At 39.1% G+C, this 72089-nt stretch overlaps 2 protein-coding genes across 4 annotated transcripts; both read right to left on the reverse strand.

Moving 5' to 3' along the window:
• Window positions 1-2017: 2017 nt before the first annotated feature.
• txlna (taxilin alpha) lies at window positions 2018-14514 on the reverse strand. 2 transcript variants are annotated; one of them, XM_017708663.2, is made up of 11 exons: window positions 14373-14514; window positions 13249-13427; window positions 12485-12745; window positions 10732-10823; window positions 8028-8198; window positions 7588-7782; window positions 6830-6949; window positions 6553-6627; window positions 6302-6394; window positions 5551-5646; window positions 2018-5115 (listed from the first exon to the last, which is right to left on the reverse strand). In XM_017708663.2, exons 2-11 carry the CDS (start codon window positions 13418-13420, stop codon window positions 4786-4788), a joined length of 1605 nt encoding a protein of 534 aa, XP_017564152.1. In that variant the 5' UTR covers window positions 13421-13427; window positions 14373-14514; the 3' UTR covers window positions 2018-4785. The 2 variants fall into 2 exon arrangements, with proteins under 2 accessions (XP_017564152.1, XP_017564153.1); XM_017708664.2 differs by lacking the exon at window positions 14373-14514 and adding an exon at window positions 14177-14339.
• Window positions 14515-23803: 9289 nt separating this feature from the next.
• Window positions 23804-37819, reverse strand: kpna6 (karyopherin alpha 6 (importin alpha 7)). 2 transcript variants are annotated; one of them, XM_037535194.1, is made up of 14 exons: window positions 37714-37819; window positions 33913-34046; window positions 33721-33816; window positions 32719-32818; window positions 32489-32583; window positions 32255-32386; window positions 31268-31356; window positions 31026-31125; window positions 29046-29209; window positions 28810-28888; window positions 27893-28018; window positions 27262-27389; window positions 25833-26011; window positions 23804-25477 (listed from the first exon to the last, which is right to left on the reverse strand). In XM_037535194.1, exons 1-14 carry the CDS (start codon window positions 37715-37717, stop codon window positions 25290-25292), a joined length of 1614 nt encoding a protein of 537 aa, XP_037391091.1. In that variant the 5' UTR covers window positions 37718-37819; the 3' UTR covers window positions 23804-25289. The 2 variants fall into 2 exon arrangements, with proteins under 2 accessions (XP_037391091.1, XP_037391093.1); XM_037535196.1 differs by lacking the exon at window positions 23804-25477 and having other exon boundaries at window positions 25849-26042.
• Window positions 37820-72089: the final 34270 nt, after the last annotated feature.

The following is a 72089-nucleotide window of genomic DNA, read 5'->3' on the forward strand; positions in this document are numbered from 1 at the left end:
CATAAAAATAATAGTAACTTTTACAGGCAGGGAAAGGATTATTAGACTTATTTATAGTCATTCATGTAGGTAGATTTTTTTCTCACAACAGTGCCCCTGCTGGAGAGGAAGGGTTCTACCTTGTTCTGCAGTAAAACGTTGTAAAGCTGGGATAACAGGGACATACTGTAAATACACCGTAAACGATTTAACTTGTTAAACATTTGTTTACATGCTAATAATATTATATTGTACATGCCCTGCGATGGACTGGAGACCTGTCCAGGGTGTATCCTGCCTTCCACTCATTGACTGCTGGGATAGGCTCCAGCTCCCCCTGTGACCAGGATAAGTGGTTTTTGTGTGTGTGTGTGTGTGTGTGTGTGTGTGTGTGTGTGTGTGTGTGTGTGTGTGTGTGTGTGTGTAATATTGTCCATATTATCCTCGATCTGAGATTAGTGTCTGACCACAGAGCTGCTCTGTGCTGGATATTTTTGGTTGGTGGTCCACTCTTAAGTTTAAAAACCTCAGAAACACCACTTTGTCTGATACACTCGTTCCATGATCACACACACACACACACACAACCATGTCAGTATCAGTTCTGTGCTTAGAATGACTCACCACCCAAATAATATCTGGAGAGCAGTAGTTCTGTGGTCAGAAACTGACCAATGATGAATGTGATAGAGTTGGGCTGATAAACAGATTGGCTACAGTCTGTAATTGTACACCTTTAAAGTGATGGTAGATGGACTTCAAAGAGTGGTCCATGTGTCAAAGTACAAGATAGGATGTTCCAATAAAGTGGACAGTGAATGTATACACACTGTACATTCATTTAAACACAGCTGCAATACGATTGGTGTCGAGATGTGTGTTTGATGAAAGTCATATTTGTTCTACTAAAAGACCTTCAGATTCTCACAGGTGCTGTAGGTTAAGTAAACTTTCATTATTTAAACTTTTATTTAGCAATTATTTTTGTTAGCAAATCAGAAGCATGAAACCAATGTGTGTTTACTGGTTTCTGCCCTCCAGACCAGTCATATTAATAGGCCTTTTCTCCACCAGTGTGTACTATTAGTCAGGGCTCCACACTGCAAATGCGAAACCATTCATCCTTTATGATGGTGTGTAAATGCTGCATTAATTAGGGCCTCAACTGGGAACAACAGTACTGCACAAAAGGCTTAGTCCATCTTTCACTTATTTAATTTCCAGTCAAAATGGTCTTTAGGAACAATGTATTAATTTTTCAGGAGATATTTCTGAGGACACTAGAAGTTGCATTAGGAAGGAAGGAAAATCAGTGAAAGAAACAGGAGTTTTCAAAACTGAAGCTCAAAAAATGATTAAAAGACGAAAAAGTGCTCATGGAAGGCCTGGTAGACCACAAAAACTGTCCCCATCAGATAAACAGCACTTAAAGCTTTCATCTTTGCGAGAGATCAACCTGCTTCAGATCTGAAAACATCCACAGGGGTTTCTGTCAATCCTTCCACCGTGAGAAGACAACTCAGCACTATGGGTCTGAAAGGATGTGTAGCTGATAAGAAACCTTTACTGAGAAAATGCAAACAGACAAAGAAGCTGCTGGTGATCTCAGAATATGCACTGACCACCTCGGAGTCCAGACCTCGACGTCACTGAGCGCAACCAATTTCTAAGACAGAACTTTGGAGGTGAGGAAACTGATTTCTTTGAAAAACTGAAAGTGAGTATCCTGAACAGAACTAAAGCTTTAATAAAGTCAAAGTGTGGACACATGAATACTGAAAACGCGGTATTTAGCTGTTGAGGTTTCTGTGTGATCATTCTGTTCAGTATTTTTCTGCTTTTTTCCTGAAGCTGAAAGCTAAATTAACATGTCTTTGATGGCCGTTTTGACTGTAAATGAAATAAATGGCGATGCTAGTTTTGGTGCAGAAATGACTTCGTGCTACAATCCAACTGCTTGATTTCAGCATAACCATTTAGTCTAGAGATACATGGACAAAGCCCTTCATATCAATGAACTCAGACATTCAGAGGCTGATCATTTTTCGTGTGATTTAATTTGCAAATGTTTACAGGGTGTGTGGGGGTACAAGAAAAGAAAATCAAAAACAAAACCAACACAAAGATCTTTGGTACCTCATAACAGTGGATGGGTCCAGCATTACCGAACATTAAATGAGGGAAACCCATGAAAGCTAGCATGCTGTTACTGTGAGAAAAAAAATGGGAGTGTGGCTGAACAACAGCTGTTCTGGATCCATGCTGACATCTGACTAGTAGTCAACATATGGAAGACATCATGTGGATTCAGTGGGGCTGATGTTCAGGTAAATGAAGCCCTAATGTTCATGGTGTCCAAGTATAAAATATAGAAAACGTTGCATTACCTCAAAGTAAAAATGTCCCAGAAACAGAAATAACTTCACATCTGCAGTTGTCATACTCAATGACGTTACTCTGAAGCCATGATGAGATTACAATAAACGTACATTCATGTTCTAACAGGTCAGACCTTTGTTCAAGAGCTAAATAAAGATCGCATGAACGGCACTAGAATTGCATAGAGTTGAACATTTTAGAATCTCTTTATTGAACCTGATCACACACAGAAAACTGGACCTGGGATGCAGTTAAATATTTCTGTAATGTATTTTTTTTAAAGTAGCTTTTAATCTGTATACAATCATGTTAGAGAGACATACTGTGTAGTAGTTACAACATAAGGTATCAAAATAATGGTCCACTATGAGGAAACGCTGCATTAAATGGAAGAAATTCAGTGGTAGTTTATACACTATTCAGCGGCCATAACCTCATTCGAATGCACGCTTCCCTCTTGGTTTCATGGAATGATCTTAATAAGCATCTACAAAACTGGCCAAATTACTTGACGAGTATAAATGGATCCATTTTATCAACTCTGTTTTAAGACTCACAAGTTAGACTGTGCTGTTTAAAATAAGCTATAAAGTCAAATGCATTCTGAAAAAGCTGTGAATATATGAGGTTTGGAATGGGCTACATAAACGTGTACAATAATATTCAAATTTTACCCACTGTATTTATGCGTGGATGGAAAAGTAGGATTATATAATTCAACTCTGCAAACTCTGAGCTCTCGTAGTTCGAGTGACTCAAATCACGCTTCCTTATCTGAATATGGTGAAACTAAATGCTTTGACAATAACGATCTTAAGAATGTGACCATGTAGCAGGGTGATGATAGTGACGGCAACCAATGCACAACTGCAAAGACAGGCAGCAGTAACTTGCATGACTTTGCTACAAATGTCAGAAAACATTAATTGTCGGTTTTCTTCAGTACAGAAGCACAAACCTCCTCAGTGTCCTTCCACATAAAATGTACTGAGCAGCTCTACATCATATCCAACACCAAGTCGCTATGGCACGGCAGAAATCACACTAGTGTACCCACGCCCTTAGACTGTGTGTGGAACTGCATGGAAAAATAAATAAACCAAGAAACAAACAAAACAATGGGAGCACTGGGAGAGACTCTAAGGACAGTCTCTGATGTGAAAAGTCACAGATGTAAGAACACCTGAAATACTAAAGTACTACCTCTTTCAGAGTGCTGCTCAGGTCGTAAGAAGTAAGGCGTCGCTCTTACAGCTTAATTCTACCCATTTTTCTCATTTCAGCATCATTAAATGGTTAACGTAACATCACTGTCGGAACAAAAGCCTCACTTTTGTAATTTTCATAATTGTCAAAGTAAATTTATGTAAACAGATTTTATTCCAAGTCATTTTAGAGCATTTCTATTAGTTCATTAATCATAATATTTTATATTTTTTAATATAAGTAGCAGGAACCAATTTCAAATTGCGTAAAAACAAACAAGATTCAAGGTTTTGTTCCAACAGAGATGATGTGTAAACCACCACTCAGAGCAGTTTGATGTCAATTCTGTTCCTCTGGAGAAACGTGCACTCAGATTTCTTTACAGTGGTGGAGACAGGAGCCAGGCCTCTGAATTATTTATGTGCTACTTCAGAGAATATTACTGCACAAAATGATAATGATTATGTTACTTGATGCCGAGACATCGTTTCACAATAATTGTGCAATAAGATTTTGGCCTAAAACGTATTTTTACAATCCTTTACATTTAGGGTGTTGTAAGGCAAAAAAGAAAAATTTAAGTTTTCACATTTAGCACAATTTTACCAATAACATGAAAAATTAAGAAGACGTGTAGATTCATTGACTGGTCTGGAAAGTAATGACTAGATCTGTGCGACACCTGGTTCCTATCACCACCTCTGTAAAGCAACTCGAGTCAGCAAGTTTCATGTCAAAACACTTTGAATGGCTTTGTTCAGTCACATCAGTAAATGAACTATGCAGAAATGTCAAAAAAGCAGCTGAATTCTCAGCTCATCTGTCCATCCATCTAGATTCTTAAAGGTTTCGTGGACAAAATATAAAGCCCCAAGGCTAACACTAAATGTGAGAAGTGGACTATAGCACTTCAAGTTAAACAGCAGCAACGCACCATGCTCCTTTTAGCGTGTTAGTGAGAGATTTTCACAGATAGGACTTTTGAGTGATGAAACAGAGTAACAAAGAAAGCCAAAAGAAAAATTAAAAAGTAAAAAATGCAGCATAAGAGCCATCTTGAAGGCACAATCTTCCCTGACAGAGTGGAAAGCCCCAAGAGGAGACCAAAAATCAACAACACTGCCACAAAGGCAGAAACAGAGGACCAAGCTTAGAGAGAATTGGTGGGCACTGGCAGAGGTGGGGGAGATCATGAGGAGCATTAAGCCCAGACAGAACACCTCAATCCTGGCCTGAACACACCTCCCTCTGCGCCTCAGCCTCCAGCTCTGGACCGCAGTGACACGCCTGAGCGCAGGTGGTGGGCGCAGTCTCTGGTTCAGGGCTGTTCCGATGGGCAGGGCTTCCTTCTTCTGAGTCTATGGCTGGTTGCTGTGACTCAGCCTCTGTTGCTCCTCCTGAATCCACGCCTTGCCCATCATCCTCTGGTTTACTTAGACCCTGAACTTTCTTACTCAGTTCATTGCGTTCAATCTGCAGAGCGCGACACAACTTCTCCAGCCTCTGCACCTTCACCTGCAAGCTCTCCAGTTCCTTGTCTCGAAGTGTTTTCTGCAGAAGAAAAAAAAAAAACAAAAAAAAACAATGATAGCAGAGCAGCTTCGAACATTCAAACATCCAGAACTCATTAAACGAGCAACAGTGTGAAGTAATGAAGTGGGAGGGAAATGGTACAAAACAAAGCTAGGATAACAAAAAAATAGTTGCACTGAAATGCCCACAGTCACCATGTCATAAAACAAAGCTAAAATAATAACCTTTGCCTCTGTCAAAATACTCTCACAAACCAAACTTTAAAAAATGATGCTATGGTGAAAAAAGCATAGGGTAATAAGAATACGACTGCAAAGCCAATAAATGACATGACTTGTCTTATCTTGATAGTATTAGAAGCATTCTGTAAATACTATACAGGAGTATATAGTATATTTTATATAGTAAGCTAGAAATTCATAAGTTGGTTCAATCATTTAAATAAACACATACCTCCTCAGCCATCTCCAGCAGCGCTTTGTTACTGCTTTCCCAACGTGACCTGTACATCGTCGTCTCCTTCTCCAGCTTCTTTATCTTCTTAGTCATCTACAATACAACACAGAAAGGGTAGGACGCATTATGCATTTTCATTCTACATCAGTAGATACCAGACATAATGAACAAAAAAAACAAAAAAAAAAACTTGTTTCAGAATCCTGGTCCACTTACATAAACCATTCAGCTCAGCACTGTTTTTTTTATGTAGATTTGTTTTTATTTGATGTAATAGGCCTATGCAAATATTACACACATGCGTTTTCTCCCTTTTGCTCTCTGGTATGTGTGTGGTCCATGTCTATACAACATAGTCTAGCTTACAGTCTTGTTAACTGTTCACCTGGACAAAATGAAAAGAAAGCTTGCTAAAGAGGAATGGGAACACCATTATGACCTACTATATCTTTTAATGGGACAACACTATAGAAATGAAACCTTAAAGTAGTCAGTGTGTAGCTTGTATAGCGGTATAGATTTCCTATCCTCTGAAAAGAACTAACTCCAAATACATAAATGCCACAAGCGTATTCATAACTGAGATTAGGGAATTGTTATTACAAATCACTTCGCAGGGGACGCTTCCCTTATCATCAAAATAATTTTTTCACTCCCAATTAATTCAGGTAGAATGAAAATACCTTATCTAAATTAAGCCTTATCATAAACACTTGTGCATGTACCACCACTTGCCATGTCTTATTACCTTCTCCATCTCTTGCTTGAAGGTTGTGAACACCTCATTGCTTTTGGAAAGTGTGTTCTGAAACTCTTCAAACTTCTCTGTGTATAATGACAACTGAAAAGATACAAAGATCATGAACAGTGCAGAACATACATAAACATATAAAACATTCTTGAATATTTTGCAGGAAAAAAGGGCAGAAAATCACTGCTTTATATTAGTAGTCTTCTCACCCATCAAGGCCCATCTGCTGTATGATAACATATGCTCACCTGTTGTTTGAGGTGAACCTCTTGCTGTTTCATAAGTTCATACATCCTCTGCGACTCTGCAGCCTCTTTCAGCAGCTGTGGAACAAGAGAGAATTAAATAAAAAGGGACAGTTAACATGATTTACAAGAGAGTGACATTTCACTCGAGCACAGATTCACATTCCAAATTTGCAAACAAACAGGCTGGTTTATTTGCATGCATATGTTTCTGTGACTGTAAACTGTGTCTGCTCTCTGTAGTGAATATGAATGTGCCAAAGCATATCTGGCAACTCACAAACTCCTTCTCCTTCTGGTGGCGGTCCTCCGAGTCCTTCAGCAGTGCCTGAGCCTGATGGAGCTTAGCATCAACCAGCTGCTGTTGCAGATCTTTGTGCTTAAAGACCTTGTCTATGTGCTGCAGAAGTGAAGGAACATGGCTTAGCATTACACTTAAAAATTGACCATTTGGTACATTAAAGGACAGTCCCAATCCTAAACTGTAATATATTAAGACCATTCAAAACGACCAAAACTACAGAACTGGATTATGGATGATTTAAAATATACTGAACACCACAAAAAATATTTTCTGTAGATTGTAGATTGCTTCTGTAGTCCTTTGGTACTTCAGTGACAGGACATGAATGCAAAACTCCTTGAATGTGAACATTCCCCTAGCGTAATAAATTCATAGACAGAACTGCACACAGCAACAGATAACATGCTTTCCAAAGCACATGCTGTTCAGTGAAGACTGTCGTTTATTATTGTTCCCTATTCGGTAGCTTCTTCCTCTTTTTCTCCCCCCATCAAAGCTTCTACTGCATCTGCTTATGTTCTAATTTCCTTCATGGTCCAATCAGCCTTTGTTTTTGTTCCAAATGAACCCTGCTCTAATCAATCTGGCCACGTCCAGCATACAGCAAATAAGGGGACTCTTTGGACCTAGGCCAAAAAAAAAAGAAAAGAAAAAGCTCCTGTGCCAGCTCTGAGCTTTGCTCCTCTCAGGAAAAAACCCTTCGCTCACTTTTCCTTTCTTTATCAGAAACGCACCTCTTCCCGTAGCTCATACTGCTCAATGAGCTTCTTCAGCTTCTCAGCCAGCTCCATGTTCTCCTGCCGTAAACTGGCATTGCGCTCGTTGTGCTGCTCCATCTGTGCTTGGATGTCATTCAGCGTCACCTGAAAGTGGGAGGTGACCTCCTTTCTCTTTTCCTCTTCCTGACGAGCCCGCTGCACCCCATCTTCCTGTAAGGGATAGACTACTGTTATACAGAATAAATAGCCTTTTAAAGTAGTTAAAACTGCTGTAGTTTCTACTGCAGCTACTACATTCCAAACAACAGTTTTTACTGCTTCAGTACACCTGATTCATGTGGTAGAATCTCTCAAACAGATGAGGTGTTACAGCAGTAGAAAAAAATGTAGCTTACACAGAACAGATCGATCGTGGTTTGATTACAGAGATGTATTTTGCATGCATAAGAATATACCTTCAGGGTGCGGTTGTGTCTCTGCAGCTCACGGCACAGGCTTTCTAGCTTGCTTCGGGCCAGAATGGCCTTGCTGTGCTCATTCCTCAGGTGGTCTTTCTCTTGGATTAGCTGTGTCTGCTTCTTCTGTAGAGCCCGCATCTGCTTCTGAGTGTTGCGGTTCTCTTCAAGCTGAACAACACAACCAGATCATTTTAATACAACAGACAATATGAAACACTCATGACACATGAAAATCATATAGCTGCCATCATTAGGAGCTACTGTTCATTTGACAAATAAAACAGGCTGAACCACAGGGTCTCCAACTCAGGGTCTTCAACTAACTTTGATGTCAGATCATCAACCCGAGATGAACACTGAGAAAAGTGAAATATCACATATATAACAATGCATCCTCCACAATGCAATGATGTTAATGTACACATTAAGGCACTTACCTATACAATGGCAAATTTGACAAAAACGTACTGCAGTGATGCACAAAGATAAAAATTCTAGACCGAAACAAAAATTCAGGAGATACTCGACCAAAAAATTAAAGAGAGGATTCTTTTAGACATAATATGCCTTTTTATTTATGCTTTAAAAGCATTACTTGCCATGTAGAGAAAGATCTTAGAGAACTAGGAGGACTAACTTAATTTTAAACAACTTGCTAAATAATATTAAATGCAATATTAAAAATAATTAAATTTAATAATTTAATTAAAAAATTAAGGCAATATTTCATGTTCTCTCAAAGACATCTCAAGCTGAATTCCCAAGCCCCTCCAGTTAACTACAGTAAACATCTTGTTTGTTTATATATAAAGCACATGAAGATGGTTTTGGAATTTTTGCCTAGCAGTCTCAAGTTTTCCCAGCAGGGGTGCTACTAGCTACATGCTTTGGTGTTAGTCAATAGCCATAAACCTCAGCAGGGATTAACAAATGTGTTTACAAGAACAACTGTCAAAACAGAGATCATTTCCAAAAGATAGAGTTATTTACGTGATTTGCTTTAATGAATATTATTAAAGCAAAGCTAAAGACCACCGAGATACCTGTTGTAGCAGGTTGTGTTTGTTTGTTTGTTTATCTGACAAGTGCAGGCCACTGAAGAGGATAAACAGCATTGTTAATGTCACTAAGTGTTAGATTTTGACACTTCCCTGAAGGCTAATTTAACCATCTGCCCTTCAGAATTCTTCCTCTTAAACCCATTTTTAGCCGAAATTTCAGTGTTTTCTTACAGAATGCAGATTTCAGTATTGGAATATTGACAGACCATTACAGGGAATAACTACTTAAGCCTAGGAATTTCCTTTTACTCATATCTAAAAATCACTATTTTAATTTTTTTATCAATGTTTTCAATTATTAATAATCATGAGGATGTATGACAAAGCAAGGTTGCATGGGGAATTATAGTTGGGTTTCCATTTTAACGTTTTGCAAATGTTACGCGCATTTCTGAAAATACAAAATTATTACAGCACTCAGGTTCACATCTAGCAGCTACTGCAAGACAAAAACAAGCAGACTCCCTACCTCTTTTCATAAACACATGCAGGTAAACAGAGTAAAACATCACATTATTCCTAAACTTCCTTCTTGCACACATGCGAAATTGCTAACTACAGTTTAACGAAACATGGTTCTATATTAAAATATGTGAAATGTAACCATTTGTACAACATCATGAGAAAAAGTTTGTAGAAAAGAATCAGCACTGGGAGTGAGTGTGTGGAGGCATGATGAAACTACAGTGTACTTCCGACTATTGTTCTTCGCATGGCTAAACTGCCTCTGAAGCTCAATATATAAACTCAATCAGCTGAAAACGCAGCACAGGGTCTGCCAAGAATGTGGGCTGTTAGCTGACAGTCTGCCAATGCACTCAACATCACAGCTTACCTGCAGAGACACAGAAAGAAAGCCCAGGTACAGCAACTATCCATAATATGGAGCTCTGTTTTTAACAGCAGAATTACTGGACAGTCACCAGGGTCTTATTCATAAAACGAGTTTAAATTTCATGCTCAGCATTTGCATGCAACTTATTCATAAATAAAAAGCATATGCCTTAATACATGCACGCAACTTTGAAGCGTGACCGAGTCATTTATTTTTATAAACGTTTTCAACTATTACATATTTCAAATGCGCACTGGAAGATCTTTTATCATTACATTAAAAAGGCTTTAAATGTTTCTTTGAAACAAAGTTAATAAACATATCATTTAAAAGACAAACTTCTTGTTTTCCATTATCATCTAACAAAAGAGAGGCTTTGTAAATGGTTATGCAAATACATTTACACACATGACTGCCTACTATATTCACATTTTTCGTATTTATTTTAAAGTTAGTGTTTTCAAAACAAGTAAACACGTATTGCCCAAATAAACAAATATTTAAATATTAATATAATTTTAATTCCTAAATATATGTTATATCCCTAAAACATATTTACTGTACTGTATCTACATTTGCTATGCCTCGAACATCATGGTGTCACTGCCATCTAAATATGTCTGGCACAAAACTTTCAGTATTTAAAGCCATGAATTTGCCTTGGAGACTAGTCCCATTCAAATGTGAAGTGCTTGACTGAGAGAGATCTGAGCTTTATACCAGTTAACACTGAAAGTAACTCCTTTTCTAGATTAAGTACTTTGAAACAAGTATTTTATGATAATCACATGATCTGTTGTCTTACCAGCTCAGCATACTTCTTGCACAGACCAGCAAGTTTTTCTTCTGGGGTGCTCAGTGTGTTCAGAGTCTGCATAAGGAGTGTTATCTCCTTGCCTAAAAGTAGAAATGAAAAGCAAAGTAATGAAAAAACATCAATTTACTTCATAGAACATCCAGAAGCTTAAATAAATCCATCCATCCATCCATTTTCTAAGCCGCTTCTCCGTCAGGGTCGTGGGGGGTGCTTAAATAAATGACATATACAATGGTTAAATTTATCTCTGAATTACCAACAAATATATATATATAACTTCTTCTTTCGGCTGCTCCCTTTAGGGGTCGCCACAGCAGATCATCTGCCTCCATCTTGCCCTATCCACAGCCTCCTCTGCTTTTACACCAACCATCTCCATGTCCACCTTCACTACATCCATAAACCTTCTCTGAGGTCTACCTCTTCTCCTTCTACCCAGCAGCTCCATCTCCAACATTCTTTGCCCAATATCTCCACTATTCCTCCTCAACACATGTCCAAACCATCTCAACCTGGCCTCTCTGGCTTTATCTCCAAACTGCTCCACCTTCACTGTCCCTCTGATCTGCTCATTTCTAATCTTGTCCATCCTGGTCACTCCCAACGAAAATCTCAGCATCTTCATCTCCGCCACCTCCAGCTCAGCCTCCTGTCTTTTAGACAGAGCCACAGTCTCCAAACCAGACATCATAGCAGGACGCACTGCTGTCTTGTAGACCTTCCCTTTCACTCTTGCTGCTATCCTTCTGTCACACATCAGCCCTGACACCCGTCTCCACCCACTCCATCCTGCCTGCACCCTCTTCTTCACCTCTTTTCTACACTGTCCATTGCTCTGGATGGTTGACCCAAGATATTTGAAGTCATCCACCTTTACGACCTCTACTCCTTGCATCTTCACCTTTCCACCTGCCTCCCTCTCATTCACACACATGTATTCCGTCTTGTCTCTACTGACCTTCATTCCTCTCCTCTCCAGTGCAAACCTCCACCTCTCCAGATTCTCTTCCACCTGCTCTCTACTCTCACCACAGATTACAGTGTCATCTGCAAACATCATGGTCCATGGAGCCTCCTGCCTGACCTCATCTGTCAACCTTTCCATCACCATTGCAAACAAGAAGGGGCTCAAAGCTGATCCCTGATGTAGCCCCACCTTCACCTTGAAACCATTTGTCACTCCAACTGCACATCTCACCACCGTCTCACTATCCTCATACATGTCCTGCACCACCCTAACATTCTTTTCAGCTACACCTGACTTCCTCATACAGTACCACAGTTCCTCTCTTGGCACCCTATCATATGCCTTCTCTAGATCCACAAAGACACAATGCAGCTCCTTCTGACCTTCTCTGTACTTCTCTACCAACACTCTCAACGCAAAAATTGTATCTGTGGTTCTCTTTCTGGGCATGAAACCAAACTGCTGCTCACTGATCTGGACCTCTCGCCTTCGCCTTGCTTCAACAACTCTTTCCCATACCTTCATGGTGTGGCTCATCAAATTTATACCTCTGTAGTTACTGCAGCTCTGCACATCACCCTTGTTCTTAAAAATGGGGACCAGTACACTGTTTCTCAAAAAAAAAAAAAAATCATGCAGCACTAAATTCCAAAAATACCGTGACATGTCAGGTATTTTGAAAAATGTCTTCAAATATCAAGGTGTTCTAGTACTGCTGCATCATCCACACTCAACTGCCCGTTTCTACTCTCCCAGAAAGAGCTGGCCACTCACCCAGTCCTTTAACTTTCTTTTTCTCCTGAAGCTTCTTCTGGTCCTTTTCTGCACTGCCGTTGCCATTCAGTTTGGAATCTACTGGCTTCCCATCCTCTCTGTCAGTAAGCCCATTGACTTCTAGACCATCAGGCTGGCCATTAGGCACAGCTGTGTCCTCACCACCATCTTCCTGACAGTATGTGCTGAGGATGTCCTCCAGCTTTCTGCTCAGCTCCTCAGCCACATCACAGGAGGTAGGAATTGCTCCAGCCTCAGCCACTGCAGACAGCACAAGGGTAACTGAAGAGTTAACCCTGTAATACTCTTCTACTGCTTAAAAAAGCTGTGTATGATACCAGACATGTGAGAACAAAAGGACATGAAAAAGAACTACTGAAAGATGCTAAAAATTTGCCTTTTTATGTAGAAAAAAAAAAGAGACACTATGAAGACAACAATACATATTTTCTGTGTTTTTCTAAATAGGATGGAAACAGTGGTTCAACAGGACTTTTGAGCTCAAGATTCAATTTAATTTTTAAGATTTTGTGTGATGTCAATGTCTGGACTCTGTAGCTCTTTAATGGACCAGTTTGGTTCAGAAAACGCTCGTTTTATTTCAAGTTTGTAAAGTAGCATGCCTTTGCGTAAAATAATGAAATGTACAACTGAACTATAAACAACACAACAGAAAGACCCTCAAACTGTCTTTCATTTGAGTGTGGTGCATCTTCAATGTCACAGATCTGGATGACTGTCTTCAGGTTTAGTTTCTCACTTACAGCCTTCATCTGTTCGGGAACTGACAGTTGGGGAGCTGTCTGTCTGCATGTTTGGCTCTTTTGGACTGTCTGTTCCTTCAGGACTAACTGTACTCCCTCCTGTGCCATCAGCACTGGCAGGAGACCCTCCACTGTTGTCCAAAACTTGATCCTCTGTGTCCTGTCTCTTCATTACTGATCTGTGGACAAGAAGCAGAAGTGAACCACATGCTCACTCTCACCTCCACGTTTTATATCACAAAGCCAGTGCACTCTTCAAGGCTCTCAAAGTAAAAAAGGGTCACATTTATAGATAGATAAGGAACCTGACTTCACAGGTGGTCTTTATGTGCTACGTCGTTTCATTAACCACAGCGCTCAACCCAGTGAGCAATATCGTTAGCCAGCCACTGAACTTGCTAACCTAAGTTAGCTATGCTAGTTAGTTAGCGTAGTGCGAGCTTCTTTGAGTCATTTCGAGCTAAAACAACAGCCGAACCTAAACATTTAGCCAAGCTTGTTTATCAAACGTCCGCGACAAACGTGTAACCATCTAATAAAGTTATCTAGCTGGAAAAAGCAGCAGTTGAGGCGGATTTTCCAACCGACACTCAGCTAATGCTAAGTTAGGTTACCTAACAAAGCTGATCGGCTTCTTATTCGGATTTTCCCGTTCCACCTTAAACGGGGCGGCAGTTACATTCGGACTACAGTGAAAATGTGGCTAACTGCACCTTTTAAGGTGGAATGGGGAAATTCGAACAAGAAGCTGGGGAATAGGAAGCCAACTTCAGCCTCGCTTAGCGGGTACTAAGCTAGCCTCGCTAACGTTACTCAACAGATACGTTAAATATGACTGCAGCTTAGCAGGCCAACTGAGATATACAACACAAATGCACATCTGAGATAGTAATTTAATGTTTCCCGAGTAACAAACACATTAACCTACACGGGCAGACCAAAGCGTCTGCCGCCAAGCCAGAACTAACGTTAACTTGTGTGGCTAAAGCTCGTTAGCGCCCCGGATAAAACCCAAAGGAAAACAGCAGACCAGGCGGTCAAATCGCTCAGATTTCACAGTCACATTACTCAACGCCAGGCCTGCAGTCCCACCACAGCAAAGTTACGATGATAAAAAAAGCTACCAGAGCCTCAAACAGGTCCCAGCAAAATCCTTCACTGTTGGTGGAAAAAGAAATTGTTTGCCAACGGACACAGGAAGCGGCAGGAAGGCGTCAAAGCGGATTGGTGCGGAAGAAACGCAGCTTCCGATAGAACAGTCGCAAAAGCCCCTCTAACCCGACACTCAGCCAGGCTGGAGACCACCTCAGTCGACTAACCGCGAGCGTTTTATTATTTATGTTACAATAATGGCTTCATAATGAATGCAGAGTATGAAGGCAGGTTAATGCTGTTCTTGGCCTAATTCCTAAAATAAGTTTATACAATTAAAAAAAATATTCATGTCAATGTTAAAAAAAAAGCCTTTAATTCTATTTTTTGTGGGCTGCACACAAAAACTAACAGCTAAAATACGCCTTAAGACACGTGCTTTGATGGTTCGCCAAGAGTTATTCAGTAAACACACACAAAAAAAAGAACCATTTCGTGCTTAAATGGTTATTTGCATGGTAAAATGGTTATTCAGATTGATGGAGAGTGTTGTATATGGTTCCATATACAGCCTTTTTGAAATTGATCTGCATAGCACCCGAAGAGGTTCTGTTGTTACAGGCTTGACATGACAATAGCAGAACCCTTTTGGTGTCGTGTAGAGCCACACATTGCCCATCAGTCTGAAGATCCGTTTATCCGTTCAAAGAACTATTCAAGCATGAAATGTCTCTCTCATACATACACACACACACACACCTCAAAAAAATAAAGGGAACACTCAAATAACACATCCTAGATCTGAATGAAAAATCTTCTCATTGAATACTTTGTTCTGTACAAAGTTGAATGTGCTGACAAAATCACAAAATCAATGGAAATCAAATTTATTAACAAATGGAGGCACGGATTTGGAGTCACACACCATATTAAAGTGGAAAAACACACTACAGGCTGATCCAACTTTGATGCAATGTCCTTAAAACTGACTAAGTCAAAATGAGGCTCAGTATTGTGATAGTCATGCTGAAGGATGTTGCAGGCAGCAGATCGCTCTCCACGGCGTCTCCAGACTCTGTCACGTCTGTCACATGTGCTCAGTGTGAACCTGCTTTCATCTGTGAAGATCACAGGGCGCCAGTGGCGAATTTGCCAATCCTGGTGTTCTCTGGCAAATGCCAAGCCTCCTGCACGGTGTTGGGCTGTGAGCACAACCCCCATCTGTGGACGTCGGGCCCTCATACCATCCTCATGGAGTCGGTTTCTAACCGTTTGTGCAGACACATGCACATTTGTGGCCTGCTGGAGGTCATTCTGCAGGGCTCTGGCAGCTCCTCCTGTTCCTCCTTGCACAAAGGCGGAGGTAGCAGTCCTGCTGCTGGGTTGTTGCCCTCCTACGGCCTCCTCCACGTCTCCTGGTGTACTGGCCTGTCTCCTGGTAGCGCCTCCAGCCTCTGGACACTACGCTGACAGACACAGCAAACCTTCTTGCCACAGCTCGCATTGATGTGCCATCCTGGATGAGCTGCACTACCTGAGCCACTTGTGTGGGTTGTAGAGTCCGTCTCCAGCTACCACGAGTGTGAAAGACCACCAACATTCAAAAGTGACCAAAACATCAGCCAGAAAGCAGAAAGGTGCTGAGAAGTGGTCTGTGGTCCCACCTGCAGAACCACTGCTTTATTGAGTGTGTCTTGCTAATTGCCAATAATTTCCACCTGTTGTCTGTTCCATTTGCACAACAGCTGTGAAATTGGTGGTCAGTGTTGCTTCCTAAGTGGACAGTTTGATTTCACAGAAGTTTGATTTACTTGGAGTTATACTGTGTTGTTTAAGTGTTCCCTTTATTTTTTTATATATATATAAAACAACTGCCTTTAACTAAAGAACCCTTTAAGAACCATCTTTTTAAGCGTGTAGATACGTCTCTAGAACTGTACTGGACCTTCTGTACTTCTACCAAAAGATATTTTCCCAGTTGGTGTCTTTATGATGGTGAACACTGTTTAACACGTTGGTCCAAAGTCTCCTGTAAGCGCTCAGCTGGGTTAAGGGACATCATATATAATTTCCATCATGTTCATTCTCATCAGTGGCCTCTGGATGGGAACAAGGTCATCCTGAAGGAGACCACCTCCATTAGCACAGAAAAGCTTTTTCATAGGATGAAGGTGTTCAGTCAGAATGGTTTGTTTTGATTTGCGGTGACTTTTTCTTGTAATGGAACCAGCGGATCAAAACCATGCTAGCAAAATGTCCCCCACAGCTCAGCAGAGCTAGGAGATCCCCTTCCTTTGAGGTCAGTCATGACTCATCTGACCGTATCATGTTTCCCACTTCTCTGTAGAACAGAGCTGATGGTTTTTGCACCACTGAACTCTCAAATGTGCGTTTGTCTTTGTAATGAGGGGTTTATTCACTACAACTCCATTATTATATCCCTCTGTGCTTGTGGACGAACTGTTTATGCTGACACTCTGCCCTGTTCTGCACTGACACTCTCAGCCACCCGAGGAACAGCAGCTTTTGTTTTTCTTTACATCACACTAATGCATGCAGATCAGGGTCACTGAATGTGCACAATCAATTGTAATTTTCAGCTGACGTCTTTCTCGTAGATCAAGAGGCAGATGTCACTTTCGTCACAGTTTCCATTAAAACATTTGCCAGTTGAGCAGTCTTAGTGACCGAAGCTCCTGCCACCTGTGCCCCCAACAATGAACCCTCTTTTGAAGTCATTTTACATCTTTTATGGTAATCTTGATCCAAAACTGGGGTAATTTTTCTACATGCCGCAGAGCGTGGTAGGATGTTAACTACTTGATGAAGGCTTATTTATTAAGGTTTTACTTAAATCTAATGCAGTCAGGTAAAAAGGTTTAAACACCCCTTCCCCCCACCACTTAGCCCTCTGTTTTGCGTGTTCACGTCTAGGGGTAGGATGTCCCGATTTTTGTTGAAATAGAGGGGTAGGGTGAAGTGTTAGGGCTATATGGCTCACGCTCCAAACGGAGTGTTATAAGTAAAAAAGAAAAAACCTGCAAGACGGTTGAACAAGCGAACAAAGAAACCCACAATGTAAGTATTTTCTACATTATAAAATTACAACTATCATATTATCTTAGTTTAATGTCGTTTCAATGTATTATGGTTGTTTTTTCATAACAAGCATAAAAAATCGCTAACAGCATGCTAATGTCTCAGTAGCTAACTAGTTAACTTTCCCAGTCCACCTTAAATAGTCCCGCAGTGTTGACACTGGACTATTTAATCTGGACAAGATTTCAACCACTACTCCATTCCAAGGGGTTAGAGTGACACTTGAAGACAAGGGGTAGGGGTAAAAAGAAGAAATGGGATTGGGCGTAAGTGAAAATAAGTTAACACATTCTCTACAAGGAACCAACTTAAGAATGTAAATTTCCTGCAAATCTCTGCACACAAACTATTCAGTTTTAACATATTAAACTTCAGCAGTCATGAGCAGGAGGTTAGGGAACCAGCCTTGTGACCGGAAGGTGGCTGGTTCAATCCCCTGAGCCGTCAGGACATGACTGAGGTGCCCTTGAGCAAGGCACCTAACCCTCACTTGCTTTGGACACTGTGGATAGGGCTGCCCACCGCTCCAGGCAGGTGTGCTCACTGCCCTAGTGTGTGTGTTCACTGGTGTGCATGTAAGTGGGTTTTTCACTGCATGGATGGGTTAAATGGGGAGGTCTACTTCTTCTGTGTGCAAGCACAGTTGGCCAGTGGTTCTGAATTCTATTCTATATTGGAAAAATTAAACATAACTTACACTACATTTGCAAAAGTATTCGCTTGTCTGCCTTCACACGAACATGAACTTGAGTGACATCCCATTCTTAATCCATAGGGTTCAATATGATGTCGGACCACCCTTTGCAGCTATAACAGCTTCAACTCTTCTGGGAAGGCTTTCCACAAGGGTTAGGAGTGTGTTTATGGGAATTTCTGACCGTTCTTCCAGAAGTGCATTTGTGAGGTCAGACACTGATGTTGGACGAGAAGGCCCGACTCACAGTCTCCACTCTAATTCATCCCAAAGGTGTTCTATGGGGTTGAGGTCAGGACTCTGCGCATGCCAGTCGAGGTTCTTTCACACCAAACTCACTCATTCATGTTTTTATGGACCTGCTTTGTGCACTGGTGTGCAGTCGTGTTGGAACAGGAAGGGGCCGTCCTCAGACTGTTCCCACAAAGTTGGGAGCATGAAATTGTCCAAAATCTCTTGATCTGCTGAAGCATTAAGAGTTCCTTTCACTGGGATTAAGGGGCCAAGCCCAACTCCTGAAAAACAACCCCACACCATGATCCCCCCTCCACCAAACTTTACACTCGGCACAATTCAGTCAGACAAGTACCGTCTCCTGGCAACCGCCAAACCCAGAGTCATCAATCAGATTGCCAGACGGAGAAGCGTGATTCTAGTCCAGTGGCGGCGCTTTACACCACTGCATTCGACGCTTTGCATTGCGCTTGGTGACGTAAGGTTTGGATGCAGCTGCTCGGCCATGGAAACCCATTCCATGAAGCTCTCTACGCTGTTCTTGAGCTGATCTGAAGGCCACATGAAGTTTGGAGGTCTGTAGTGATTGACTCTGCTGAAAGTTGGCGACCTCTGCGCACTTTGAGCCTAAGCATCCACTGACCCCGCTCGGTCAATCTATGTGGCCTTCCATTTCGTGACTGAGTTGCTGTCGTTCCCTATCGCTTCCGCTTTGTTATAATACCACTGACAGTGGACTGTGGAATATTTAGTAGTGAGGAAATTTCCCGACTGGACTTGCTGCACAGGTGGCGTCCGATCACGGTACCACGCTGGAATTCACTGAGCTCCTGAGAGCGACCCATTCCTTCACTAATGTCTGTAGAAGCAGTCTGCAGGCCTAGGGGCTCGGCTTTATACACCTGTGGCCACGGAAGTGATTGGAAATTCAATGATTTGGATGGATGAGTGAACACCTTTGGTAGTATAGTGCATGTATACTGCACTTTTTTTCCCCAATGTTAAATTCGGCAACTAAACATTGTGTAATTAAAATGTGCACAAGTCTCCTCTGTAGAGGATGTGTTCATTTATTTTCACTTACAAAATCAACAAAACATGTCATTTGACCAAGGGGTGCCCAAGCTTATGTATATGACTATATAAGGTAATATACAAACACAAACTGCAACAGACATTTTTGTTTATTTTTTTGCATGTTATCTGCATTCTGGTCAAACATTTTAAATCTCTTTAAAACATTTGTTCAATAATGTTAATGTACATGGTTCATGTTTGTGTGACATGTTCAGTTTGCGCATGTTTCTAGTCAATCATTCATACCGTCGGTAAAGTCAAGTCAGTCACAGTATAAGATGGGTAATTGTTGGCAAAAGAAGGAGGAAAAAAAAAATATAAATACATTTAAAAAGAAAGAAATTACAGGACCAGGACACAATATCCACCAGGGCAAGACTAAATGTCTGAAATGAATGTATGAAATGAAACAATTTAATAAACAAACAGCATTGTAAACACAGGTGAGTTAGCTTTCCCCCCCCCTCCCATTTAAATTTTTTTTAATTATTTTTTTTTTAGATTTTTTTAATGACACAGCCAAGTATTTCGCACTGGCTTTAGATTTGGAGGAGACAAAAAGTCTCAAGATATAAACATCTACAAGATCTAGGACGGAAGACCAGAAAAGACTCAAATCCAACTGTACACGTGTGGCCTTTTTGCACTTCTTGGAAGTCATTGTTAATCAGGGACAGTGTCAGAACTATTCCTTCTCTAAATTGTGCCAATAATAAGTTGCCCACACAGGTCTGCTTTAAATGTAATTTACATCGTAGATTATGAAGCCCTGATTTGCTATCAAAAGGATGTCCTTCACTGAGCACAACCTGAACCAAAGTTTTATCCCTGGATATGGCAGATTTGGAGAGGTGCAGATGACTGTAGTTCCTGCCTTTCATCCCTGAAGCTTTACTGATCATTTTTTTTTCTATTTTCAATTTAGAGAAAACAGCTTTAGAGGACCCAGCGTCTCATAGGCTGCTGTAACTGGTTGCGCTGGAAGTAAAGACAGTAGGACGTCAGATTTACAACAGTTGACTGGATCTCTACACTTGGTGAAACTTCAACTGAGATTGTACAAATACAAATAAACATCAAACATGGAAAGTCCTTAAATGAAGGAAACAATACATGTAAAATTTCTCTTACGATAGCTCATTATTATTACTTTTTTTTTTTTGACTCTTCTAGGCCACCATGAAAAAAAGCAAATTTTCAAAAGGGAGAGATACAATCCAAGCAGATCGACATAAAGGGAAAATAAATTTCATTAAAGCTTGAGTTAAAAAAAAAAAAAGAAATAGAAAAAAGAGAAATTAGTCCAGCATAATAAATTAGCTTTACAATTTCTAATTCAACGTACCAATTTGGTGTACGAATAGCAGACCGCCACACGTCTACAGAGACTGTGATAATGTAACCTCTGTGATTATTATAAGATATGAAAATAGAGCAGCAACATTTGCACAAATGCGTGCACATTCAAGTAAATAACCAAAGTCTGGAAAAAAAAGGGAAAAAAAAGAAAGAAAAAGAAAACATTGATATGCATCAACCTCCAGTCTTTGTTTCGTCTAATTGGCACTTTTGTGAAAAGGAGTGCATTTGAATTTTTAATTCTTTCTTTTGATTCGCTTATTATTATCCAACCTCAAGTGTTACAGACCAGCCTATGCTTTTTTTTTTTCCCTTCTATTTTTTCTTTTCGATATGCACAGATAGCCAGGTGTAGACGGGTACAGGGAACTGCAGCATCTCTGACCCATTACTACTCCCTTTGATCGCATCTATAATCTAGTTAGCCACAGTGTTTTTTAAAATTTATAAGTCAAAAATAAACTGCATAATTAAAGTTTATCTGTGCCCTCCAATTTAAGCTGTTCTCAATTCTCTTTATCCAAAAAAAAAAAAAAGATAGTACCCAAGTCAAGGTTTGGAGCAAGCTGAATGGGGTGAGGGCGTAATACACAGCAACAGACCTGACATAGAAGACATTCTACAACAGACACTCCTGGTCAAACGACATGTTTTGTTAATTTTTAAAGTGAAAATAAGTTAAACATCCTCTACAGAGAGCATACATGTACATTTTAATACACAATACAAAACACAGCCTGTGCAAAACATATGGCACATTTTGTATTGTACATTTCTCTCCCAAATAGGTTAAAGTTAGCAAATGACTAGGAATCATGCACTAAATTTTGCGGACGTCGTGTGGAGGATGTGTTTACTTATTTACATTTAGAATATCAATAGAGCATGTGATCTGACCAGAAATGTTCAAACTTTTGTCTATAGCTGTATTTTAATTCTCATATACGTAGTTGATGTAGCCCATCCTTGTATATCTGAAATAACTTTCTAGGAGAATGAAGAAAACAAAATCCTAAAATAGTGGGATTTTACAGCAAGTATTTTTTTGGCTATTTCTATTATATGTCATGTAATTGTCACACATTGTGCAGGGCAGCTGGCGTTTTTAAAACCTGTAACAAAGAAATGGAGCAAAATGGATCAAAATGGATGTTTTGATACAACAGCAACACTATCTTTCTGTCCAAGTGACAAAAAACTGAAACACCAGAAACTCTTAATGAACAGGAAAAAAAAAAAAAAAAAAACGTGATTCAATCTGCACAACTGTTAGTATTATAGTAGTGCATCACTCCAACCGTCACCTCAGTAGCTCCGCTCCCATTAACTCTTTTTAATTGCATCGAGAACAACTATATTGAAAATATGAGCACCCCTGGTCTAAAACGTCTGCATGGGTGTCATAAGGACTCTACAGAAACTTGCAGAGTCTTGACTTAGACTGGGCTGACTGAAGATCAGCTTCTCGTAATCGAACACAAACACTGGTCTGATTTCCTGGACATGGATTAAGCCTGGCTTACTGCAAGTGTAGGTTTAGGCTTAATCTGGGTCTGAGGAACCAGCTCTATGACCTTAATCATAGCGACACTGCAAACCGGTCTCAGTTCAGAGCAACTTTTTGTACAAAGGCAGAGAGAAATCGGTTTGAGGTGATGGCTTCACCCTAAGCTACAGTAAACAGATTACAACAGCAGAGCTAAAAAGAAAAAATTGAGTTTACTGCCAAAGTATCAAATGTAGTGCACTTGCACCAAACTGTAAAAAGTGTTAGTGGGATTTTTACTAAGGATCAAACATTTTTAAAGTGTTTTCTTTAACACACTGTCAAACAATTTGGCAAATCTCAATTTTACATATTACATTATACTATATAATGCTATCATTTACCAGAGAAAACAAACATTGACAAGAAAATGGAAGCAAATCTAGCAAATGTGAAAAATACTAAATCATCGCTGTTGTAAACCTGCTCTGGTCTATGACAGTATTATCTAGATTAGGAAAAAAACTGAGATTCAGTAGCAAATACTACGAGAATTCCTTTCACAAGGCAGCTGAAATACTAATATGATCAGGTCAAATGCTTAAGCTCCAAAATCATACTCTGACCAAATGCTCACTGTTGCTAGTACACTTGGTGTCCATAGTGCTGAGCATGCATTACACCGAAATGCACACAAAAAATACAGACCTCAGATGTTCAGTGACCATACTACAGCGCGCTCTACTGCTAACATTAGAAGCAACACAAGCTACAAAATCATGATATGAACACACAGCTTTAAAGGTTCTTCAGAAGATCTTTCCCTCACTTTCACACATCATCTGTCAGTCAGTGTCCTATTTCTCATCCATAGCTATAGGCCATTCTCTAACCAAACAAAACCCAGCCTTCACTCATTAAAGCACCCAGGAGTCAGTGTGGTGTAGAGGTAGGAGAAAAAAAATGCTTCCATAATAACAAGAAAAATTACATAAAGTTATGTCACAGTTTTATATTTCCTTGATCAAGAGGTAAAGTACTTCCTGTAAAAAGAACAAGGAAATGAACAGAAACTGAACATTTCATATCTTGTCTTTAGAACACAATAGCTGCAAGCCACTCCAGCATAAAGCATCACCACAAATGATGAAGAATTTAGCTGTGGGAAGAAAGACGTTAGCTAAGAGTGGGCTCCTTGCAATAAAGTGCCAATTTTTGGAGGGGAAGGAAAAAAAAATGCATACTGCTTTAGACTGATACTAAAAACAGAAGAGTGGAAAAAAGCCAAGCAGAAATGTTCAGTCAGAAATTATGGAAGCCGTTTTCCCCTGTGTTGCGTGTTCTTATCTGTATGTGATGTGTACATTGCATGCTGTCTGTATGCATGTGTGCAAGAGGTGTTGTGCAACTATATAGCATAATATTATATATATATATATATATATATATATATATATATATATATATATATATATATATATATATATATATATATATAATTTTTCTTTGCCTATACATGTTTGTTAGGTTAGTCATGATTTACAAATGTATCCCTTGCCATACCTTTAAGACCTGCAAATTATTGCTCATGTAAGTAATTGTAAACAAAATGTAAATAAATAATTAAAGGTTACAAGGTACTTTTATAAACTAAATGACAACCAAAGCTGGTGAAGAAATTTTGTGAAAAAGCAAACTATTGCCCTTTTTTCCTATTTATAGGCTATACCTGTGAAGGAAATGTCGATAGCAGCTGATTAATCAACATTACATAATAGCAGTGGGTGGGAGCCCTCTGGATTTGGCAAGGGATACACCAAGACAGTGGATAGAATAATAAAACCATGCAAAAGCCTAACATGCACCAACTGAGGGCTATCCACACACTGATCTTAACACTGTCTGCACCAGCTATTTGCACAGCAATTATTAAATCTATGTCCCAACAAAGAAAGCAAAACTCAAATTTATGAAAGCAGTCCAAACAGGTGTCTGTGCATATCTAAAATACACAAAAATGCAACCCAGGCTAGCTTGCAAAACTTGGGGCTGTAGCCTAGTGAAAACCCCATCCCTCAGCTCTGTGCTAGTCATACATTTCGCAGCAATTAAGTCACAGCGTATTTCAACTATTCATAACACCACAAGCCACAAACAGACATCTAATAATTCTGCCTCTATCACCATTAGCCTGGATATAGTCATCCTATCTCATGTATTTGAACACTTCCTGATGTACTATTTCAGCACAACCATCCAGCTCCTTGAACTTCCAAACCCAAGTGTAATGACAAAGTAAGTTAGTACTAAAAAGAACTAAAGCATGTTCCCTAAAGCCTCTGAAAAGTGCGAAATCTTTCAAAAAGAAACAACCTCCGATATTACAAAACCGTGTCTAAGAAGCACAGCTTATAAAGCAACCAGTATCGTTTTGCTACTAGAATGAGCAATGAAAGAATGCAGGTGTATCTAAATGTCTTCATTATCTGATGAAAGGTGTGCTAATTGACTGCATTGATTGTATTACTATGGTGGTATTACACAAATAGGCAAAGAAAATACATTTACCAAATTTATCAAGGTGTGTTGGGAATGCACGCCCAGTGACTGCTATATTCAGAGAGAAGAAATATGAAGAAGAAAGAGAGAGAAAAAAAAAAAAAAAAAGCATCCTTTCCAAACCAATTTGGCAATGCCATCAATTTTCAGCCAGCGGGGAGGGGGGCAGTTTCAGAGCCACACTATTTAAAGGGCAAATTAAGACAGAATAAAATTAAATAAAACTCCAGTTCCTGAAGTCTTCCATGTGTGACAACAGTGGTAATGTCCTTCTGCAAGAAGCACATTTTTTTCTCAATGTGTCTAAATAAATCTGCATGGGCCACAGTCATGCTTGTCTGGCTGTGCTGTGAGCAGATCTGATACAGCCTGCAGTACAGGTACTGGGACGGGAAAGTTAGGGATGCTCTAAGGGAGACTGAAGAAGTGTTGGAAGGTTGATTAGAGCTGAAAGCCCTCCATGGGGGCCTCCTGCTGAGGAAAAAGGTACTGCTGCTGGTTCTCATCCACCTGTGGCACCAGAGTAGCATCCTCCTCCTCCACACCAAAGTAGTGCTCAATGAGATCAAAGGCTTTCTGGTAGATCTCTTGATTCTCGTGACTCTGGAGAAACTCAATTTTGTCCAAGCCTAATAGGAAAAAGGGATATAATCACATATAACATAGCAATATGTCGCTTAGTATAACTTTGTAGTTAAGAGTTATTATATCTAGTGGTGGAATGTACACTGTATTGCCAAAGGTATGTGGACACCCCTCCTAAATGAACTGCATTCAAGTGCCAAGCCATATCAACTGCTAGAAGGTGTATATTAACCACAAAGCCATGCAACCAGCATAGACGAACACTGGCAGTAGAATGGGACATGAAGAGCTCAGCTACTTTAAATGTGACACTATCATAGGATGATAATAATAACAAGTGATAATAATAATAATAATAATAATAATAATAATAATAATAATAATAATAATAATAACAACCATAGGCCTCCTCTATGAGACTGCAGTAAGGGTTGATGCCGCTTCCGTTCTGTTTGGCCTCCTGCTCTCCAAGTCTCAGAATATTCTCCAGTCCATTCAAAGCTACCTGCACAATTTTGGAGTCCATCACTGTCAACAGGTCACATAGGGGCTTAATGCAGCCCAGATTCACCAGATAACTGCAGACAGAGTAAGAAAGCAAGAGTAAGACTGAGTGAGAAAGAAAATGAAAATGAGAGAACAAGCAAAGGAGTGAAAGTGAAAGAGAGCAGAGAGATGGAATGTAATAGCTGAAACTAAAACAATCATTCTGCTTTCACAATGAACAATCAAATCAAAATCACAATGACTCAATCAAAATGTGCCACAGGCTGTTTCTGAAAGGTACACTCATTCATATTACACATTTGATTACTTCTGCGTAACTACTACATAGTCAGTGTGGACTGTTCCTGCTCACACTAGTCTGAATAGAGTATTATTTTTTTCAGGAACCTAAAGTCTGAAAAACAGAAAGGCAATTGCTGTTAAAGACCAGTGTTGCATTCAGTGATCTTTGTAAATGGCTCCAAAATTCTCTGAGAAGACTGGAGCAATCTGTAATTCAATAATTAGACCCACCCCAAGCAGGGACCAGCATGAATAATATTCATCTTAACTTTAGCATCTACTCTGCCTGGTTGTACCAAACAAAAAAAGTCAAGAAGGCTGGTCATATTTTAGCTTTTTAAGATAAGTGTATGACATATTTAAGATAAGTGTATGACAAACACATGATGAAGTGAAAAATAAATAAACACTGTGGCATTTCAACACCATTTCAAGAATATAATTAAACCTAGATGGCTTGTACCAAGTTCTTCTAAACTCGTCAACACCACCCACTAAAATAAATCAATTTGAAAGGAAGGTATACAAGTCACACATGTGAATAAGCACTTTATCATTTAGCCTCATATTGCAGGCAATATTTCATATAAATTTTCTTTAATATCTATTAAATTAAAGCAAAGTATATATCTAATGTCACTTGCAACAGGGCCTAGTTGACAGATTCTCTGTTCAGTAGAATAGGTGGGATTTTCTGCTGACAATAACCAGAATGGAAGCGATGGAAGCCATTTGAACCAATGAAATACGGCTCTGCTTAACTGCAAAGCTAAAAACTCCTGTCACCTGACACCCTGGCAGGACAAATTTAGTCCTGTGATTTTTTTAAACTCAGTTTTTCATTATCACTTTATTGATTTTCTGTTGACTGATTTTTATTTACCGCTCTTTTTTAAATTTACAAATCTTTTGACTTAAATACTGACTCGTGGTCTTTTCTTTTAAGTTTCTGGAATGCATCACCAGCACAGAAATGATAAATTAGGTGTTTCTACCCAACCACTCAACAGAACAATTTTACTTTAGACTTTGGGCTCACCGGATCTGTTCAGGTGTGCCTCCTGATGTTGCATTAGTAATGGCCCATGCTGCCTCTTTTCTGGTGCGGAACTCTGCTTTCTGGAGGATTTCGATCAGTACAGGGAAGATGTTTGCATCTATTACCGTCTGAGGAGAGAAAAGAAGAAGAAAAAAAACAAAACAAAACATATTTTTCAAAAATTATAGCTCATCACTTCTCCCTGGTCCAAAACAATAACTATATACTTTACAGGACTGTTTTGCATGACTGTATGAGAGTATAGGTGTATTTTTTCACAAAATGCATAGTTCAGTACGATACAGTGACTCGACCTTTTCTATATTGAAAATATTGAACTTCGGAACAGCAAATTCAGCAATTTAGTTGTGCTTTATTATATAACAAATCTCACTCAAATATAGTTTAAAATGAGGAAAAACAGACAAAACTGCTAGAAAGGATGATATCTGTGCAGATGAGTGAACATCACCTGCTCACTCATCTTGCTTATAACTAAATACAGTCAGTACTGTATGAGGAGGAGTCTACTGAAGCCATTGTTTGAGGTCTTCGTCTAAAACATCTTGAACAATCCAATCCAACACCATGTATTGTTACACCCCTGAAGCTGAAGTGTATCGGTGTGTACCTGTATCTGTGCTCGGTTTCCTGCTGTGATGTTGGAGATGGTCCAGCACGCCTCCTTCCTGATGGACTCCTTGGCACTGCTGAGCAGGTGCAGCAGACAGGGGAGAGCAGAACAGTTCAGCACCACCTGCAGTGCACAAAGCAGGGCAGTGAGAGTGAGACAGAGACACCGAGAGAGAGAGACCGAGAGAGAGAGACCGAGAGAGAGAGAGAGAGACAGAGCCCGAGAGAGAGCCCGAGAGAGAGCCCGAGAGAGAGCCCGAGAGAGAGCCCGAGAGAGAGCCCGAGAGAGAGCCCGAGAGAGAGGCCGAGAGAGAGGCCGAGAGAGAGGCCGAGAGAGAGGCCGAGAGAGAGGCCGAGAGAGAGGCCGAGAGAGAGGCCGAGAGAGAGGCCGAGAGAGAGGCCGAGACCGAGAGACAGAGCCCGAGAGAGAGCCCGAGAGAGAGAGACAGACAGAGACAGACAGAGAGACAGACAGAGAGACAGACAGAGAGACAGACAGAGAGACAGACCGAGAGAGAGAGACCGAGAGAGAGAGACCGAGAGAGAGAGACCGAGAGAGAGAGAGAGACCGAGAGAGAGAGAGAGCCCGAGAGAGAGAGAGAGCCCGAGAGAGAGAGAGAGCCCGAGAGAGAGAGAGAGCCCGAGAGAGAGACCGAGAGAGAGACAGAGAGACCGAGAGAGAGGCCGAGACCGAGAGACAGACAGAGCCCGAGAGACAGAGCCCGAGAGAGAGAGACAGAGAGACAGACAGAGAGACAGACAGAGAGACAGACAGAGAGACAGACAGAGAGACAGACAGAGAGACAGACAGAGAGACAGACAGAGAGACAGAGATGTGCACAGAGCCAAAAGATCTAAACCAGCAATGCAAACACACATTAACATCAGCATTAAAAAACTTACAAGCACACAAACCTGTGTCTGAATGTCATCTCCAGTGACTATGTTTCCTACAGCCCTCAGTGCTGGAGAAGCCACTTTGTAATCTGAGTGCCTGTGAGAGTAGCAAAGGCAAAACCAGATCAGTGGTATTGAAAATCAAAACAGCATGGAGTGAATTCAATTACAATGAGTGAAATGAGAATTTTATACAGACAAATAAAAAAATAAATAAATAAAATTTCTAGATGGATTCAACTATTGGAACTCACATGAGAAGCTCTACCAGCCTCCTGCAGACTCCTGAGTCAATCACAGCCTGGATTTTCTCATTGGGTCCATCTGAGAGGTAGGATAAGGCCCAGCATGCATCAGCCAGCAGGTCAGGATCACTGCTAAACAGCAGGCGGGACAGCACTGGCAGGCATGGAGATACCTACAGGTGGGCAGAAAACCCTCTACAGAGTTAAACAAGTTTATAGAGAGTGGAGCTGGAACTGACCTATAAATTGCCTCCTGCAATATCTTTAAAAGTCACAAGCTCCTTTATATTTGATGGTTTTCAGGTTGGAACTTCATTATCTCAATGAAACAATTCAGAATCTGGACTAATAAAGTGGGCAGATGTGTGTTCATAAAAAGCTAAAAACTAACATAGCAGATAATCGCATATAAAAAAAGCCATTAATCATCAAAATGGCAACTTTACAGGCAAAAGCATTTAATTTCATTCACTGATTACAGTGGAGCTACCATTACATTGTAAAATGCAAAGTACCATTAAATAAAGACCACATGTTTTCAGAACAACACTAATGAAACCCTGCCCAAACTGTTCAAAACACAGGCACAGCTGAACGAGCTGGTGCTCTCCGCAACTAACTCACTCTGCTGCTCAGTTATTCTGTCTGTCTGAGGAATGCAGGGTGGCAGGAATGCAAGCTGGCACGTGCCGGATGATAAATTCCACCCCCCTCTCTCCAACACATTGTGCCCAATTAGACAAGAGAGGGGAATGCAGGACGTGAATTAAACACTCACCAATAAACTATGGCATGCACAGATGACCGATTACTCAGGATCAACATTAGTTTCTCTGTACAATTCAGACCAGGTGAAGAGTAGTTAATATACTCTTACATAAAAGTTAAGCATAAAGTTAAATATTAAGTAGGGATATTAAAAAGTCGGAATAGACAACATTAGTACCACATATGATGCTAACAAACACTCAAAAACTTTTCATTCATCACTTCAGATACTGTGCAGCACTAAACTTATTCTTAGACTAACAGCATTGCTATCTTTGGACAAAAAGGTAAAACCTTAGACAGCTCTGCCTCTTAGGAGCCTCTTTTTAACTAAACATGCAACTGAACACTGTTTAATACCTCAGGATAACCATAATATAATATCAGAAAACCTTATGACAATTTATCATGATAACTGTAACACTGTCATATATCTCCTAAAGCTGGGCCTGCACAACATAATTTTAACCCTGGTTTGTCCCTTTCTACAAATTTTCACAGCCTAAAAAGATCTTCTAAATCAAAGCAAATTATGAAGCAGATGATGTGATGTTTCTCCAATCACACCAAGTCCATCTTCAGCCCCCTGAATTGAGTTCCCCAGTGACCAGAGACACATATTTTCAAACGTTTGATTTGTATGACTCAAAATGAGTTCTACGGTGTGAGATGGTTAGTGATGTGGCAGAAGGAATGATTCAGGCAACAGCCAATGATGAAGAGACAGCGGACGGAGGGGAGAGAGAAGCTGCTTGTTACTGGTTTATAGTGAAATATTTCTCCAGCTGTGACTGCAATATCTGTGTTTCAATCGCATATTCAACCGCAGTTTGCATTTTCTTTATGCTGCATAAAAGCACAAGCAGGTCTGGTCCTGTTAGCTTTGTTTGCATCATGTGATGAAGGGAGGAAGATTTCAAAAGATTTTAAAGAGCCAAAAACAGAAAAACCAGTGTGAAGTAATTTCTTGAAGTCTGCATGATATGGAAATCATAACGCATTTTCCCTCCATACCATCATGCATTTCCAACTGAAACATGGTATCAGGGAGGATCTGTAAGCTAGCTGAGGATTGTCTCCTGATAGGTGGGGGTAGTGGAATTATTGGTTAGTACCTCACCTGACTTTAAAGCAAGTGGGATGAAGACTAAAAACTGAAATCCAGAGAGCCCCGTAATAACAATAAGACATAATGGACACAGAAAAAGAACAGAGGGAGACCTTTTCAAAGTCTGGTGGTGGACTTTTGCCTCTGCATAGATTAGACAGGGCCCATACAGCATTCCTGGTCATTGTGAGGCGAGTTGATTTGGTCAGCAACCTGAAAGGGGATTAAATAAAAACTCATGTACAAAAATGTACAAACCATCATTGGCCAAGAATGAAAAATGAAAATGAATCAGTCAGCACAGCCTTCAACTAAGAGAAACTGGATAATCAAAAAGGTTCAGTACAGCACTCACGTTAATAGTGGCGGAAGTATATTGCAGTTCAGAACGAAGTCCCTGCATACAGCACTGTCTCCTGCAATGTTGCCTAAAGCCCATACAGCCTGCAAAAGAGACACTAAGGTTGAAGGGTGATCTCTAAAAAGTGATGGATTTACAGACCATACATTATACTATAATATATTTCAGCTACTGAATTAATAATAACACTATATTAAAAAAAAAAAGTTTGGGGGGTAATGCAGTACATAACATGTTAAGAGTAATGTAATTACTTTTTCCTATAATAAAATAACAATGTAACAGATTATCTGTGCCTGTCCTTGTACACAGTTTGCGTGTGCTGTATGTGACAGCCATCTGCAAGACTTTGATTGAGAATATAAGCAGAAGTTTGCAAGGGCGTGAAGCACCACAAACTCACACTGTCCAATCATCCGCAAAACAAAACTGACCTCTCTGCAGGTGTGCAGGAATAGAAAGAACCTCACATGAACAAACCACATTCAATTTCCATTCAGAAACAGCTCTGTAAGATTTGCATTTTATTCATAAAGATTTTAGTCGGAGGCTGCAATTTTAGGACCGTTTCTTGTGGTCAGTTTCTAGATTTTCAAAACAGCATTAACTGTTCATACTTTTAATCGCACATAACTGGCCATCTTACTAGTGAAAGGCCTTTTAAACAATGTTTACTGTGACTGACTAACTCCTCTTAAATAAATACTGAGAAAGACAGTAACAGAAATAATGAGTAGTGAGATTACTTTTCTCTAGGAAATAAGTTATCCAATTAAATTTTGAGAAAGTAATCTAGGGTTAGGGTTAAACCTTTCCAATAACTGCATAGCTAATATGCACTCCATTTCGATATGGAGAGAAGAATTTATTTTGCAGTTTGACAGGCACACCTAACTGATTCCTGTGCACATACTTGAAATGCAGGACAGCTATCATTTCTGACCTTTTGCCTCTGCGGCTTCTGTACAATCTGTAAAATACCTGTTCTTGGACATCTTCATATTCAGAGTTGAGGAGCTGGATGAACACAGGCACGGCACCTGCCTCGATCACATACTTTGTCTGCTGAGATGTTCCGGAGGCGATGTTGGTCAGAGCCCATGCAGCCTCAAACTGAGAAGAGTCAACACAACGATACATTTAAGAATTTTGGTTCAAAGCACTCTGTCAAAAAAATATCAACAGAAAGCGATTACTGATGGATGAACATTTCACCTGCAATGTGCAATCAGTGCTTTTTTCAAGGAACTCCACAAATCTGTTTACCACTCCTGGTGTGCTGATGACCTCATCAATGGGTGGGTTTGGTTCTGAGTAACAAAAACAGAGTCAAAAGAATTTGATCTGACTTGTCAAAATTTGTATGTTAAAGCTTAACTAAACTATGCCTGACTAAACTAAGTCTGACGATGTTTACTAAACGTTACTTTAACTGTCTAGGATACCTTTGGACAGTAGTTTTCTGAATTTCTGTGTTGTAGCCAGCTGCAGCTCAGGGTCATCTGAAAAGAGCATTTCCACCATGTCTCTTGTAATGACGCCTTCCTGAAAGGACAAAAGAACACAACCTTACAATTCCCCTCAGACTGTTTCACTATTCTCTACTAGTTTGAATGTGGTGGGGTGTCATTTAGATTATAGGTGTGGGCAACAAGGCATAAATATAACATCACACTACTTCAAGAATTTTTCATGACATAATATAGAGGTTTTGATAAGTTGGTCCAGACAGAAAAAGAACCAGTAGTGTCACAAAACCAGAAAACAAACAAAAAAAATATGAACCTCCAAAAAAACTAAGATTTTTTTATTTTATTTTATATAAAAAGCACCAACTATGCTCTCTTTATAATGAAATATGATGGCATATCTCCAAAATAGCAAAATATGAATCAAGTCCTACTTTCCACCACTATTACATACATCATGAAGTTCCACTGTGCATGGACATACATTCACTGTCCAAAAGAAAAAACAAGACCAACAGAAATGCTCCAAACGTGCTGGAAATAAAATCTATTCATGGTAATTTATATTACAAGTTTCTCCATTTTGGAGATCTTTTTTGCTGTTGGTTGAGCAATGATATGAACTTCAGCTCCGTTACCTCTACGGTGAAAGAATATTGTTCATACAGAATATGTTCATAAAACATATTTTTAGCATAAAGTAACCCCCAAAAAATTACGTTGTCAAACATATGAGCCATTTTTACATTTGCAGCTGTACAAGACCATTTTAAATCCAAACTCTGATGCAATTCTAAGTCTGGCTGAAGCCAGTGAGAGGCAGATTTCATGCATATTTTAGAAATGATACATTCAAGAACAATATATACAAAATAAACAACAACCGGCAGGGATGGGGGGGGTGTCTCGGGGATAGCTGGCCAAATGTGTAGATGGAATCTATAGTAAAGGTGTGACTTATTAGCACTGATGACTCACCTGCACTGTGGTAGAGCTGACATAGGAGTCCATGAGTGGGCTGTCAAACATGCCCCCTTCCTCGTTCAACAACTCCACATTTCTCCTTTTAAACAGCTGCCAAGCATAGAGGAGAGTGATACCCATTACAACACTCCAGGGAAGCAACAGATGTTAAGAATACAGAGCGAGAGAGGATAAAAAAATCCTTACTTGCTGTTCTCTTTTCTGTTTCCTCAACTGAATACCCTCCTCTTCTCGTCTTCGGCGCATCTCCTCAAGATTAAGTGCTTTGTTCTTATAGCGGTTCATTCTGTAGTTATCCTTCGCTGGACTGGCAGATGGCTCTGCAGTAGAAAAGGGTTCAAAACGTAAAAACTACAACTCAATCAACTTCCTACAACAATGATTCCTACCAATTCAAACAATGTTGGATGAGAGAGAAGAATTACAACTGTAACTCCACATTATACTTGGGTTAGTGGTAAGAAATGGAGTTTGGAGAAAAAGTCAATAACCCTGTATACAGAGAACTAGATGAGTCAGGATTCAGGAAGAACATGAACTTCATGAAGTTCATCTCATGGACAAAGAACATATTCATGCAGACAGACCAGGAACAAGGGTGTATGTATATTTGTTGAGGCATTTCCATATTTTAAAGCAGCACAGTCACCGTAATGTTGAAAAACACTCCTTTCTCCCCTTTAACATGAAAATAAATAAATAAAAATAAGAAGCACATTGATAAAAGTGCAAAGTAATGTCCTTCCAGCTTCCAGTCACAGCTCTTCACATTCATTACACATTTCAGTCTATCCTCTGTCTGCTGAGCACTACACACTCTCGCAGAACCATTCAGGCTCACTCACAGTAGAACCACACTGCAGAGCAGACCTAATCGCTGTTTGCATGAGCAAGCATCTAAAGTTCCCACTCTCAGCATTTGTGCACCATTGCATGGTCACCAAATATAAGCCAAAAAGAGACTGAATAGCTTCTGATGTGTAGGTGAAAACGGTACACAGATTCACTGAGCTTTTAATTTGAATATTCAATACAGTATTTGTACTATTTAACACTAGATTATTCATTGAGCATCTGTTGTTTATTTGCACTGATATTCGAATTCCACTGACTGAAGATGTATAAAGAGATTAATGATGCACCACAGAAAGCTGTTACACAAAATGCTTACAGATATGTTGCCTGATGCTTGAGTTGGTTTTAAGATGGTTTTGTCATAACATTTTAACCAAAAGCAAGCAGGATGGAAAGATTCATGCAGGGCATTGTAAGGAAAAATAGCACCCAAAGAAAACTTTTTCCCAATCTGAATGATTTGTTAAATATCTGTGATTGAATTATGCAGAAATTTTGAAGAAAAAAAAAAATCCCATTGAATTATCCTTTAAAAAGTGTGACAATTTTATCAGTCACCAATCAATCATACTATGAATCATATCGAACACTGTTGAACTAAAAACAACAAGGGTATATAATTCAAATGAATAAACAACATTTACAAATAAAGTATAGATGTAAAAATATATAATCACTGTTTTTGGAAGAAAACCTTGTATGTCCATTTTTGCTGTTTTTTTAGTTTTGACATTATTTGGAAATACCCGTTACCCTTTACACTGTGTTTAAATTTCAGAATGAATGGACCAAAGGAAGCTGAAAATGACTGTGGGGTGAGTCTGGTTCCATTCACTTACATTCAAAGTAAAGTAAGTTTTTCATTTTCCTGTAAAGTTACCGTTTTGGAGATACAAGGTTTTATTCCAACAGCAGCGATATGCCATTATTATCAGTCATCAGATTTATTTTGCCTTCTAAATTCAGCATGAAGGTTTTTTTAAGTACATAACATATGTAAATAAGACCACAAAGCAACTGAGACATACTTGGTGAGTAATAAGTAAGCCATAATGAGCTACTCTAGTTACCATAATTTGTTAAATTACTCATTGTATGTACACAGACATAGGTCATGTGAGTAAAAATGTCAAGCGGAGGGGTATTATGTTAAGGTTTTTGCCCATTATTCACCTACAACTACATACTCAGAGCTTCAGTGCCCTACGGAATAACCAGCGAAACTCAAGCTATTCAACATTTGTTTCCTGTTTGTGACAATTACCTAGATAAACAAGTATCAGATGAACGGACAGCTTAAGATAAACCTGGACACTGAGCCACCCTTAGAGTATGACTTGGCCTCCGTCTCAACACATCAACTTTTATACCTAATCATGCTTCTAAGGCAGAGTCGAGCCAAACTATTTACCATGTGTTACATGTTTAGTTTGCCAGGAAAAGAAGATGTGGTACTTCACTTGGTGAGTGCACCATTACAAGCATTACAGTTATAGTTGTCCATCACATGGGACTCCAAAATAGCAATGTGGCTTAGGCCCCAGTCACAGGAGCTATTTCAACTGACCACACGCATGTCTGACTCGCTCTAAACAAAAACTCAAGGCAGCAGAGGAAAAGTAGAACATGGCCTTTCCACAAATGTTCATAGATATTCAACTAACCAACTAACATTGAGGTCAGCAGAGGTCAACTATTGTTTAAAACTGTCAAATGCTCAGGTACAGAGGAACTGATTAACTCAGAAAAATGGACAAACCTGGGCGGAAACCTTTACCCTACTGTCTTGCAGTCTAAATTATTAAAGATTAAAAAATAAAAATCTTCTGATCACTCGGTGGCTTTAAGGAGCTGCTAATATGAACATTCTCTATAGCTGAACACAGTCAGTAAAGCACTGTGAAGCTGGAAATACTGAAATACAAAGTTAATGTCTAAAATATAAAATTATAGCCATTGATATCAGTCATCAGAATTCTTGTTCTCTAAAACTGACACTGGGGTTTTATGGCAGATGCAAATGAGACTATAAGGCAACTGAAACAAACTTGCTGAGTAATGAGCAGGCCACAGTATGCTACTCTAGTTACTGTGATATGGTAAATTACTCCTCATAAGAACACCTCACTTTTTACTGAGAGATAGGAAGGCATAATGAAGGCTAGTAACAAGGCCCAAGAACTGCAAACTCGGCTTTAAAGGCTGCATCTCCTTCACTAATCTCTAGTCTAAGTCTAAATTTGAATCTGGTGAGAAGATAAAACAGAGAGAAGAAAAACATGTTCAAACAACTACTGACAACTGCCTTTATGGAAACCTTCAGTAAAGAGGCAGCTTAAGGGTCCATGATGACTTGTCATCCGGTCTGTCTTTAACACACAAGTGTAAACATTTGTCCACTGACAAACACAGACATGCTAATCTAAACAAAAGTAGTCTTTAAATGTGTCATAAGGGCCAAAAATGTCGCTACAGCTGTAGTTATGCGGTCCCTGGTCAAGCGAATTTACACTACTGAATAAACGCTTCGTGTCTGTGTGACAGTTACTTATTTAGCCAGAGGTATTTTTCGTCTTTTGTTAATTTGCCTCGAGAAATCAGTTAATATTATGAGATATTATGAGCATTGGTGCTCGGCCATATCTTCCTAGTAGTGCTAACGGCTAAAATGTGTGACTTGCAAGTTAATACGAAGCTAAAGTCAGCGACTTGCACGAATTTTTCCGTTCCACCTTAAATGGTGCAGCAGTTTCATACTGGCGCTTGAGACGCCAGACCGTAACCGCTGCACCATTTAAGGTGGAACGGGAAAATTCCAAGAAGCTGGCGAATAGGAAGCCGCCTTCAGCCTTAGACACGTTATTTGTTGAACAAGCGACTTCTCTTTTGTCGTCTGAAGTGTAAGTTACAACGAAAGGCACAACAGTTACTACAACATTTCTACCAGTAGCGCTGAATAACGTCGCTCCACTCTGTTGCCCCATAACGTCTAACTGTGACTGCAGCAAACAGCCATGGTGGCTAAAGGGAGTTAGCGGCGAGGTGCGCGTTCGCCTTCACTGCTTCACCGCAGACGACACATTCAGCCAACTAACCTCAGGAGACGTAAACTCAGACCATACAGACACTCACCCATCTCGCTGTCTTTATAGAAAAGTTGCTTTTGTCGGCCTGTAAGGACCAAAAAGGACAGAAGCTTCGCTCCTTCAACAAATTGCTCCTCACAAACAATATGTCGGAGATCTACGGGGGCCCTAAGAAGACAAACGTTCTCAAATCGGTTCCGACCGGGAAACGCCAACGAAGCCTGCTTAGCGAAGCTGCGTTTGACAGGATACGAAAAGTTTTCTTTCTAAGAAATAAAACCTTAAGTTGCGCTTATATTAAAGGGCCTCAAGCTTAAGTGCTTACAAAACTATTTTCTTTCTCGTCACACAGCTGAAATGTGATTCATTTTGCCTGCCGTAGTAGTTTAATCCTCAACATCTGCTAAAACAGCTCTGTTTTGATCTTTCAGTCGACGCGAGACAGGACTACGACTGTCTAGAGTGGGAAAATAAAATCTGTTTTAGCTGTTTTCTCTGTCGATTTTTTATTTTTAAATTGTCATTATTTTACTTATATTTTATGATTACTACTATTGTTTTTTAAAAATAATTCTGTTCTAGTTCTGTTAGCTTACTTTTATTACTATTATTTATTTATTTTTTATTACTAATCTGCTTAGTAGTTTTAATTGGTTTTCCTGTTTTTTCTGAGCATTTTCATTTTTATGTACTGGTTTGATAATAATTTTGTGATCATATTTTATTTTATTTTATTTGCTACACTTTTATTATCACTCTTTTTCATATATTTACTATTATTTATTTATTTATTTATTTATTTATGCACAATGCTCAGCTACATTGTAAATGAGGTTGACTGGTTATATCAGAATCAAAATACTTTATTGATCCCAGAGGGAAATTGCAGTTGTTACGGTTGCAACCATTTATTTAAAAGAATAAACACTGTAATAATTTAAGACAAAAAAGAGAAATTTGCGATATGTACAAGTTTAAATTCTTACAAATACAGTAAGTGGCAGTGGCTGTGATAATAAATATGAAACATACTGTATAAAACACTTCAAATTATTGCACCTCTGAGTTATTGTACATAGAGGGAGGAGTTATAGAGTTTAATGGCTACAGGTAAGAATGACCTCCTGTGGCGCTCTGTGATCATTTCGGTAGAATGAGTCTTGCACTGAATGAACTCCTGTGTCTCATCACCGTGTCATAGAGTGGGTGGGAGCCGTTGTCCATAATGGCCTGCAGCTTAGACAGCATCCTCCTCTCCGACACGGCCGTCAGCGAGTCCAGCTCCACATATATATGTATATATATATGATACATTATCATTATATGTATCATTATATGATACATATATACAATACATTATTATATATATATATGATTTTGGTTGGGAACTCCTGAAGTGAAATACGTGAAAGTTTCTTTATGAAATGCTTTATGTAACAGGGCTGTGTAATTTCCCGCAAGAACAAAAATCTAACCTTGCATTAAATATTGATCTAAAGTGTATTTTCTATCAGTGAGCTGCGCTTTGCAGAGAGAAACACCATGCATCAGTATGACAGCATTTAGAAACTAATATAGGCCTGTAGTCTGGAACACTAGTGGTGGAAAAATATACAATCTTTATCATTATTGTCATAAATGAAGCCACATGATATCACAATATGCTTTTATGAACATATTCATAAGACAAATATGAAGATATTGTTAGCACTTAAATAACACTGACCAACAGCATATTGAATTACCAATAGAGCAGAAAAAGCAGCCAACATGTATTGTCTTTTGGATGCTGGTGCACCAAACCAGGACCAGACCAGCATAAGCTAGCTTAGACCAGCATGGAATTCATTGTTTTTTTCCCAAGCAGGGAAGTAGTCCTGTTTATTTTGATTAAATGCTGTGCAGTGTGTTAGAAATAAAGGTTTTGTACAGATACATTTCTCATTCATCAACATACAAACAATGTAAATATTCCATCAAAGGTACAACAGTGGTTTTAAGGTCCAATTGTGTACCTTAAATAAGTTCTTCCCACATAAAAATATGCATTTGTTCCTTTTCATAACTGAATGTTTTAAAACAGAACAATAAAATAAAAGCCTGGAGACAAGACATGGTGTGTGGAGTCAATACAGCTTAGAAAATGCCATTTCAGTAGATTACAGTTACGTTCCCTGACTAAAGGTACTGAGATGAACCCTTGAGGGTACCACCCCAGTGACAAGAGGGGAACTGTCCCAGTGACAGTTTCGTACCTTTATTTTTCTAAGATTGTGTGAAAACAGTTATATTCATATTTTTTGATTATTGTTTAGTATATGTGGTTTTTTTTTCAATATGGCACGACTGGTTCTTCTGTGTCTTATTAAACCATAGAGAAATGAAATATCATGATGCATGTTATGTCACATGAAAATATATTGAAGCATTGTGGTGTTATATTTTTTCCATATTGCCCATCTAATGCTGTATATCTTCAGTTTGCATGTAGGCTGCTTGGAGGGATTCTTACTGATTTCACTACATCTGAAAAGGACTCCCGCAACCCTGACGGAGAAGCGGCTTAGAAAATGGATGGATGGATGGATGGATGAAAGGACTCATGTCATTGGTTGTCAATACTTTAGTACTTACCATGTTTTTGCATGTTTTATTGTTTTCCTCCACCAATAAACTTGATTCAGCACTAAACTGTGCACAGTGGGGAGCAAGACTGAACAACACTCACTCAATATGATTTTAAATCTTTGCCTATAAGATCTTTTAACATGTTACACATGTTACTACTATGTATAGGGTTCTGTGTTGACCCTCTCCATGTGGACTCCAGTTTGACAAATATAAACCTATAAATGGTACAAATTAAATATGGCACAATAGGAGTGAGTGTAGTGGGCAAGCATTGGTGGGTAGTACCTTTTTCTGTTTTCTCAGGTACTTAAATCCAATCATGATGAATTTCTTCTTTTGTGAGCATGATCAAATGATAAGACTGTTATTCAAGCATATTTGTGAGGAAATGCATTATTATTATTAATTTTTTGCTCAGTTTTATTCTTTTCCTTCACATTTAGTCCCTTTCTTGAGTTGAATTGTATTGTCTTACACTGCTCACTTTTGACTTTAGACCAAATGTATCCACGTATTCAGCTCCTATGCTTAAAACGGCTGGATATAGTGAAGTTCCCCTGCAGTTCCTTAGAGAACTTGGAGTTTTCTTACCCTGAAGCATATTGCAGGCCTTTAACATGTATTGCCTTAAGACATTCACTTGGGGGCACTGTTGCATAAGCTCAGCCTAATGCATCAAGCGCTCCAGTCACAGGATTTCACCTGCCTACCCAACTAGGGTTACTGGCTACTTATGCTTTTTCAGTGCTACCACCAGCAAATAAAGCTTTTTTCTAAAGAAGTGTCTTGTATTTTGGGGAAAAGTGGTTATGTGATGGAACAGAATACAAACAATGCAGTGTCATACTATGTAAATAATGGTTCGTTTCAATGGGCCAGTGCCATTTATATAAAAAAATGTAAAGTTTGATGGGTTATGTGCAATCGTTTTTTTTTTTTTTTACATTTTGTTAAGTGTAAATTTGTATAGTATTTAAATTATTTTATCTTATTATTTTTTTTCTCTTTCTGCTTTTTCTTTGCGCGGAGAGCAGGGGTTTGTACTTCAGTTTCGTTGTGCAATGTGCAATGACAATAAAGAAGTAGAGTCCAATCTATTATAAGGCAATGACCAGTACTGTGGGTAAATGCTTTCCTGCAGTAGTGGACAGTTTTCATGCAATTGTTAATTTAAAGGACCATCAGCCCTGATCTTGTATAGCTTTGCAGTTTGAAATAATGGGAGATCCACCCAGAGCTATTTGTCATTGCCAGACTTCGAGGTACGAGTCTTGAACCTGAACAGAGCGGCAGTGTTATCATGTGTAATACAGGTAGCTGGGAAGCTCTGTGATATATTTTTTTGAGTGTGTGATTAAAGCTGTGAATTCTATATGAAGCCTAACAAAGGACAACAACTATGTGCTATTTACACATAATTGGATTTGGCTTATCTTCTGTGCTTTAACGTTATTCATTTCCTCTCTAATGCAAAGCTTTCAGCTCTTATTATGAAGTCTAAAGAAATATAACCTGGGTTATGCTGAGGGCTGAACTACATAACTCTTGAATATAATAGATCATGCTGCTAATGGGGTTCTTTATGACATCCATATCACTGGCTAATGCAGGCCTGCTATATCAATAGGCATTGGGTGGCTCATGTTGTGGAACAATCTTGTGGAATATCTAATCAAATGAAAGGCTTATGGACTAGAATTGTTTGCATTGTTACGTGCTTCATATACTTTTGACCTCACATTGTGATTGGCTGAGAGGAATTCTATGGATGCCAATTAGGGATGCACAGTGACGTTGGAATCACATTTCTCTGTACTGCTAATCCAGACAGGGTTATTTCTACACAATTACAATTTCTTCATTATACATTGTACATTATATTATATAAGCACTGGTAAGAGATTAAAATCTCTTTCAATGTCACTGCATCAAAGTCCTCTGTAATCTGGCAACATTCAGCAGTGTATAGGTATTTAGATCAGGTAGTTTCAGGTTAATGGAACTACATTTTCTCATATAAATGAAATAAATGTTCCTGTTAGTCAATTTTGTGTCATCTTAAAAGCTAATAATGAATGTCAACGATGAATCTTTGGTATATAACATGCTCAGGATCGTGCTAGCCCATGAAATAATGGGACTCCTGATGTTTGATAGAAGATATTTAGATAAAAATGTGAGACAGGAAAAATATTGATGCTTTTAAATTGATGTTGGTGAAGACTACATTGGATAGCAGAACTGAACAAGTCAATGAAGGGGCATTTCTGCCTATTCTAAAATTTTATTATACATACAGTTTTCCATAGTGCAGCGTTGTGTCTCTTAGCCTGATATTTTGGATAGAATTCAAGATTGCTTATTCTCTTTGTGTTTTAAGCCATCAGTCTTCTCTCATTAAAATAACTAGCAACATTGGGCAAAATGTGTGCATCTATTGAAATAAAGAATTAAGAATGAAGACAATCATTGATGTAGAGATTAATGAATGCAGATGTAATGTTCATATTTCTATCAGTAATGTTAGCTGTCTGGCTTCGTTTTCCAGCTAACAGAAAAAAACCCTTTCAAATAGTTTACCACATGTATGTGCCCCAAAGCACTCATAGTTTTACAAAAGTTCATCTGAAGTGAGGTTTCCTCATCTTTAAATAAAAAAAATTAATCTGGGGACCACCGTGACAGGGTATTCTGGAAAAATGGTCATGGTTATCAAGATTCAGAATTGACTTGACAGAAATTAATAATAGTAATCCCGTGTGAAATCTTCCGGGACTTCAGAAAAGACTTTATTATTTCTGTGAAATAAAAGCATATATGTCTGTAATTTTTAGTTAATTTATATTTCATATATTTATTACGCTTGCTGTATTTAAACAGTGAGTATTGTACTGAAACTCTTATTTCATGGTTAAGTGTTGATTACAAAATGTTTGAATTCTTCAAGGCTCAACACGTCTGATTAACCACTAACAGAAGTAGGAACTGACAGTGGATGACGTTTTGATTTACAATAGCTTGGATCAATTTGATGAGAAAAAAGGTCACTTGAGGCCTTCTGGAAGTCTGAGATACGTCACTGACTGTGAACACGAGCAGCAGCATGACTGATGTGTTTCAGTCAGATGTTAGGAATGGAAAATAGCAACAGCTCTATGCCAGGACTGCTTAAAGGACGACTAAATGTCCGAATAATACATGGAAAGTCTTTTGCAAGCTGCAGATGTTTAATCCAGAACAGCCAAAAATGTGAACCTCTATTATACTGCAACCTCATTTCCAAAAAGGTTGGGATGCTGTGTACAATGCCAATAAAAATAGGATACAGTGATATGCAAATCGTGTGAACCAGATTTTTAAAGGAAAATACTAGAAAGACAACATATCAGACGTTGAAATTGAAAAATGTTATTGTTTTCTGAAAAATATATTCCCATTTTGAATTCAATGCCAACAACACATTCCAAAATAGTTGAGATGGGGGCATGTTTACCAGTGTGTTTCATCACCATTTCTTTTTTTTTTTTTTTTTTTTTTTTGTAAATTACTTTTTATTGGGAAATTCTGTTCGAGACAAAGGAAATACAGTGACATTCAAACATTCATATATCTTAAATAGTGATCACACAAAACAAATTAGATAAATAGACAACTAAAGCAAATACAAATCTTATCAAGAATTAAACTTCCATGAGATCACATTTTTTCCCACTCATCACCATTTCTTTTAACAACACTCTGTAAGTGTTTGCGAACTGAGGCTGCTGTAGTTTTAAAAGTGAAATGTCTTCTCATTCTTGTTTGATACAGGATTTCAGCTGCTCAACAGTTCAGGGTCTCCTTTGCAATATTTTTCATTTCATAACACACCAAATGTTTTCAGTGCTGACGGGTCTGGACTGCAGGCAGGTCATTTTAGCACCTGGACTCTTATATTACATAGACATGCTGTTGTAATACATGCAGAATGTGGTTTGACATTGTCTTGCTGAAATAAGCAAGGCCTTACCCGAAAAAGACGTAATCTGGATGGCAGCATATGTGGCCAAAACCTGTATATATCATTCAGCATTAATGGTGCCTTCACAGATGTGCACATCAACCATTCCATGTGCATTAATGCACTCTATAGCATCATGAATACTGGCTTTTGAATTGTATGCTGTTAACAAGCTGAGTGGTCTTTATCCCAGAGGACACAGTGTCATTTCAAATGTTGATTTGTTGCACCACAGGACACTTTTCCACTTCCCCTCAGTCCATTTGAAATGAGCTTGGGCCCAGAGAAGGTGGCAGCATTTCTGGATGCTGTTTATATATGGTTTCCTCTTTGTGTTTTAGAGCTTTAACTTGCATTTCTGGATGTAGTGATGAACTGTGTTCATAGATAGTGGTTTTCAGAAGTGTTTCTGAAGCCATGCAGCAATTTCCACTAGAGAATCATTCATGCCTGTTTTTCAAGTGGTGGTGCTTGAGAGCCCAAAGATTATGGCCAGCAAATACTGATTTTTGGCATTGTCTCTTGAGTACAGAGATTTCTCCAGGATCTCTGAGACTTTTAATGATATTATGTACTGTAGATGATGAAAAGCAAATGTTATTTGCTAGTTTTATGCTGAGAGAAGTTATTTTTGGATTGTTGCACTATTTGCCTGTGTAATCTTTCACAAAGTGATGAAACCCTCCTCATCTTAACTTTGGAAAGACTTTTGCCAATTAACCACCAGGTGTTGTTTTTTTTAGCATTACACAACATTATCAGCCTTTTGTTGCCCCCACCCTGACTTTTTTGGAATATTTTGTTGGCATCAAATTCAAAATAGGCATATATTTTTCAAAAAAACAATAAAATTTCAGTTTCATCACTGATTTGTTGTCTTTGTACTATTAATCAATAATTTAATTATCAATTAAATATAGGGTCTAAATGATCTGCACATGATTGCATTTTGTTTTTATTCACATTTTTTGGATATGTACCAAAATTCCTTAGTAACAATAGAAGTCAGCATTATCCTCATTTTTTCTTTGTTTTAGACATTTATGCCCAGAGCCAAAGGTGTAGTTCTAACAGTCAGAGCTTGCCTCTAAATAGCGATGCTAATCTATGGCCTAATTTAAGTAACCTCACCACTACCACAACAAATCTTTCCAGTTGTTTCCTGATCCATTTCTGTTTGTTTGGGGTCACGCTGAGTTCTGATCATATGGACACTAATTATAACATAAACATCAGGAAACTCTTCTGAGAAAAAACCGGCATGCCTCCTAGTGCCCTAATTCAATTAAACTACATATGCTAATGAGCGGCAGCGAAGAAGCGTGAGGATGGGAAGTGACTGGCTGTCACGCATGAAGCCAGTGTGAGGATCCCCTGAGCACACAGCTTTGTGTTGCTCTAATAAAGAGAGTGTTAGATAGCAGAAGAGGGAGGAATAGACATCGAGAGGAGGTGTGTGAGTGCAGAGGAAGCGATATGTCTTTATTAATAAAATATAAAATTAAATCCACACACTCTCACTCCCCCTGTCTCTTTATCTGCCTCTGTTGGTATGGAGCCAGCAAGGTGGCAAGAGAGATAGCCGAGAGTGTGAGTGAGTGGTTGTGGAATTGCAGACGGAGAGAAAGAAGGAAAAAAAGGTTCAGATGCCTGTGGTATCACAAACGGTTAGGCGCTCATAAGGTGCAAATGGAAACCCGAACCAGCAGGCCTGACTTGACTCCATACGAGTTGTCACTTTTGACTGACAGTCTTTGATATTCCCATCAAGAGTTTTAGCCGTACTCTGGGACTCATACTGAAGTTTTCCAATTTTCAATCCATCCAATCCAATCTATTTCTTTCTAAACTGCTGTGGATCAGATTTCAAGGCACTGCTGTCACAACAAAATGTTGATTTTATGGGAGAATGAAAAAGCAGTCATAGCTTAAACATACACAATATGTCCAAATTTCTGTAGACACCTGCTCATTCAATGTGTATTCCACATTGATAGAGAGTTTGTTCCCACTTTACTGCGCTAACAGCCTTTACTCGTCTGGGAAGGCTGTACACTAGTTGTTGGAGCATTGCTGTGAGGATTTGATTGCATTCAGTCACAAGAGCATTAGTGAGGTCAGGTTCTGATGTTGTATGATCAGTTCTGGATCACTCCAACTCATTCCAGAGCTCCACTACTTTAGAGAACACAATTCCACTGCCCCACAGCCAAATACTAGAGGTACTACTGGTAAGCCAGCTCTATCATTATACAGCCAATCCCTATTAATTATAATAATGTGCTGATTATGTAGTGATAATTTGTTCTGAACTCTAGCACATTGGATTTAAAATGAAACAATGACTATGCTGTTAAAGTGCGGAACATCAGAGTTGATTAAAGGCTATTTACATCTTTATTGACTGAACCACCTCGGAATCAACTTTTTACATTTTAATGCATAATTCAACATAGCCCCCATTAGATAAATGAGCATAATTGGCACATTTATTAGGTTACATGGTTGCGGATCCAAGTCCATGGTCCTAGCCCAGAAAAGGATGGCATGCCCACTCCAGGTAAGGGCAAAGGACCTGCACCAGGTGGAGGAGTTTAAGTGTCTTGTTCACAAGTGATGGGAAGAGGGATCGTGTGACTGAGCGTACTTTGGGACAGGAGGCTGCAGTAATGCAATCGCTGTACCAGACTGCTGTGGTAAAGAGGGAGCTGAGCTATCAGGCAAAGCTCTCTGTTTACCAGTTGGTCTACATCCTCACCCTCACCTATTGTCATGAGCTTTGGGTAATGACCGAAAGAATGAGATCACAGATACAAATGAGCTTTCTTCACGTGGTGGCAGGTTGCGCTCTACTTGATAGGGTGAGGAGCTTGGTCAGCCAGGAGGAGCTCAGAGTAGAGCTGCTATTCCTCCACATTGAGAGAAGTCGGTTGAGGTGGTTTGGGTATCTGATCAGGATGCTCCCTAGCTGCCTCCCTGGCTGCCTTCCCAGGCACGACCTACTGGTGTGAGACCCCAAGTTTGGCCTAGGACCTACTGGAGGGATGATATCTCCAAGTTGGCCTGGGAGCGGCTTGGGGTCCCCCGGAATAAGCTGGAGGAGGTTGTGGGGCACAGGATCAGCTGGGATTCTCTGTTCTCCCAATTGCTCTATCTGAATTAAGTGGTTTAAGATGGTTATGGTTGCAGATCTTTAGTGATGAATGACTGCCTAAAGTTTGAGACCCACAGACATCACCAGATGCTGGATATTTTCCCTGGTGATCAGCTGCTAGACCTGTAACGTAGTTATTTTATATTCTTGTTTTTTTCATTAAGTTAGATGCTCAGTGGAGGTCAGATCAGGTAATTGAGTAGACCAGTTGAGAACATTTTATATTTTGACCCTGAAAAACTCCATAGTTACTTCAGTTTCAGGTCAATGTCCTCCTATAAGGTAAAACATCCATTAAGGTATTGAGGCATTTGTTTACATCTGTTCATTTAAGAATTCATCCTGCTATGCAGTTGAACTAAGCATTTTGCTTCAATAAAAACAGTGTAATATATTTCCATGGAAATGTGATTTAAAAATTAAATTTTTTTTTAATGATTTAAATAAACCAGAAATGAATTTTATCTGTGTAGGTGAGCAAGCAAGTCAACATTTATAAATATGTTGAGCTGTGTTTAAACGCTGATTTTACATTGTAGCAGTGTTGCATGATTTTTATATGAAGAAAACTGCTGTTCACAGCAGAAGGTTCTCATCCCTCATTGCTCACTAGCAGCTAGACTTTCACTCACAGAGAACCAACAGTATCCTAGTTAATCTGATAACAGAGCTACAGGGGAAATATTTTATTACTTATATACATTTAAAACATGTCAATTTCCAGTATCTTAGAGGAATGGCCACTGGGGGGGGGGCTGTAGAAAGCGATTAATACATATTTTTAACAAATACACAACCTGATCTTTTCTTGTGGCTTACTAGTGGATTGCAATTTGTGCTAAACCCTCTAAGGTCATGCTGCTGGTGTATTCTTTATAGCATTTTCTTCATTTTTGCTTACATTCTGGATAGACTGTTCTGTCTAGACTACTGAGGTCTTCTGTGGTCTGCCAGATTGCTACTGATAAAATTCTTAACAAGGTATAAAACAGTTTGACAACATATGTTTTGCCTATGTGATATATTCACAACCTTACAATGCTATGCCTTACTGGTCTTGACCATTTATAGACCTTTTATAAGGTCTGTTTTGCATGAACTAATGATGTAGCAGACATATCTGATCAAGAAATACAAGAAATAACTGAGCAGCAAATTGTCCAGTTACTTCAGGTCTTCTAAAACTGATGTATAAAAGTTGCAAAAATTCCACATTTTCACCTAAAGGATGCACCTGCACTGAATTAAAGGTGATAGTCTTCACTTTAACCCCATAGTCACTGTTGCAGTTGAAATACAATAGAAATGCAGCGCCAAAACAGCGCTACTTTGTCGCTGTCCAATTACGTACAAATTGTAGATGTTTCCTACATGATTTCAATCTACTTGACTCCAATGTGCTGCATTTCACAACTAATCCTCGAGGACCTATAATAGTGAGTGTCAATCTGACATTGTAAGCATGGGGTGTCAAGAGTATGGTGTTCAATGAGGTGACGCAAACTGGAGTATTACATTGGAAAGCACTTAGCTATGTTAATAGATAAACTCCCTTGGATCAATAAGCCACAATTATTGTAAACAGTCGTGATGAGCACAGTGGAGGAAGTGTCATTGCTCCGACACTCCTAACAATGTAATTCAAACAGGATCAATTAGACTCAATTATAGTATAACAAATCAGATTCTGTCATATTCCTTCTCAGCGCTGACAGCGTAAGTGTTGCTGTAGTGTTGTATGAACATGACAACATAAATAAAAACAGCCAGAAAAAAACAGGAAGAAATGGCAGTAAAAAGTGTTGGTGGAATTATTCAGAATTGGGAAATACTCAAGTATAATGGTGATTTGCACTCTCCTGAGTATTTTCAAATCATATATTGTTACAATTTATTCAAGTATAGTTGTGATGAAAATGCTGGTATCTACTTTTTACTTTTCGTTTTTCAGTCATCAACATTTAATTACTTTTTGTGTTTAATTTTATTGTGTAATAAAGGTGGCAGCATCTGTATTGATGCATCTCTCACTGAGGGTTAGCATTTTTAGATTAAAGGCAAGCAATGTAGCCCAAAATCTTCCTATGCTGACAGATGCTGAATATACTCAGACATTCCACTGCAGTTCTATACCTTACTCAGGACTAAAGTGGTTGGTTGACCTTATACTTTGGTACTTCTACTTTTGCAAAAGTAATTTAACATTTACTCGAGTCATTCTTTCACAGATGTGACTGTATTTTACTTGTGCCTGTTTTTCCACTACTCCACACACCTCTGGCGTAAATTAATTTTTCATAATCCACCCACAAATGTGTCCTTTTAGATCAACTGTTGAACTAGCAACATAATAACAGCATTTGCAAACCAAACTTCTGCCTATCAGTATAAAGTCTGTAGTGGTTCTATCATATATCAGATGTGGGCATGTTGAGTTTTCCATTAGGTTGAACAGAATTCTTCGTTCGGTAAAGCTTGACCAACCTGTAACTATGAAAAAGCACATTTGTGGATGGAACATGGATAGATTAGCTGAGTGGTCAAAAGACTTTGATAATAACACAACAAATCAGATTCTATCTGTCATTTCCCCTGTAACAAAACCCAAGGAGTTTTTACCTCCACTCATGCATCAGATCTAAAAAATCCACTGTGAGAAAAGAGTCTGAAATGATGTGTAACTGTCAAGAAGGTCTTACTGAGAAAAGAAAACAGAAAAAAAGGGGAAAATTTGCAAATCAAACAAAGAAGTTGGTGGTGTTCTCAGAATAATGGACTGACCAACCCAGAGTCCAGACCTCAACATCTTTTAATGGATTTGGGTTTACTTGTATTCGGAGAAGCATAAAATGCAACCAACTTCTAAGACTGAACTTTCGAGGTGTGGAACAAATATCCCCATAACCCAGCATTGTGACGGGGAGCGAGGTAGCGGACGCATGTGCGGAGGTAAGCGACTTTTATTGAGGGCAAATCCAAAATCAGGGTCATAACGGTCCAGGGTCAAAGAGCCGATATGTACAGATCGTGGGGCAGACATGACAAACCAGAAACAAACAACAACAGATATTCAAATAAAGCAAACATCCAACAGAGCAAGGACAAAGACCGATACAAAGACCAGCAAAGACAAAGTGCAAACACAGGGCTTAAGTATCAAAGGGTAACGAGGGACAGGTGAACACAATCGGGGCGGAGTAACCAAACAGGGGGCAGGACTTAAACCAAAACAAAAAGGCACATGGAGTGGGAGGAGCCAATCGTGACAAACACAATATATCCCCATAACCCCATGTTATTCAATGCTATATTTTACAAAATGTCATAAAATATATACAATGTGTAGTTAATGATAACAAATGTACAATTAACAACCAAATTTCAGTCATTATTTATGTTCTGCATATATGCATATATACTGTATATATCTATGTATGTAGATATATGAATACATATCACTGCTGTTCAATGAAAAACAAGTATCTCCAAAATGATTTACAGGAGAAGACAAAAACCTTCTTGGAGTATTTCTGTTGGTAACATCATAAAATGTTCTCAAAATGTAAACGGCAGCTACTGAGCTCAAACGATGTAGATAAGTAAAAATCAACAAAAATGAAGATGCTTTAGTTTGGACAGCAACAGTATGTATACATATTGCCATTTTGACTGCAAATGAAATAAATTAAGGGTGGTCTCTGTCTTTTACACAGTGCTATAGTGCTGTATGGACCACACACCAAAAACAGTGTAAAGTCCTTTAGCAGATATAGATGCTTTTTGAAGATAAAATGTATTTGTCACATTACCTGAGCTGTCTTAATTCTTAAAATGTTTCAAATATACAGTAGCAGTAGATGTTGCATTTTTCCTTTAGTATTATGATGCCAACAAGGGCATGTTTTATTAGAGCATGATGGAAAAGTCTGCACAGTCCATTGAACAACAATATACAGGAGCATACAGTGCTGTTTTGTTGCCAGGCCCCCCTCAGAGCTGATAAGAGTGGTAGAGCAAGAGGTGGCTGTGGCCCTGGAGGTGGATGCATTATTAGAAAAAGCTCTATTGGACACACTGCTGTGTTCATAAATCCTCACAGTTATCCAAGAGCAGTGGACATGAGAGATGGACATCCCGCAGGCCACAGACCCCCACTCCTTCACCAAATCAATGTTTCTCAACCCCAAGCCTGCCTGATCCCCAAACCCACAGAGACAGTCCTGGCCTAACAAAGCTCCCAACGGTGCAGACCCTGCCAAAGGCCTGGAGAGCTTCTCATCAATATTCATCCTCAACGCTAGACCTTTATTGCTGCAGCTGTTACAAATGTTACTAATGCATGTTATTCTGAATTCAGCGTGATGGATATGAATCTTTTCACATAGAGTGCACTTTTTTATGAGAATATATGGTCCAAGGACAGAAAAAAATGTTATAGAGTCTTTACGTCATGCTTTAAATTCCACCAATATTTCAAAATTGGTGCATGCTTAAATCACTGAGGTGTTAACAAAGACATTTTGAGAGGTGATGTGAAATGGCACATTGTAGAGAAACTTACAGACATGCAGTGTTTTTTTTACAGGAACCGGAGGTCCAATGTCTAAATGCAAATACAGCCATTTTTGTAAATCCAGCAGATCCAAAAATATCATTTTCATTGGCACCGTATTCTATATACTCATACACCTTTATACACCTCCTTGTATCTACACTCATTTTCTGTTTTATCAGCTCTGCTTATTATATAGGTGCACTTTGTAGTTCTTCAATAACAGACTTTAATGTTTCTCTGCTTCTCTGCATACTTCGTTAGACCCCTTTTACCCTGTTCTTCAATGTTCAGGACCCCCCACAGGACCACCACAGAGCAGCACTGCTGTAATACTGATGTGATGTTGGTGTGATAGTGTGTGTTGCACTGGCACGAGTGGGTCAGACACAGTAGTGCTGCTGAAGTTTTTAAACATCTCAGTCTCACTGCTGGACTGAGACTAGAGGATGACCAACACGAGCTGTGCAGCAGCAGATGAGCTGTCGTCTCTGAGTTTACATCTACAAGGTGGACTGACAAGATAGGAGTGTCTAATAGAGTGGACAGTGAGTGGACACAGTGTTTAAAAAGTCCAGCGGCACTTCTGTGTCTGATCCAAACACACGCTAACACATCACCACCAAGTCAGTGTTACTGCAGTGCTGTAAATGATCCACCACCCCAATAGTACCTGCTCTGTGGTGGTCCTGTGGGGGTCCTGACCATTAAAGAACAGAGTAAAAGCATGCAGAGAAACAGATGAACTACATGTTTCAGACCCAAAACTATCTTAAACTAATGTCTCAGGCTTCATTCAGTATATTCATAACTGAAGGTTCTTATTACATCTCACGCACAATTTTTTAAAGAACCAGTTAAAGATTCTTTAGAGAATCAAAAGTGGTTCTTCTATGGCATAGAACCTGTTATAGTACCTCTATTATTCAGAGAGAGCTACTAAACTTATCATTACTTTATTATTTCAATAAAGTTTTAAGACATTTTGACCTGCCGTGTGAGTCTTTTCATCTAATTAAGCACGCGGAGCAGTTAACAAATTAAAATGGATTAAATTACTTTAGAAAAATGTATAAATCCAATAAGTCACATAATTAATCTCCTTAAACAATCATTTCTATACCTGTGAGCGTTGGTACAATTATGTATTTTATCTTCTGAGTCATAATTGTTTTTCCATCATATCTGCTCCTCACAGCTTCTCTCAGCATATTTCATTTCTGCTCCTGCCTTTAATCACGCTCCCTGCTAAAATGTTTGCTTGATAATGGATTTTATTAAAGCAGGTAATGTGATGTTTAGTGGTGACAAAGAGGGAGAAAACAACCGATTGCCAATTACATGTATGCAATTATTGCTACTGCTTTTCTTAATTAGCTTCTCTGTAATGCTAATTTTTTGAAAAAAAGATTGTTCTGGATTTGGTTAAATGCAAATGTATGTTAAAATAATCAAATGTGACAATCCACAAAAGCTCCAAGGTCTTTGATCAACATCCTCAGGGGTTTTTTACCATTTATACATACAGATATATTGTCTGAACACCCCCAGTCAACATGACAATAAGTTCCTCTACAGCAAACAAACTTAAACATGACACACACACACACACACACACACACACACACACACACATATATATATATATATATATATATATATATATATATATACTGCTCAAAAAATAAAGGGAACACTCAAATAACACATCCTAGATCTGAATGAATGAAATATTCTCATTTAATACTTTGTTCTGTACAAAGTTGAATGTGCTGACAACAAAAGCACACAAACATCATCAACGGAAATCAAATTTATTAAATGAATGGAGGCCTGGATTTGGAGTCACACACAAAAGTAAAGTGGAAAAACACACGACAGGCTGATCCAACTTTGATGTAATGTCCTTAAAACAAGTCAAAATGAGGCTCAGTGTTGTGTGTGGCCTCCACGTGCCTGTATGACCTCCCTACAATGCCTGGGCAGCTCCTGATAATGTGGTGGATGGTCTCCTGAGGGATCTGCTCCCAGACCTGGGCTAAAGCATCTGCCAAGTCTGTGGTGGACAGTCTGTGGTGCAACGTGGCGTTGGTGGATGGAGCGAGACATGATGTCCCAGATGTGCTCAATCGGATTCAGGACTGGGGAACAGGCGGGCCAGTCCATAGCTTCAATGCCTTCATCTTGCAGGAACTGCTGACACACTCCAGCCACATGAGGTCTAGCATTGTCCTGCATTAGGAGGAACCCAGGGCCAACCGCACCAGCATATGGTCTCACAAGGGGTCTGAGGATCTCATTTCAGTACCTAATGGCAGTCAGGCTACCTCTGGCGAGCACATGGAGGGCTGTGCGGCCCTCCAAAGAAATGCCACCCCACACCATTACTGACCCACTGCCAAACCGGTCATGCTGAAGGACGTTGCAGGCAGCAGATCGCTCTCCACGGCGTCTCCAGACTCTGTCACGTCTGTCACATGTGCTCAGTGTGAACCTGCTTTCATCTGTGAAGAGCTCAGGGCACCAGAGGCCAATTTGCCAATCCTGGTGTTCTCTGGCAAATGCCAAGTGTCCTGCACGGTGTTGGGCTGTGAGCACAACCCCCATCTGTGGACGTCGGGCCCTCATACCATCCTCATGGAGTGGGTTTCTAACCGTTTGTGCAGACACATGCACATTTGTGGCCTGCTGGAGGTCATTTTGCAGGGCTCTGGCAGTGCTCCTCCTGTTCCTCCTTGCACAAAGGTGGAGGTAGCGGTCCTGCTGCTGGGTTGTTGCCCTCCTATGGCCTCCTCCATGTCTCCTGGTGTACTGGCCTGTCTCCTGGTAGTGCCTCCAGCCTCTGGACACTACGCTGACAGAGACAGCAAACCTTCTTGCTACAGCTCACATTGATGTGCCATCCTGGATGAGCTGCACTACCTGAGCCACTTGTGTGGGTTGTAGAGTCCGTCTCCTGCTACCACGAGTGTGAAAGAACCACCAACATTCAAAAGTGACCAAAACATCAGCCAGAAAGCAGAAAGGTACTGAGAAGTGGTCTGTGGTCCCACCTGCAGAACCACTGCTTTATTGAGTGTGTCTTGCAAATTGCCAATAATTTCCACCTGTTGTCTGTTCCATTTGCACAACAGCTGTGAAATTGGTGGTCAGTGTTGCTTCCTAAGTGGACAGTTTGAGTTACTTGGAGTTATATTGTGTTGTTTAAGTGTTCCCTTTATTTTTTGAGCAGTATATATATATATATATATATATATATATATATATATATACCTCCTTGTATCTACACTCATTGTCTAATGTATCAGCATTGGTGCACTTTGTCGTTCTTCAAAAACAGACTGTAATGTTTCTCTGTTTCTCTGAATGCTTTGTTAGACCCCTTTTACCCCTTTAACTAAGTATATCCATGGGCAGCACACATTTTTGGGGGATTTTACACTAGATTGTAGGTAAAAGCAGCTGTGTGGTAGCAGTGTTAATTGTGATTGGTCATTTTGAAGTGAAAAAAAAATTATCTTGAAAATGTAAGCCATTTTGCTGAGATGGCTTCTGGGAGAAGATGTGTCCCCTTGATTGTACCCTCCATTGTCTGATGCATTTAGCATCAAAGGCTCTTTCTTCATTGCCAGCTGAAACAGCCACTGCAAAGAGCCACCTACATTCCACTCTGGCATTTTATCTGATGGTATCTTGGAGCCAGGATGGTACAGCTGTCTGTATCTGCTGTAAAAGCTGGAACTGCTTAGCCTCCAATGGAAGATTAATTAATCATATATGGACACTTATTTGTGATTACCTTTATATTGAAATTGCTGTTCTGAAGATTAAGATAAAGCAAGATAAATCAAATAAATCAAAATAAATCAAATAGCTCCATGATCCAAAGGCATTGCAGCACAGACCAAGCTGGACTAAGGCAGTAGGGTCATTGAAGAGAGTAGAGGTGCTTTTAATATATATATTTATTTCATATACATATATACACATATATACAAAACGCATAGAACTGTGCACAACCCCTCCCCATTCTATTCTGTGTCATTTGTTTACATTGTGTGTTTGCACTGAGATGGAGTTGCTTTTAATCTCATTGTACTGTGTATAGTGACAATAAAGGCATTCTATTCTATTCTATTCTATTCTATTCTATTCTATTCTATTGTATTCTATTCTATTCTAATAAGATTTGCAAAGAAAGCCCCACTCAAGATGATTATTTAGCATCCAATAGGAACACCACCATCCTACTCACTTTTCAATACGTCTACAGATTTTGCATCATGCACTGCATACTTTAGATAATAATAAATGAATAAATAACAAACGTAAAAGTCTTGCAGCAGGGGTTAAAAGTATGTTTTCTGAATATATATATATAATATATATATGAATATAGATATATATTTCATTTCCTACAAATACTGATTTTTACTGTAAGTTAAAATTTTCACTGGTTAAACTAGTTATTTTGTAATTGCTATTGTTTATTATGTAATTGTTATCACTTCTGTAAATTAAACAATGGCGAAATACAGCATATGTGTGGTTATTCACATACATATAATCTTTTTTTCTTTTTAAAAAACAAAAAGGGTAATTGACCATTACATTTTACAGTAATTTTCCAGTGAAAAGTTTATACTACTTTTTATGATAAGTAGTCTATATTAACTAGACTACAGTAATTAGTAGTATATTAATCTACGTCACAAGCACTTTCCCAAATGGTTTGAGGGATTTATGAGGCTTATGGTCCTCTGCAGTCCATTTAGTGCTTACTCTCCTTTAGAATCAATCACATGTTTTGGTCAAGATCAAATAAGCCTTTTAAGTGGCAAAGGTGGACAATCTTTCATTTGTTCCTTCAAATTATTACAAAGCTTGCCTGGTTTTATTGAAACTGAGTGGATATAATGTTTAGAGAACTTTAGTGTATTTTTATGACACCTGCTGGCAAACTGACGTAGAATTTGACAAAGATCTGGCTCATCATTCTGGGGAAAGATCATTTTAAAATGAATAACACTTAAAGTTTCCTCTTTGAGAGAGAGGAGAAAATTAAGCTCCAATTTTGCTTCAGATGTGAAAACATCCACAGGTGTTTCTCTCCATCCTTCCATTGTGAGAAGACAACTCAGCGCTATGGGTCTGAAAGAATGTGTAGCTGTAATAAGCCTTTACTAAGAAGAGGAAACAGACAAGACAGAAAACTGAAAGTCAACTGAAGAAGCTGCTGGTGTTCTCAGAACAAAGGACTGACCACCCCAGTGTCCAGACTTTAACGTTACCAAGTGTGTTTGGGATAACTTGGATCATAAATGACAGAAAATGCAACCCACTTCTGAGACTGAACTTTAGAAGTGTGGAACAATATCCCTGCAGATTTCTTTTGACTGGATATTAAATAATTGCAGGGAGTGTTACAGCTGCTGAGGACAATACAAAAAGAGAAAGACAGGAAGCTTTAGGCTAATGCTGGAAAAGAGCGAGGTCAGGTGTATTTACAAAACTTTAACACACTTTGCAACACAGCTTAACAGCAATTCTACATTATGTTGACTATGCAGTATGTGTGCTTGTTCAGAGTCCAGGCAGGACAAACCTACAGTAGGTCAGTGTCTGTGTGAGCTGGAAAGTGGGGTGTGGCGGTGATGGCTATAGCCAGGCTGTTTACCGCCGCCCGCTGTTGGACGACTGTGTCCAGTTCCCCTGCCTGGACAGCCCCAACAACCAGCCAAAAAACACAAGCTCTCAAAAAGGTCACTCCACTTGTTTGACTCAGTGGGGCTCAGAGACACGCTGAGAAGAAAAAAATAACATGGTTCAACTCCTTCTCTCCTTCCTTCTCTCTGTCTTCACACACACACACACACACACACACACACACACACACACACACACACACACACACACACACACACACACACAGTCCTCACACTGATACAAAAGAAGAGACACGCTTTGACCCGACAAAGTCTCATAGGAGCTAAAGCTGAGATAGTGGTGAGATACCAAGACAAGGACATTGCAGACATAAAAAAACAGCACCAAGACTCCCTTCAGACACACAAATATATAAATAAATGATAAACGACCACAACAACAACAATAACAACAACTAAGAAAAAATGCAACCCATAGCTGATTGCTTTCAAATCGACCCTGTTCCCCTCTAAGAGCCATCACTGAAATAGACTGGCCGGAGGCAGGTAGTCGAAATAAATAAATAATAAAAAATAAAGCCAGAGAAGAGCAATTGCAAGAGGTCTGCAAATAACATGGTTGAGGAAAAATAATTTTGAAAAAGTAGTGATGACTGAATACTGAGTATACTGTCCCGAATGTATTCAGTAAGATATTTCATTACAATACATGCAAGGTAACAGGTCTAGAATACACTTAGAATACATTTCAATAAATCTTGGAAAGACACATTGGAAATTTTTTTTTAAATTCATACTGTTCCTCACTGTGACTCGCTGTCAGTTTTCTTCATGTAATTATTCTCTTTCTTGAAATTTTTTTTTTTTTTTTGCCCGCTTCAGTGCACTGCTGCTTCTACAATCCACCAAGCAGGAGTCCAGTCCAGCACAGATGCTAAACTTATCACTCACAAACATGTCCAATACTGAGGAGATTAATTGTTTGATCATCCCCCAAGAATCTCAGTAATACTGAGATTAATTACTGATTACTACATTGATTTATCAGTCTACTCAGGCTTTAGCAAAGCTCAGTAACACCGAGATTAATAACTGATCATCACATTGATTTATTAGTCTACTCAGGCTTTAGTGAAGCTCAGTAGCACTGAGAAAAATAATTATTTATCACATTGATTTATCAGTCGACTCAAGCTTTAGCGAAGCTCAGTAACACTGAGATTAATAACTAGGATAGAATAGAATGCCTTTATCATCATTGTATATAATATACAATTAAATTAAGAGTACTACTCCTCACCCGTGCAAACGAAGACAGATAGAAACACACCAAGACAGACAAACAAGTGAGAGATAATACAATGCTACACTAAAGTGTAATAATAAAAGATTCATAAATAAGTAAGTAAATAAAAAAGTGGACTTACTAATAAACTAAACTCACCAGGTGGCAATAGTCTTCAAGTCATATGTGCTTATTCCAGTGTTACTGCTCTTAGAAGAAAAACACACACACTTAGAATTTGTGTGGAATTCAGAGTTCTGATGGGGAAAGAAACCAAACTTAAATCTGTTTGTCTGGCTTTTAATGCACCAGTACCACCTGCTGAGATTAACAGCTAACATCACAATGATTTAGCAGGCTACTCAGGCTTTAAGACCAAACAGCTCAACTTCATTTGCTGTATCGAAAATAAGTATGAATCACAAATCAGCTAATGGATACAACCTTTACAGAGCTTTCATTTTTGCCGGAGCTACAGCTACAACTACTAAGATTTATCATGCAAGCAGCAGAAGCACACAGGTGTGTAACTGCCACCCAACCAGAGTTAATTGAATTCTATGATATAGTCTTAAGTCTAACATTTGTGTAGTCAAACGTTCAAATGTGAGGATTATTTCTTTTTGGAGAATGACCTTTCTCAGCCAAGACCTTTCTTAGCCTGACAGGGTACATCTGTCAATCTTTAGCGTGCAAATTTTAAATTAAGCTGTGTGTCTGTGTGTTTGGCTTATCTGCACAATCTGCCGGTGTGTTTTTCTTCCCTGCTGTGCGTGTATTGGCTGGTTATTGGTGAAGCCCTGCCATCCTGCCTTTATCCTGGTGACATTTCCACAGTCACGGCTGTCACCACTCACACAAGGGGGCGAGTGACACTGGGCCAGAAGCAGTCCCCCTCACTTTATAAAGGGGGGCACTCGTTTATGCTGTGGCATGATTACTTCATAATTTCTTTACTTTTTCTGTTCCATGAGGTGTGTGCTTGTGTTACTTTGTGCACTCAAATCATTCAACACAATGTTTACAATGGATGATTTTAAGAGTTTGGTTGCAGGTAAATGCAAATAAAATGATTTTAACATGCTAGTCATTGACAAGCTCGACCTGTAGCCATTGTCACATGATCAATTGGCAATTATTTGAGCTGATGGTGATGATTTTCTACAGTTGTTAGCTTTCATGGTAACCTGTTGCTAAAAGCAACATTCATAAGGCTGCATGACACATACATATGCCTTCCATGATAACTGATGTAGACCTACATAAAGACCTATTCCAACATGCAAGGGTAGTTTTTTTGAGCTTGAGCTGTGTCTGTAGCCAGTTGGGAGCATAGATATACATACCTAGATGCCGTGTTGGGTCCATCCAGTCATTTTGGGGCGGTCAACATTGCTGCTGAACAGCATTCAGTACCATTGCAGCATAATTTCCTGCTGGTCCAGATGGCTAATAAGCATGATCGGTTCTTAAAGAAATAAAAGCAACGGCGAGCGGTCCATGCAACCAAGATTAATCAATGTCTGAGGATAATAACAAAACAAATTTGGTGAAAATCAGTTGAGTAATAAGGAAGTTGTGGCTGATTTAATCCTGAGAACTCATCATTTCTCAGTATATGTGAATTAGTTCACAAGCAGATCTTGATCCCTCCAATATGAGAAATGTGCCGACGTATCGCCTCAGATAGAGAACAACAGACAATGCGGCATCTAGGCATAGATAGCCATGGTCTGGAGCTACTAAATATCAACACCTAGAAAGCAAGATAACTATTCAGCCAATTAGGCCACATTTACTTCACTAGCTGTATATAATGATATTAAATTCTTAATCACAATTATTTTTATGGGAATTAACTTAAAAATTATTTTAGGCCTATCACAGGTTTCAGAAAAAGAGAAATGTTAGATGTGTCCAGTATGATAAACAGAGCTGTAGTTGAAACTGTAGAATTAAATTATAATAACATTCATGTCAAGTCACAACTGCCTTGTGTTGTGTTGAAAGAATCTCAAGGCAGAAACCAAAAAAATACATAATTAAAGGATATGACCTGTTATTTTTGTTTCTAAAATATTATTCTGTAAAAACTAAACTGACTAAAGGACCTCACATTTAATTTGGAGTACAAATGTTATATGTACATACTTTTGTATACAGAATACTGAACATAATTAATATAACAAGTACTTCCAAACATTAGAACAGAACTAAATCAGGGGGTAATAACACATTGACACAATCATGTTGAGAGTGTTTCAGAGAGAGAGAGAGAGCGAGAGAGAGAGCGAGAGAGAGAGCGAGAGAGAGAGAGAGAGTGAGAGAGAGAGAGAGAGCGAGAGAGAGAGAGAGAGAGAGAGAGAGAGAGAGAGAGAGAGAGAGAGCGAGAGAGAGAGAGAGAGAGAGAGAGAGCGAGAGAGAGAGAGAGAGAGAGAGCGAGAGAGAGAGAGAGAGTGAGAGAGAGAGAGAATAAAGTGCATGGAGGGCTGGCTATGGGAGCAGAAAGAAGTGGAAGGGAGAAAAGAAAGAATAGCAAAGTCACAAAAGGAGACATCATCCTTCAAGCCTCTTCCATTATTTTCTTTTCTGTTTTTCTTTTGGAGAGAGCCAGGCTTTGTTCCATCTGAAGTGAGGCCTCTGGCAAAACCAAACCGACACAACACACTCAGGCCTCGTGGCGTGTGTCTGCTACCCTCATGTCTCTCTCCCTCTCTCTCCCTCTCTCCCTCTCTCTCCCTCTCTCTCTCTCTCTCTCTCTCTCTCCCTCTCTCTCCCTCTCTCTCCCTCTCTCTCCCTCTCTCTCTCTCTCTCCCTCTCTCTCCCTCTCTCTCCCTCTCTCTCTCTCTCTCTCCCTCTCTCTCTCTCTCTTCCTCTCTTTCTCTCTCTCTTTCTCATTCTCTGGCTAGACAGGAGGAATAAAAGAGGTTAGAGTGTTTTCAACCCCCCACCCCCCTTCGGCTCTGTGTGTGTTGCGTGCTGAATGGTAGTGTGTAGAGAGTCGGGCAGGCGCAGCGCTGTGTGAAGTGGCAGGTGCTCCATGCTACGCACCAGTGACCACCAGAGAGGAACTGAATTGTAAAGCACACAAGCACAGTGACATTCTACTACTGAGACCTACATCTCAAATAAGAAGAAAGAAAAAAAAACATGTGATGTTACATTTGAGGTGTGCAAAAGATCATGCTTAACATCTACCAACACATTTTCATAATGCTTTAAGATAACGGCCAGTTCAAAATCGTAATCTTTTGTTTCTTTCAGTGGTTCGTGGTGGATGTTGAGGTATGCTTTGAATCGTTGTCTGGTAACACTTTCTATGACTGTCACATTTGTAAGCATCTATAAACACATTCAAAACGTTTCATAATGCATTCATAAGGCATCATAAACATGGTTATACATATTTATAAAAATGCATTACACATTATAGACATGCTTAAGCACTGTTCATAACAAATTATAGGTGCTCATAAGTTGTCTTTGTCCGTTGTAAGTAAAGTGAAGCATACTGAACTACAGCGTCCTCCTGTGTTAAGAGTGAGGCTTTGAGTTGAAGTAGTGGTAACACTTTATGTCTATGGTCCACTGTAGATGCTTTGTAAATGCTCAGTCTTTCTTTAAGTAACATTCAACTAAATATCTATTAAATGAAACTGAACTTCAAGTTTAGTATGAAAGATTTTATTAAATCTATTCCTAACCCTAAACCTAACCAAAACCTACACTTACTCCTAGCCTTAAACCTAAACATACTGTTGTTAATAATCAACTAAATGTCACCAGAAAGTTTGTTAGTGATTTAGGTATCTGCAGAGCATCTGTAGGGGACCATCCAAACAAGGTGTGGCCGAAGTATTTACTGAAGAATTTACTTAAACACTAAAACATACACAATAAAGCACAATACATGCTTCAAATGTCAGATTTTAAACTAGTGCTTCCAACATTTTACAAAATGTGGGAAAGGCAACGTACACCACCGTTAGCTCGGCGCTAACCTTACACTGCATATTCAATAGAAATTTGCATTACTGTATAGTGTAGTGTAGTGTTACAGAGTTAAGGGTTCTAGCACTTGATGTCAGAACCAGTGAGGGAACAAATTACAATGACAGCACTCTAATATCTTGCATCTCCCTCTCCAGGCCTTCACTCCACAGTGACTTTACGCTCAAATAAAATATTGGAAGTCTCAGGAAGAAAGTAAATAAACTTTGTATTTGTCTTTACACTCTTCAAGCCGGGACTGACTTCTTTAGCACCGAAAGTATAACATGTTATTAACACTAGTTATAATGTATTATAATAGATATATTTATATATATATATATATATATATATATATATATATAATGTATTATATTAAACATGGCTATAAACTGTAATTTGGTGTAATTGTTTTTTTATAAGTATCTATAACCATGTTTACAATGCCTTATGAGTGCCTTATAACATGTTATAAATGTGTTTATAGATGCTTACAAACGTGACATCCATAGAAAGTGATACCCATTGTCTTTTTGTACACGCCAGCATCTTTTCATCTTCAGATTCCAGAATCTGCTGATATTTAGTAGAATCCATTCGTCCCTGTATTCACACAACATGTCCTGTGCCACTGGCTGCCACACAACCCCAAAAGAATAATAAATCCGCCCAAGATATTCTTTTTATAATGCTGCTGCTTTTTTTCCCTAAACATACCTTTGTTGATTGTGGCCAAAAAATGCCTCTTGCTTGTCTAGATGTTGCTTTGCTAGATGTTGATTTTGTGATGAGATCATAGTTAAGGTTGCCTGATGACCCTTCCATGTAGATAATGTTTGTCCTACAACACTGCACAGCTGACTGGTCCGTCATTATTCCCATTCCAGACAACTCTAACGGTTGACCATTGGCAGTGGCGTGGGGGTTTTGCTTTGCATACTTGACCAATCTATGTGCAGTTCTTTCAGAGAATTAACTTCTTGACTTCAAAAGTTCTCCCTGACTTTCATTTCTTAATGACATTTTGACAATGAAATGTAGGAAGTGTCTTGATCTCTTTTATGGTTTTCTCTTGCTTTATAATAGTCATCTTTAGTTTCAGATCCTAAATCAGTAATCATGTATTATAATTTGCAAAAATGTGTCAATATTAGGTTTAGACCATGCAGGTGATGTGTTAAGCTGTCACTTAGAAAATCAGCAAGGTGTAATTTGACCAGGGCTGCCCAAATGTTCATACATTACGTTAATACATAAATGTAACAACAATGCTTTATTTTGAATAAAGGTATTATCTAATGTTGTAAGAATACAGTTCAGAGAACACAGGTTTGGTACCTGTGTTCCTGCCCTCCAGTCCTTCTATACCATCAGCGGCATCTGATTTAATTTAATGAAGGAACTGCGTATTGGATGTAACTGTACATAATGGACTTCTTCAAAGAGAGATTTGGAAGTGGTCAAGCTAATGGCTAGTTGCGCTTACTTTGGTAAGCTAATGGTGAGGAAAAGATCTCAAAATTGTATAATTATTTGGAAAAACCCACAAAGCCATGTTAAATTTCACTGTAATAGGTGGTTAAGAAGTAAAATAAACTGAAAACACCATCAAGTACCAGGCAGTTGTTAAGAAGGTAGTCCAAAGACATAATAGTATATATATATATATATATATATATATATATATATATATATATATATACTATTATGTCTTTGTGTCTTTGTAATAATATATATATATATATATATATATATATCAAACTGGGTAATTCTTAGATCATGGAAGTGTATAGTAAAACTTTGGGCCTGTCGGTGGGGCCAAGCCATTTAAAGGGTTAAATGTGTTAATTACAGACAATACAGTGTAAGTTAGTCTGTATTGATTACTCAAAATAATTTTCCAATAATTATATATTTTACTGTCATTTACCAGCTTTGTAAAATTATTTCAGTGTGATAGCATTCGATTATCTTGCAAATCAACATCATGTTGCCCCAAAAAAAAGTTAGTTAAAAAGTATTTTTGAGTTTGTACCTCACACTTACCTGGTTAATACCTAGATTATATAGTACTGTAAAAGAAACTGTTGCTATTGATGTGCATTGTTTATTCTTGTTCAAATTCTAGTGTGTACATTCTTGAAAAACAATGGTACCAAAAAGTTGTGATGCCATAGAAGAACCACTGTTAGAAGATTGGTTTAAAGAATGCAATTTGAGATTTGTAATGAGGACTTTGAAGTTAACCCCCTGATAACCCCCTGATAACCCCCTGAGTTAAAAAGTGTAATTTCAATTCAAATAACACTCTAGTAAAGTACAAATTTTCCAAAATAACACATAAGTATAGTAATTATCCCCCCATTTCTAATATCCTAGTTTAATTATCATAGTATCGTAGGATTTTAAACTGGAAACTTAACATTATGCTACCGTTTCTCATTATATTAAATAAGACTTTAACATTCTGTAAAATGATAAAAATCATAACCGTTTCTATAACGTATTGATCAGTTGGAGCTGTGTATTAGCAGTGTTGAGTCAGTGGCACAGTGCTGAAGAATTACTGTATCATTTTCGCCACAGGTGAAAAAAACTTTCCCTGCTGTGAGGTAGATAGAGCAGCCCACCTGTCCATCCCTGTACACACACACTCACACACACACACACACACACACACACACACACACACACACACACACACACACACACACACACAACAACCTCAGTCCTAATGAGGGGCCAAAGGGAGCAGAGCATGGCCACTAATTACCAGCTTTGTGGCTCATGCCTCTCTGTGACCACTGGCAGCGAGCATCAAGGTCATCTCTACTTACCAGTTAGAGCAAGAGAAGCCCACTCAGTCATTCACTGATGGGAGACCACTGGCCCACGGCTGGAAAAAGGCAGGCCGTGACCCAATGGGAAAAGACCAGTCATCTGCCAGTAACTGCAGCTGCAACTTGGCCCTGGGTGTAACCATCAAACGAGCATTTGTTGGCCAATTTTACTGCATAACTATTAGATCTGAGTCTCAAAAAAAAAGAAATACACATTTACGCTCCAACAATATTGCATCCACTTAAGTTCATTTGCCTTTGAGAGTGGCATGCTCAGAGAGGCTGATTTGACAGGCTGGCTGTCATCAGCGACGGCGTGCTGGAGTAATGGTGTCACACATCACACTCAGGTTTTTTTGCAGTACACCAGCAACACTTCAGTTGAAGTGGCCCTGGGAGAGAGGCTGTAAATTGCTGGCAGGGAAATTCATTTGCATTTTTAAGGGAAAAAGCGATTTTTTTGTAAGTGCACATCTATGAATAAATATGACTGCGGTGCTATTCTCACAGCTTGGAGAATGTGCCCAGAGGACCCTGAGAGGAGCCTGTCAATACTAATCAAAGACGAGCGCAGACAGTGGTGGAAGCTCTGGGGGCTACAATCCACCCCTCAACAGAATTTGCACGCAAAACAGACAGATGGGTGACCTTGTAGGATCTGCTCTAAACGGAGCCATAAATATGAGATGCTTATTAAATATGAGATGTTATTTAAGGACATTTAAGGGGTATTCCACCAATTTTTCAAAATTTCTCTATAATTCCATCTTTGAGATGCAAACTAAGTCTTTCGGAGTGTTTTGAAGTGATAGAGAAACCTACCTATTTGGATTTCTTTACAGTGGTGGTGACAGGAACCTGTGTCTACAACATAAATGGACCATTTGACTAAATTACTTAATTTAAAAATAATAAAATAAAATAAAAAAATGAAACAAAGACTTTTGACATTTACAATCATTTTTTAAAATAATTTATTTCAAAAAGGCAGAAATTGAGATAGTACTTTGTATTAGGACATGGTTGTCCCAAACTCTAAACTATAATTTCAAATTGTGAAAATAATGCTTATATCATGCATCCCTCTGGCTCAGAAGCCTCTAGGGACTCAATTTCCCAGAATCCTCAAGGGGATCACATGATTCTCAGCCCTCCATCTCGCTCCAATCACTGCTCTCTGTCTCCTGAAAACTAACTTGTTACACTTGTTTTGAGATGATTAGCTTAGGTATTGCTACCTGTTTGTTCTGAGAGCAACTGAGCACGGGTCAAGTCAAGTCAAGTCAAGTCACCTCTGTTCATTTCACTGTTGTGAGTTTTCCGGTTCTGACTCTGTTTTGCTATTTTGCCTTTTGCCTTTTTTGCCTTTTCCCTTTGGATTCTGTTTGCCATGTTAGATTTGTCTTTTTGTGTCTTTTGTCTTTGTTGGATTGGCCCTTGGCCTGTCCTCTGACCCCGTTTTTGGATGACGATTCTAACATTAAAGCCTCACTTTCTCTTTTCACCTGTGAGCGTCTGGGTTATTCTGCCATGTTACAGCTTACATTTGTTTTTTTGTTTGTATCTCTTTGTTTCTTTTTAAATTAAAAACTTTATTTTAAAAATGTCCCACATTTTGATGTTAATTTTAGCCACACCCCTGCATTTTAGAGCGGGAAGTGAGACTGCATCTTTGTCCCTAATTGCCACATAGTGAACAGTTAGAGCGTTTTGCAGTAAATGTGACCCAAAGTCTGAAAATCAGTGTGTAACATAGAGAATTGTCAATAGCGAAATACATATTTTTTGCAATTATGTCAACTTTATTGTGTTTTAATGAAAAATGTCATGTTTTTCTGTGTGTACAACAGTTCAAAGCTGTGTTTGTTAACAATGTACGAAATGATCACTACAACAGTGATTACTAAAACATTTGGTGAAGCTTTGATAGTGATTGTTTTGACAAAATGCAAGATCTAATCATTTATTTTAATTAGGTAAACATCATTAAGATTTAAGGTCACTCCCAGCAAAAGTCTAAAATGCAAGTCTGAAACGTCACATTTTCAGCTCAGACTTTGAACAAATTCAGTAGAATGATCTAAATATAAACATTTTAATTTCCATTCTAACTGGACCTATATGTGTCTTCGGAGTGTTTATATGCCATCCATCCATCCATCCATCCATTCATCCATGTTTATATGTATGGCTGAAAATGGTAAAATGGTGGTATGTCTGTAAAAATCAGTTTTCTTTGCCTTACAAAAACCTGCATGTACCTCTCCATCATCCATCCATCCATCCATTATCTAAGCTGCTTCTCCGTCAGGGTCGGTGCTGGAGCCTATCCCAGCATCTTCAGGCAGAAGGCAGGATACACCCTGGACAGGTCGCCAATCCATCGCAGGGCAGACAGACAGACACAGACAGTCACTCACACACTCACACCTAGGGGCAATTTAGCACGTCCAATTGGCCTGACTGCATGTCTTTGGATTGTGGGAGGAAACCAGAGAACCCGGAGGAAACCCACACAGACATGGGGAGAACATGCAGACTCCACACAGAGAGGGCCGCCCGGCCGGGGAATCGAACCCAGGCTCTCCTCGCTGTGAGGTGACAGCGCTACCCACCACGCCACCGTGCCGCCTCCTCTCCATCATGAATGCATAAAATACAAAAAAGATATATATCTTTTAGGCCAAAACCTAAAAACCAAAACCAAAATATTGTAGAACATATTCACACCCATTTCGGTAATAACTTTCAAGTGTCTAGTTTCTTTCGACACCACTGTGAACAATTTTGACTGTAGGTTTCTCATTTCCCGTCAAACTACTCTGAATGACTTTGTTTACATCTTAACCATTCGATCATTAAAGATAAAAAAAATCATAAATCAGACTTTCACTATTTTGTAATTATCTACACTGAGTTGACAGTTTTTTAGATTTATAGTGACATGGTTGTGTCTGTTGCACTGGTACTATATCTTCAAGAACTGTGATCAGGTTTCTGGGGTTTTGACATGTCCACCCAAAAATATCCAGCCAAGAGCAGCTCCGAAGTCAAAAACTGACCATTGATGCAGGATTTCAGGATGGCTAACGCAAATTCAACAGATGAACTATGATATCTAACTGTACACCAGCAAGGTGGAGCTAAAAGGAGGAATTTCTGCACATGTTTGTACCAACACTGAACGCACAACACCAGGAGAATGTCACTGCTGAGCTAATAATAGTCTGCCATGCTAATGTCTGGTCAGTGCTGATGCTATGGTGGTTCTACTGTGCAGTAACGGATGAACTAATTCACAGGATCTAATGAGGGATGAATGCTGTTAGATATTAAAACAACAATTAAATAAAAACCATAATGATAATTAGAATAAATGAAAAAGAGTCTCTACTTAACAATATGATCATTAGTTTCCACATGCTAATGGCTGGCTACTTGTTTCCAGTAATCTCTGGCCATATTAGCATGTTTGGTCAAGCCATTACTTTAAATGTAGCGGGGAATACCTCAAGGCCGTCTAGGCATTTAGAGAAAGCCTAATAATTTCCATAAATTAAAATCTGTGGAACTTTTTTCACTTATTTTTAATAGAACAATTAAACCATTGGTTATAAATAACCTCCCATTGGTTAGAACTTCAGGAGCTGGACTTAAGGCCTTACTCATTACAATAACCACTAAAATAGATGGAAAGAGATGAAAGAGGAATCAACCTTGTTTTGATTAACAATGGGACCAATTTTGCTAGCAAGCAGGTCACGTTAGGCCTTTTAGAAGTATGCATCGATGCATCACTCCCTGTGGATATAAGCCACAGTCTAACCAGGTTTCAATCAATTGTTGAAATGGTAAACTATGCCAGGACTCTTTCATTAAAGAATCACCATAAAACTGCTACACAGAAGGACAAATATATATTAACGCTTGATATAAGTCTTTTACTAAGAATCAAATGTCCATGTTTAATCTAGAATAACTGGCAAATGTTCAGCTACCAGCATTAATTTAGTGCTAACATACTATTAGAAATTCCATAAGAAGCCAGCAGAAATTAGAATTAAATAATAAAGTTTATATAATTTTATATAATTATACAGCTACAAAGTGTAAGTGTTTCTGATGAAGTAGCCAATGAATGTGCAGCTGTATGCAAACATTTGGGTGCCTTGGTCAAATTACATATTTTATAGATTTTCGAGGTGAAAAGAGAGAACTGCAGTTTAATGCACTATTACTGGTTATTTGCAGAAGTTAACATGTTGGGGGAAAAGAATTAACAAAAGATAAAACCATTAAAACATTTTTTATTATTTATACATTTTATTTTTACCCCTTAGAAGCTTAGAAGATGTGTGTATGTGTGTGTGTGTGTTTTATTTTTGTCCAGTGTGTTAAACTTAGCAGGTAAATAGAAATTGTGCACTAAAATGAGTTAAAATGCCATATTTATGTACTGTATGCTCTGTAGAAGGATGTGTTAACATAGTTTTCACTTAGAAAATCAACAGAACATGTCATTTCACCAGGGGTGTTCAAACTTGTGGGAACTCAGTGTGAATTTATGCATAAAAGCGCTCAAACACACATACATGCACATGATTATTCATTGGCTTGAAGCCATTCATGAGCTGTCTGAATTATTCGTCCGCTTTATCCTTCACAATCTCCAGAGGACTTTCTAAACTTCACCCCTGCTGCTCTTTCTTGCATGTAGTGAGAGAGTGGGGTTTACGTCTGTCTCCTGCATTTCAAAGCCAGCCCTGAATGTCCATAAATACAACTAATTATGCAATCATTAATGGTGGCTGCAAACATTATGAGTCAGGTTTTACGGAGTGTGCTGTCAGCGGAGTGACTCGAAAACCTGTCCACTGGCTGTTTATAAATATGACTAAATGTGAACACTGTTCTTGGCAGTCAAATTTATGAGATGAGTGAGCTCACACTGCGCTCCTACTGTAATACGATTCCTTGTGGTGGAGCAGGACGGCGTCTGCAGGGGATTTGTGGGATTGAAGACATATTTGTCACAGACGACTACTCTACCCTCCTCACCCTCGCTCATACATTCACCCAACTTGCCTGTGGCATCTGTGATATGAAAAGCCCAACTTGTGTGTGTGTGTGGTGGAGAAGCGGGGGACGTGGGTGGGTGAGTGTGTGTTTAAAAGAAAGAAAAAGAGAAGGAAAGAATAAGGCCCTGGGGTCTTTTCTCAAGGTTGCCCCCTTACATTACAGAGTTAACCTCCCCTCATTCTTCATCGTGTTGAGCACTGAAACTTGTGATAATGTTTTAACCCCTTCACCTGTATAACTCTAACCTGAATGAGTTTTACATAGTTATATCCCCGTTTCTCCTGGCAGAGCTGCTGCTAAAAGTTCCATCCAACTACAAATCACAAGTTACAATAATATGTACACAATAATACATGAGAGGTAGTGCTTGTTATGATCCCTGGTCGCAGTAACATTTCTGTGTCTGTCTGAGGCCATTTTATGTGTTTACCCCTCTTGGCATATTAAATGCAGCGCCATGATTGGCCACATGGGGCACAATCCTGTATAAAGGGTCACTAAGTCACCATCTCAAGTGATGTTCAGGGCTCTCTCCCCTCTGATGTGACCTGGAGGAACATATCCAGACCAGCTGGGGACTCTATACTACAGTCTGCTTCTCTTTAAGAAAGTCTAAATAAACCTCCAGTTTTCTGTTTTGAATGGTGTCTGGTCTGGCAGCTGGTCTGGAGAGAGCCCACTCTCATTTCCTGTTACAGCCTGACCCTAGACTGGGTCGTAACAGTGCGATACCATGAGATACAGCCATTTAAATATTGACCTTGAGTATAATATTGCAACAATACAACTGATTATACTATTTTTAATAATTTTTCATTATTATACACATTAAATAAAATATTAAATCCTATTCCCAGAAGCCCTCGGGCTGATTAAGCCCAACCTGACACACTTGTGGGCTCCTCTACTTAAGGCTGTGGCAAACACCAGCCATTTGTTACACCTTTGTAGAGGAGTGACCGGTACAGTATGTAGCCCAGGTGGGGAAGAGAAAAGAAAAGAAAAGAAAAGAAAAGAAAAGAAAAGAAAAGAAATTGCACCAAAACAACAGAAAGAAGAAAAAGAGGGCTAAAAAAGAATAAATTGCTCCAAAACTACTTAAAAGTCAAAAAGAAGCCTTAACAATGCCAAGCCATACAAAAAGTGCTCCACAGAGAACAAACAGGTGAAACATGAAGTTGGCCTTTCTCTCATTATCGCAGAGGAAGCGTCTTTTGTTTCTTGA

Source organism: Pygocentrus nattereri, chromosome 27 (assembly GCF_015220715.1).
Source record: "Pygocentrus nattereri isolate fPygNat1 chromosome 27, fPygNat1.pri, whole genome shotgun sequence".
Taxonomy (NCBI): Eukaryota; Metazoa; Chordata; class Actinopteri; order Characiformes; family Serrasalmidae; genus Pygocentrus; species Pygocentrus nattereri.

Coding starts and splice junctions, on each gene's coding strand:
- txlna (XM_017708663.2), bottom strand. CDS start 13,420: ATGAAGAGACAGGACACAGAGGATCAAGTTTTGGACAACAGTGGAGGG. Junction 12,746..13,248: donor TTCCCGAACAGATGAAGGCT/GTAAGTGAGAAA, acceptor TGCTGTCTGCAG/TGGCTGAGGCTGGAGCAATT. Junction 8,199..10,731: donor GCAAGAAGTATGCTGAGCTG/GTAAGACAACAG, acceptor TGTGTTGTTCAG/CTTGAAGAGAACCGCAACAC.
- kpna6 (XM_037535194.1), bottom strand. Junction 29,210..31,025: donor CACCACCAGACTTTGAAAAG/GTCTCCCTCTGT, acceptor GCCCACCTGTAG/GTATCTCCATGCCTGCCAGT. Junction 25,478..25,832: donor TCTCATAGAGGAGGCCTATG/GTTGTTATTATT, acceptor TTTTCCTATTAG/GCTTGGACAAAATTGAGTTT.